Below are 64,763 nucleotides of genomic sequence, written 5' to 3'. Positions count from 1 at the left end.
TTGATAGATGCTGCTAACCGTGAGCTGACTGGAAGGAAACCAGGAGTGTTTTAAGCGTGAATGTGACCCAACAGTGAGCTGGGGTCTGGTTTTGTTACCTCCGGTGAGGCAGCTTCAGTGAGATGTGTGCTCCTTTCTGCTCTGCCAGCGGCTCTGGGAAGAGCCTGTTTAGCACAGTAGGAATCCAGGTCCAGCCACGTGTGTGAGCTGCTGTTCGTGGACACATTCCTCTGTCCTCGGGCACGGGTGGATGGGCTCAGAGGTGGTGGAAGGGATCTCTGAGACACCTGAAACATCTAAAGGAACAGAAAATAGGAGCACAGCCCTTTGGGAGGGGCTCTGAGGTGTAGCAGGGGTGGGGGCACAGGGTGGCAGGGAGGATGGGGTCACTTCAGTTACAATAATGGCTTTTCCCCGATTCACACCTTTCCCTGAGCTGGAAGCGTTTCCTGTAGCGCCGCAGTGCTCATCCTCAGGTAACTGACCCTTCTTTAGGAAGCAAACAGCTTTTCATTAAAACTCTGCTTTTTCCGCTCATAGCGAGCGTTAGGACCGGAGCTGCAGCCAGCGTGGGACAAAAGAAAGGCATCAGTTCTCAGCTACACACCTCAGACCTAAGGGGGGCATTCAGAGAAATAAATAAAACACTTTTCTGGATTTCCCTCCTCCCCTGAGGTTCCAAGCACTGGAATAACAACTTTAGCTCCAGTTTGCTGCTGCTCTACCTTCCCAGCCTTTCCCCCTGCCCCATAGTACTGCACACTGCAGGTACTTTCCACTTCAAGGCAGTTCCTTCCTGCCTTTGGAATGAACATAAAGGGTCTTGCTCTATTTTGCAGAGGCATTTTTTAGTCCCTGCCAAGAAAATGCCTAGGAATGATTTTCTGCACTTAAAACCCATCTGGAAAACGTTCTAGAAGTGCTGATAGACAAGTATTTAATAAAAATTAATTGCTGAGAATTAACCAGAAGAATCTTGGCCTTTCTTTTAGGCTGCACTGTCCTCCTGCACAGTGACCTTCCGGCACGCACCAAGGTAAGAAACTGAGGTGCTCTGCAGAGGTCAACCAAAGCGTAACCATTCTAAATACAAACACATCCGCACAGGGAGAAGCATTCTCCCATGGTTCCTGAGCCAGTCACAGCTTCGTCCCACAGCTCTCCTGTCTAGAACCACCCCAGCGTCACACGGGGATTACAGATTCCTACCTGAGCTGCTGGGCCCTCTCTGCGCAGGTGCGCTTTGTCCTTGCTTCTCCAGTCTGGCCAAAGCTGCATCTTCCCAGTTTGAGGATGAAACTGCAGAGGCTGCTTTGGGTCCCTTGGGTTGTGGAGGCTGGGTGGGACCATGGGCTCCCTGTCAGCTCTGTACATGCCTTCTTGGTCTAACATTCCATTGAACTCTGTAACAAACTACTTGGCCCAGTCCTGCAGTGAGCCTGTACCTGCCCTTCCTCTGGACAGTTATCAGAGCAAATAGTTAATAACTGTTTGACCAACATCAGCCTTCTTGCAGGAAGGGAAAAGGGCACTGGCAAGAAGGCGACAGACTAGAGCGTGTTCACAGCAAAGTTGCCAGGACACAGCCTGGAAGTGGGATACACAAACCTGTTACAGTTCTGGAGCTGGTTTTTCTGCTGCATCCTTGGGAACAGCTTAGAAATTTTACTGTTGGTAAAAGGTCACACTAAATCATGCAAAAGTGAATTCAGAAATGACCTGGGGTTGTCTGCCCAACCACTATGCATGAAGGGTACCGGAGATGCAAGCTGCTCGTTCTATTTTGTACCCTGCTCAAACCTGGAATGCTGAGACTGTGCTTCTGTTTGGTTCTCCCTCTCTTCCTCCCCACCTCAAATGACCTGGAACAGCACGGTGAGCCCTGTCCTGCCGTGCTCTGAGGAAGGCAGATGCTTCAGACTCCAGGCAGCTCTGTGTTCTTGGTGGGGTCCAGGCCAAGGATGTGGTTCACATCTGTGTTCCCCAGGAAGAGTGTGTGTGTGTGTGTATTGAATAGTGTATTTAATTTCTCGCCTGTATTTGTGACAGCCCAGAACAGCTGCTCTATTCCTTTAGTCTGTTGGGAACTCACATGAGGAGACTGTGAGCTTTGTATGTGCTATAAAATACATCACATTTAAGGTGGGTGAGGGGAGTAACTCCTCACTGCTGTGTGTTTCCTAAGAAAGGATTCCAGTTAGGGATCTCCCGGCTCCCTTCTGTCTCATAACCAGCTTCATGTACACCTAGAGCCCTGTGGGGCAAACCCCACACTGTCCTTGAAAGTGTGGCTGTGGCTCACCTCCTCCCCCTCCTCTTTCTCATTTAGGCATGATCTGATTCTCCCATCTTGGTGCCCCAACTCGGCAGCGTTGGCTCCACCTGTAACCAGAGCCTTTCCTCAGAGGGAGGCCTGGCCCTGCCCACGCCCAGCCGGGTTAGTGCTGTCTGGGGGTGGCTCACAGCAAGAGCTCCCTGTTTAATGCTGCAGAACTTGTTTGTGTTTTGCACTTTCAACAGTTCTCTTCTGGAACAGCTCTGAGGAGGCACATGCATCACAGCCCGCAGCCACAGCAGCAGGGCTCCCCAGAACACTCCATTACGAGGTGCTGTTCCCCATACTCCCTGCAGAAGGTCCACAAGGGATCTGGTGAATCTAGGCTGTAGGTTCTCCAGGTGTGTCCTCTGTCAGCTGAGGTGCTCGGCACTATTCTTCCCCTCAGGTCAGCCATGGTGCATGTACAGGGGGAATTTCACTCTGCTCTGGAGAAGAGAAGCTGCGATCACTTGGAGATGGTAAATGAAGGTGTGGTATTGAGAGGGAGCAGTCTGAGCAGGGGCGGTGCACTGAAGCAGAGCTCAGGGAAGCAGCTAGATGAGGCAAGTGGAAGCAGTGCAACAGGCAGGGCCTCAGTGTGACACCGCACTGGGTCACTGGGGATGGAGCTGGACCTCGGCATGTGGGGGTCACTGCAGGTGAGCACTGAACAGTAACTCTGTGCTCCTCAAGTCCTCCCTTCCTTGCAGCAGGCAGCCCCTACAGCTCCCCTTCCTGCTGAGCGGCTGCAAGGACAGGTAAGTGTAAAACAACATCACTTCCTCCTACACAGTAACAGAAACAAGCCATCAGCAATCATCAAAGTGGTGGTAAGGGCTGGAATCGGGATAGCACTGAAACATCTCACTCCTAGAAGCCCTCCATAATTTCTAGTACATTCAGAGATGGTTTTCCAGCAGAAATACTCCTGTCGAATGCACTGCCTGGCTCTGTTCCTGTTCCTCCTTAGGTTTGTGAGAGCACCAAAGGGAAATGCAAGACCTGAAGACTGCCCCAACATGCAGCTGCCCTCTAGCGACCCGCAAAGGTATTATTTATGGTGCTCGGACGTCTGCCCTAGTGAACACCTGCTGCATCTCTGACCTGGTGCATGAAGGTCCTGGTGGGTTATTGCTCCTGTGTCTTATGACTGGAAGAAAATACTATAGATGGATTCACATTAACATAAAAAAGAGAGGGTGGGGACCGGTGGTCCTTTAAAACCGGGTTTTATTTGTCTTCTCTGTTCTCTTATGTGCAATAGAATCCTGCTGGTTTTCTGTCCACACAAATCTAAATAAAGGCACCATAGGAAAATAACCATTTACCTCTCCTGTGCTCGTTGTTTGGACAAGGAGGCAGGCTGCACAGGCTGTTGTCTTAGTCCTTTCCATCTTTTCCTGAGTTTAGAGCTGAGCTTTTGGCTGCTGAATCTTCTAAAAGTTAATATCTTGCCAAAGGTAGCCGATTGAGGATATGTGCTACTGCTAAAGCTTCCTGGTGAGGTTTTGTGTGTCATCTCTTCATTTCCTCCTCGTTGCCCAACACATGCAGAGATTAAAGGCTGTTACTGTACTTCACACTCTCTCTTTCCTGTTGGGAGTAATTGTTACAGTAAAAGCAGCTTTGGGAACAGAGGGGTTTTACCGTTTGATGTTTTTTTTATCCGTCCTGGGCATTGCAGCTTTTCTGTCCTTAGCTTTTACCCCTCCATCCATAAGTGGCTGAGAGAACAGGCTGCAGGGCTCTGCTGGCCGGGATGGAGGGGGTTTACTGATCTGCTTTTTCATACACAGGCAGCACCCACAGCCCGCAGAGAGGTAGGACCTGTGTCCTCCCGTCTGGCTCCTCTCATGCTGCAAGTGGGGAAAAGCACTGCCACAACCATCACCTCAGCACCAGCCCCTCTCACACATGATACTCATTGAAGCCTGATCAGTGTGGCCTACGGCAGGGAATAGGCACAGGGGTCAGGTCTCTCAGTGTCTCTAACTTTGGCACTGGTTATCCAGTACCACATAATGACCAATTTCTGCCAACTTGCTTCCCAGGCCACGGCTGAGCAGCACATAAGGACAGCTGCTGACTCTACTGAACAATCAGGCCGTTTTGCTGCTACCAAGCCAAAACAACACTCCAGTTCAGGAAAAGACCTATGCTCCCCTACAGGGCCAGGCAGCCTCCTCCCTCCTGCACTCACAGCTGTCACTTACAAGCCTAGATATGGCCTTCCATGCACCACACGTTGTCCAAAGAATCAGCACATTTTAACAAGAGGGTCAGTTACTCATTGGTGAGGAAAACTTTCATCCTGAGCCTCAGTCAAGAGGGCCAAGACTCAATCCCTGTTGTGCACTATTATGAGGCACTCTGGGGCAGTGTCTTGTTCAAGTTGGCCTCTTCAGCCACGATAGGCCTTCAGCAATTGACCTGCTATCACCAGCCTTTGGATCTCACTGGTCCCCTCGTAGATCTCTGTGATACGAGCGTCGCGGTAATGGCGTTCTGCTGGCATCTCTGTCACGTAGCCCATCCCACCCAAGATCTGGATGGCCTAAAACAAAGGCAGCAGCTTAGAAAAGAAGCAGAGTCAAGGAATGTGTTTGCTGCATAACACAGACACCTTAAAGGCAGCTAAGCCCATTGCAAGTGTAACCGGGGAGAGGAGGGAGAACACGTGGGGTTGACTGCGGCCGATCTGCAATTGGAGGAATAAACAGAATTTGAGCTGGGTAAGAGCAGTGCTGATGTCCCAGGCAGAGAATGAATTGCTTCAGAGGGATCTCTTAGTGACCCCTTGCTCAGCTAAGGCACTTTTGTTAAGGTTAAATAAATGCAGACACCAGAGGTCCTGCTCCATTTGCTCACTATGTTGCAAACATACGAGTGTAGTCCTGACTGGTGCACCAACGCTCTTACACATTGCTGATCTTGCTCAGACTTTGACACTGCCCTGGACAGCAGCAGGCATAAAAAGACTTTAGTTATACAGCTGCCACCAGCCAGCATAAATCCCTGCCCACCTCTGCCACAACCCAGGAGGATGCCTGGGCTAACCAGCTTCAGCCATAGCAGCCGGTTTGGTTGGTTGGGGCATTTTTGTAAGTAAATTAGTAAATTCCATCCTATTTTCCTCAGACACTGGCTGTGCGGTAACACAAACTCCCTTTCAGCATGCTGTAGATCAGAGATGTCAACTGAAGCAGTTACCTGATGAGCGATGGCCGTTGCAGCTTCTGATGCAGCCAGTTTGGCCATTGCCGCTTCCTTTGGGGAAGGAAAACATCACTGAGGGTGCAGCTAGCACAGGAATGAACATCTCACTCGCACACTCACAGACCCACTGTGCAGAGCCAGGCCTGACCACTGGTGCCAGTGCTGACCCCTCTCCCCTCAGCTAAAACCAGCTGGGCTCAGCAGGCTGCCGGAGGACAGAGAGCAGAGGGTGATGGGTTAAACCCTGACAGCAGGGCTGGACACAGTGTGGACTTCTTGCCCTGTCACTGTGAGACAAATGCCAGGCTGGAAATACCTTTGTGAAGGGCTTCCCATTGTCCTTCAGCATCGCAGCTCTCCAGGTCAGCAAGCGCGCACCCTCCAACGCCACAGCCATATCTGCGAGCTTGAACTGCAACGACAAACACCACCTGTGCTCAGCTGCAGCCTTTTGCCAGCACAAAGACACACAGCAGAAGTCTCCCTGCTCCCCGCCGAGGCCAGCATTGCTCGAACAGGAGCAGCTCCATCCCAACCATCAGTTTTAATGGTGTTTGAAACAAAAAAATCACTGCCCTGTTTATCCCAAACAGTGCAAACTGTGCTGCAGGCCCAAAACCACAGCCAAGAGCCCACACGAACTTTACAGCACCACCAGCAATGTCTGTCACTGCCCCGTCTGCCTGCCTCATACCTGCACTGCCTGCAGCTTTGTGATGGGTGACCCAAAAGCCATTCTCTTTTCAGCATAATCCACAGCACAGTCCAGAGCTGCCTGTGCTATGCCAAGAGCCTGTGAGGCGATCCCAATCCTTCCTGCATCCAGAGTTTGCTGGGAAAGACAAAAAACATTAAGTGAGTCAGTCATACTTCTATGACTTGCATTACACTTGCATTTCTGATCTTGTCGGGAAGCTTTAGTATCCTCTGGTCAGAGACTGCCTTGACTCAGAATATTCCTGGTTGTGCAGGACTAGAGAGCTATAAAACATGCTGGGCACTGCAGAGAAGCCAGGGGTGCAGGAAAGAAAGCATAAAGGAGAGGGTTTGCTTCTTATCAGCTGGGGGGAAGAACTGGGGAGTAGAAAAAGAAAGGAAAAGAGCACAACGAGGAACATGTGCTTTGTGGAGCCCTTCAGCCAGACCCCAGCTCACTGCACACCTGATGGCACTGCCACTAAAACTGAAAATCAAAACCACCTGCTCAGTTCTCATCTTTGGTCTTCTCATTAGGGCACGCCCTGAAGCACTGCTTAAAAAACATGGCCTGTCTCAAACAGCTTGCCCACCAGGCTTTAACTGCTTCCCTGCATGGGAAGAATTTACAGCACAGTGAGAAAGGATTTTATCTTTGTAGTCTGGACGAAAGGGAACGAATGGGCTGTGTTCCAGGGAGCTCAGCTCTTGCAAAAGCCAGAACAAACAACAGCGTTTTGCCCCCACAAAAGCAACAAACACCTCAGTGGGTAGTGCAGCACTGCAAGGAACGCTCCCTGACTCCTCCTCAGAGTTGCATACAAATTGTAACTCACATTTCATCCACTGTTACACGTTACCCAGAGGCTGTCCCGGCCCTCCAGGACAGCTTTTCCTCTGCCACAGTATTTAGGGAAAATGCCATGTTTTCCCTTTATCTACAAACTGGAGGAACAGAGGGGTTGGGAAAGGAGAAAAATTAAAACTCATCACAGCTGCTGACACACCACCTCAGCAGCATGAGCATTTCTTCATCAGAGAACTGCCGCGTTTATCTACAGTAAAAGTGATGTCAAGGATCTATGGCAAACTGACAGTTCATCAGCCCCGTGAATGATTTCCTATGGTGACAAGAGGGGGTCAACTTCTCAGTGTTACACAAGGCAGCTTATGCTAGTGGTGCCCACCAAAGCCACCTTAAGCCAAAAAACGGTTTTGGAAATGATAAGCTTTAGAACTATGGCTGTCCACAACCACAGCTCACCTCGATCCATCTCTTACCATGGCAATTTTGAAGCCCATTCCCAGCTGTCCTAGTAGGTTGGCCTTGGGTATCCGACAGTCTTCAAAGATCAGGTTCGCAGTGGAAGAGGCGCGGATTCCCAGCTTGTCTTCTTTCTTCCCCAGTGACAGCCCAGCAGTTGGCATGGGAACCAGGAACGCGCTAATGCCCTGCAATAAGACCCAAGCTCTTAGGAATGGTGCCAACTTCCCATTTACCTGGCTGTCAACAGGCTTCCTCCAAACATTTTGGACAAAAGCCACCTCTCTGGGTGACCAGAAGGGAGGGAGAGTTAAGACAGAACAAAGCCAGTGCACATCAGCCCCTCCTCTACTCAGTGCCTGCACCACTCTAAATAGTGCCCAGAACCTTTTCAAAGTGCTTCTCCTGCACCACTCCTTTACTCCCACCCCTTCTTACTGACTGACCCAAATGAACACACCTTGTGCTTCAGGGATTTGTCTGTAGTAGCAAACACCACAGTGGCCGAGGCGTCCCAGGCGTTGGTGATCCAGGCCTTGGTGCCATTCAGAACCCACTCGTCCCCATCCAGACGTGCCACCGTGGATGCCGCACCCGCGTCACTGCCATTCCCTGAGCAAGGCACCAGCAAATGAGGCCATCAGTGGCAGCCTGAGGCGCAAACTCACCCCCTGCCTGCACTCTGCCAGCTCACAGCAAGTCTTGTAACTGGTGGTGTCACCACTGTCCCTCCTCAGGACCCAAATCAGAAAGGGAAAGGCCCCCATGTCTAAGATGTGTCCATCTCCACAGCTCTGCTCACACAGAGGGGATGAAAACTTTCAGCATGGACCACGGGGATGGCAGTTAACAGCGTGGGCAGCGAGACTTCCTCTAAAGAGAATTGTTACAAACCACCCTTGTGCAAACTGTTACAATTTCACACACCTAAAGTCCATCCCAAACCTGAGGAAAGCAGCTACCCTATATGTACCTTTTCTTGCAAAAGGAACAGTAACAGCTGTATCACCTGGTTCACTAAGGGCAAAACATCCAATTTTCTCTCCTCCAGTGAAGGGAGCGATCCACTTGTGCTTCTGTTCTTCAGTGCCAAACTTGAGTATCGGCCCTAAATATAGGGACTTCAAACATTGAGAGTTAACGCCTCTAGAAGGTACAGAAACAATCCAGTAACTCCCTAATGTCCAAGGGCTCTCCAACCAGGGGAACTAACCCCATTTCTCACATATACTCCTTCCCAGAAACCACTGCCACCAGCCCTCAGTTCCACGCCTGTCCCTCACACACAGCCTGAGGCACTTACATTATTGACGCTGACAATGACACCAGTGGAGGCACAGCCCCTACTGATCTCCTCCACAGCAATGGAATAGGCCAGGTAGTCAAGGCCAGCTCCTTTGTACTCCTCTGGCACGTCCATAGCCAGCAGCCCTAAGCCACCCATCTTCTTCACCTGCATGTAAGGAACGCAGAAGTAAGATCCTGTGCACCACCAGTGTCCTAGCAAATACACAGAGACACATGGAAGTAAAGACAGGTCACAGCAGGGCTACACACAGAGAAGATGCAGAGAACTCCTGGTGAAATGGGAATCTGACTGTACAAACTCGTAAGTGTCCCCAGGCCGTGACGTACAAGCTGTACACAGTCACTGCAGCTTAAGATGAGGCTCCTGCTTATTTAAGACACTAGAAAGGGGGACCCTTCTAAAGGTGAAGTAAGGATATACAACCCCACCAGTATTCCTCAGCATCCCACCAAAGCTTTTCCCTTTGCATGTGTCCTGTCAGTGGGAAGCTCTCAATAATCTCTAGCTGATAAAAATCATTAGAGCTTTACCTGTGCATTTGCTGAGCTTCAGCCTAGGGCTGCACAAGGAAAGAATTTTACAGAATGAGTGACCCACAGGACACTTTGCAAGAAGGTGACTTTCTCATTCCCATTAAAGTCAGGTCTGGCTTCCCAGAGAATAGTTGGTTCCATTCCAAGGTACTCCACTCCAAGTTCCTCAGCTGGACCCTAACTTCTTAAGTGTAAGCTCTTCAGAGCACTGACTGTCTCACTCTAGGTTCTCTTGTTAATACTTGGCAGCAGACAAGAGTAACAAAAAAACCCAAGCTTTCCTCTGTTTTTATGCTTGATAAGATGTCCTCTTATAATTCTTCTGGTTTTATACTTGATGTCAAGCTTTCAATGCTGCAGCAATGTGTATGTTACCAGCCTTGCTTGCCTGCTTGAAAAGGAACCAAGGGGAACTTTTAAACAAGTATTTCCCTCCTGTACAGGCACCCAAAACACTAGTCCCTCACATCAAATCCAGAGACTGAACAAAAGACTACAACAAGTATGATAATGCTGCTTTAATAAACACTGTTTACATTTAGAATTCTCCCCTACACATTCAAGTAAGATGACTTAAAATCTAATGTAAAATTCTCAGGTAACAGTGAAGAGGAAAGTATTTTCTCCTTTAGGGTGAGTTTGCCTTCACTGGCGATCATCTTCCTTACTCCTTAACAGCAAGACGGGACAAAACTCCACAAGCCTGACTGCGGTTGCCTCGAGCCTTCTGCTAATGTAATTATTTTCCCGGAGCTTAGCGTTTTGTTGCAACAAAGCAGGTGAGTTAATCTGCTCAACACGGCACGGTTATTATCTAGGTGTGCCTGCTCCGGCAGGGGGATTGGACTAGATGATCTTTTGAGGTCCCTTCCAATCTCTAGCATACTGTGTGTGGGTGTGTGGAACATGTTGCTCTGTCTGTACTGCTTTCCATAAGGGAAATTTCAGGTTTAATTGGAATCTCAGCTTCTCCACAGCCCCAGAGCATGACGAACATACATCTACTATGCCCTGTTCACCTCCTTTCACCATCTGAAATGGACTCAGGTCCTCTAGACTTCCTCACTATAAACTATTTTTATGGTTATGTGTAGTCTGTAAAGGTATTTCATTGATTTTACAAGTCGGTTGTGTAACAGCCCACAGGTAAGTCAGTAACAGAACTGAAAATTCAGTGGTACTAAAGCTGGATACAGAGAAACACAAATGCAGGTAAAGAGCTCAGGATGCTCAGCAGTGGGCATTACAACCTCCACACTCAAAAAGATTCTCCCACAAGCTGCTCTAAACTTCAGTCTTCTACTCTGGCAGATGTACATTATGCTTGGGGCCCGGACGGCCCCAGCAGCCGAAGGAAGCCCGGCTCTGACCGCGACCGCCTGTTCCCCCATGCCCTCATCGCAGCACACACCTGCTCGGCCGGGAAGCGGTGCTCCTTGTCCAGCTGTGCTGCAAACGGCATCAGCTCCTTCTCTGCGAAGTCCCGGCATGTCTGACGCATCATCTCGTGGGTCTCCGGCAGCTCCACTGTCTGGTACACCGTGTGCAGCCGGCGGAGGCACCCGAAGGCCAGCGCTGGAAGGCACGAGAGGCATTAGAGGCCGTTGTTCCCCTGGGCAGGGGGATGAACACGACCCAGGAGGGCCAGACCCCAGGCGGGACCCGCGCAACGTGGCCGAGAGCCTCCCCGGGGAGAGGCTTTCCCCCGCTCAGCAGCGGGGCCTCACCACCCGGGCCTGAAGCAGGGGCACAGCGGGCCGGAGCCCTAAGCAGAAGGGCGGCTGAGGGAACCCGCCTCAGGCCCTGAAGGGCACCGGGCCGTCTCCTCCCGCGCAGGCCGCCGCCCCCTCCCCACCCCGCTGCCGTGTCCCGCCGCTCCCCGAGCAGCCGCGGCGGAGCGGGGCCGGGGCCGGGGCCGACCCCGGTCCTAGCGGCCTCACCCCGGGGCGCGCCGCAGCCGCGGGCCAGCACCGCCGCCGCCATGCCCGCCTCCCCTCGCCTGAGGCAGCGCGAGCAGCGCGCATGCGCCCACTGCCGGGGCAGCACCTCCAGGTCCGCGCCCCCCTCCCATCCGCTCCAGCCCCGCCCCGCTTCCTTCCCCCCCCCCCCCCCCCCCCCCAAATGCGGCCACTTCGGTGCGAAACCGGAGGTTTCTTTATTACCGTGACAAAATAACCTCTGTACAAATACATCGTCACCCTGAGGGGCACCGCCAGCACGGCCCCGCACCGCGGCCTCCGCCCGGGAAGGCCCATAGCACGGAGGAGGTCGACGCGCCAGCAGCCCAAAGGCCACACTGTGAGATACAAAGAGGTGTCCTGTAACAGCACTGAGATCCAGGCAGGCAGAGACGGGGTTTGCTGGTGGTCGTTTCGTCCTTTGCTGCAGAGGAAGAGGTGATGGCTCCAGCAGGCAGCGCGGCCCTTGGCTTTGTCCTTGTTGTCGAGCCAAGAGGGAGATGGCAGTGTCTGAGCCCGAGGAGTAGCACAAGGCTGGGTAGCACAACGTGAGAGGACAGCAGGGCTGAAGACAAACGCTAGGAAACAGCTGAAGAGGATGGAATGAAACAGAGCTGAGAAGCAGAAGAATGGTCCACACATGGTAACTCACCACCACCACCTTCCTCATTCATCGCCGACTTCTAAACACTTGCTTTATTATTCCCGAGCCCTCAGAGAAGTGGAATAAACATCCTCAAGCACCACAGAGGAGGCTGCTGCTTCTCTGCAGCAGGAAACATTGAAAATCCCAAGGAATGCACAAAGGAAGGCTTTTCCTACCAAAAACAGAGGACAGGGGTACCCAGTCCATACAAGAGATGACCTTCCTTCACAAGGTGCAAGATGTACTCCTCAGTCAATCGTGAAAATAGCTGTCCAGGAAGTCTGCTTGCATGGATCCAAAGCACTTGCCTCAAAAATGGAAAAAAAGAGGTCCAATACTAAAAGGACAAATACTGAAAAGATTTAGCATGAGTTTGTGGGTTTGGTCCCTTTTTTGTTAGGACAGAACACAGTATGGTCTCAAAACTCTTCTCTTTCCAACTCAGCACACAACCCAAGAGAACCTGTCTGCACAGGTACCTTTTGCTCAAACTTCAGCTGACACTGAAAACACCTCCTCTGCCTACAGACCCTGGCTTAGGACAGACCATCCCCCTGACAAGGATGAAATCCCTTTGGAATTTCTTCCTAGCTCACTGACATAAGTAGCTTTGACCACCACTAAGGTATCAGAGCACACAAGCCAGAAGGAAGATGCTCTGTTAAATGTGCTTTCCAAAGACATCAATCCCTGCCACAAAAAGAAGACATTTTATAGAAAGCATCCAAGAGGAAAATTACCTTAGAGGAGCAGGCGAGGTGGGGACCAGAGTTTAAAAGACCTTTTGGATTACAATCAACTTTTTCAGTGCTGGGTTACCCTCCTTTACTTCTCTTGTAGGAGTAAAGACCTTCTAATTTGGCAAACAAATTCAGCTGTAAACTAAGGGGTGCTGCTGCTGCCTGCACATCTTCTCATTTTCCTCCCTCCAGTTTTCCTTATCTTATTGCTGAATAGCTGATACATTCACCAATGGAAAAGCAACTGCTTCAAGGCTTTTTCCTCCTCACTGCTGGGAGGTACTGACTAAAGGCAGGAACCCACGTTCCTAAGAACACCAAACACTTGGCAGAGCGCTCTCCCGCTGTCAGTGGCGTTCTGTTAGCAGCAGCTAGATGGCACCCACAGCCCGACCGACACCCGGCCCCTCCGGCGCTGCGCCCAGACCACTGAAGGCAGCTCACACGTGTTGGGATTCGCCCGCACTTCTGCTCACTCTGGCAACCATCATCTTCCTTTTAAGAACCGTCACGCAGTGACACAGAAAACAGATGGGAATCTTCACACAAGAAAAGCAAGGGGTTGCTTCATACATAAAAGTAACATTTAAAGGCACCTGGATTTATACTACATCCAAATTCAGCTCAATATGCTACAATTTCCCAGGGACTAACTAGCACAGGCTTGTCAGAAACTATCCTGAGCATCTCAGAACACTTCAGGATGAGAAAAGCACTTCCAGGCAGTTCTGCCTTATCACAAACAGCTTCCAGCAAACATTCCCTACCTCACTAGTACAAGGCCTTTTGAAGACAATCACTGCAAGAGACATCTCCAGCTCCACCTTGCAAGAGGCTTTAACCAATTCCGGAATAACTAAAAGATTGCCTAAGTGGCTTTGGAAATACTGAAGGGCACTGATGGTAGCAGAACTGTTCATCTTTCCACCACACAGAGCTTGTCCCTCTGCATTCCCAAGACATTTGTTGTGGTTGCTCAGGATTAGTGCTCCACCCAGCACATCATTTGTTGTGGTTAATCATAATTAAGTATCTTTCCAAGAGCTGGAGATTCTTTCCTGACTGCCACCCCACACACTCTTACTGCTTACCCTGATGCCAGCTGATCTTCTCCACCAAAGTTAGCATCATTAATGTGTGAGGTAAAGGCAGTAGTTTCCTACTGCTTTCTATGCATTAACAGGCTCCAGGCTGTGATGTCCACCCCACTTGATCCTGCTAAAACATAAAGTACACTGAATCTTACTTAACACAACAGGTAACCAATGGTAATCACCCACCAGTTAGGTTTCAACTCTCTCAAGGAACAAATGGAACTGGTACTAGTAAATGCCTCTACTCTAGACACAACCCTCGTACAAGAGACACAACTGACCAGCCCAGTGAGGGGACAGGGAAAATGCCAGTCTAGAGAGCACCAAAATAGGCAGAAAAGGGTCTTGTTAGCTGAGATTTTGCATGGTCAGGAGGTGGGTCCCAGCATGGCTGCTGGGAAGACACAGGTCTCCCCTTCCCACTGCTATTCCCTATGGACAGATCCCAAACATAGCTGTGAAATACACCCTCTGCACTGGCAGCAATTACCTTGGCAGAAGAGCTTCCTAAACCACAACTCAGCAGCTAAGTAGGCAAAGCAAGGATGGGAACTCAAACAATTAAAAAGAGAACCATGTCAATTCTCACTTGGTGAGAATCCCACTCCACAACACCGAGATCTGACCCAAGCAGCTTTTAGCTGCTAATACATCAATCAAAACAAAGCAAACGAGCTGGTAATGCCACCATCTCTCCTACCAGCACCTCTGACAGATCATTCAGGTTTAAAAGTACAGAGATTGAAGCTCAGGAAACGCTGCTTCCTACACATTTTTCAAGTGATTTTCCACATTCTCCCTTTTTCCTCTAAGCCCCCTAGACTGACACCTCCCCTCCACCTCAGCTAGACTGACAACGTGCTGTCAATCCAAAAAGCAATACGTTCTGTAGCAAGAGCCAAAATCCCTACACAAAGGGAAGCAGGAGAAATGGTAAATATAGGCGAGATTAACTTCAGCTCTAAGGTTGACCCCTGAGCTCCAAAACACAATTTGCACAGAAGGGTTCAGACAGAAATGCTATTAGACTGACCTGATGACCAACCTGGATAAAGTTCCCCTTTCCCTTCCTATCTCATCTCTCTAGTGAAGTATCTGGCAAGACACAGATTAATCTATTCTCATGAGCAGCTCAGGCTCCTGGAGGCAGAATGAAGATTCCTGCACTGTTTAGAGGCTGAGTTAGTCTCTTGTTTTACCTTTCCCACTGGAAATTAGGATGCAACCTAAAAGCAATGTCAGCCATGCTACAAAGTAAACCATTGTGCACTAATGAGATGATCTATCCAACTGAAGAGAAGATTTGCTCTTCAGGCATCACCGGCTACTTGAAGGGGTAAAATTTTCCTGTTAAGAAATAGCTTACCCAAACAATCTGACCTCTTGAAAGGGTAAATCACCCAGCATGTGAAACACCAGAACCACTAACAGTGCAGCCTAACCAGAAAGACTGTAACAAGAATCGCGTAACAGTGCCTCTGATCCATGACCTAACCGAAGTACCAGAAACAGAGATTGAGAGGCAGGATACACTGAGTGCCAGACATATAGAGGTTGCAGGGAGGTTTCCTTTCATGAGCTGTTGTCCTCGTTTGCCATTACAGGGAGTTTTCCTTTACTTTCATGAGCTGTTGTCTTCGTTTCATGTTTTCAGCCTCACACAAGGAGAAAAGGTTTGGCAAGAAGCCTTGTTGCACTAGACAGCAACTCCAGTCCACTCCTGGACATCTGGAATGGGTAACAGCATCACAGCATCCCGTGGACATGGAACAATTACTGTCCTCCATTGTAAGCATAGTCGGCCTTGTTGTGCATAATCAACTTGTTGTCCACAAAGTAAAAGCTGTCTGAGCGGGTCTCGTACGGGTTTTCAACCATCAGCCGGACTGCAAAAGAGAAAGCTCCGTTACATTCACATGCCTGCCACACTCCACCGGACAGCACAAAGCCAGAGTAAAAAGGACTCTGCCACTGCTGGATTTACCAGCCTGATGATGCTCTGCCCTACCCAAGTAAGAGAAGCAAACTGCTCCTCCGAGCACGCTTCAAAAGCTCTGGCCTGCCCTTTCTATTCTTCTATTCACAGGACAAGTGCTGTCAAAGCAAACAAAGTGGGATCAAGTAATCTCAAGCAAGACTACCTTATAGACGCTGTCAGAGCCACCAGTGGAGCAGAGCAGCAAAGCAGATGTAGCAATCTCAACAAAAGAGTGGTGGCACTCCCACATGTACACAGGCAGGTACAAACCCTGTGCCTCCTCCTGCTCTGAGGCAGCCACACAAAGCCCCACGTGCTCCTGCTCCATTCACCCCCCGAGGACAAATATACCCTGCACAGTGTGTATTTGCAGAGATCTTGGTAGGCTCAAAAACACACCCCTCTGAAAAGAGCCAGCTCTGTTCCAAAGAAGACTCAAGTCCTAACAAGCAAGTACTGAAAACAGATGCGTGGTTACTAAGACAACCCCTTTTTCATTGTTTTACCTTCTGGGTTACAGTTATGCATCAGGCACATCAACCCTCTGACTCTGATCAGCTCTTGTGGCCTGTGACTTGACGTTGTCTGAGGCTTACATTTTCAAAGGAGACTTTGCAGCACAAATCTGTAATCCAGTCAAGATTACACACAGCCTAAACCTGGAAGCTGTATCTATTCCTGTCCCACACATCTCAGTCATTTCTTTCACAAACACAGGGAGAAAATGAGCATATGCACACACACACAAAACACAATTGGGTGTGGGAAAGGAGATACTTACTAAGGTCTTCTGAGAGCTGTGGGAATTCATAAATGTGTTCACATGTGTTCCTGCTACTGGGGATGCAGAAGCCAAAATCAAAATCAAAGTTCTTCAGCAAGCGATCTCGGAAGTAATGTCTCTCAATCATTCGAAAGTTTGACACTGGTTTTTCTCCCACTGTAAATTCCACTCTGTAAGCAGAAAGTAGGAAAAAACAGCCAAGATGACTTACTTCTCTTCCTATTGGGAAGAACAGAGCCTTGGACAGAGGCTACACAAGAATCCAACAGACCACTCCAGAGAGACTTTGACACTTGTAGTGTCAGATGGGCTTTCTCTAGTCTTTGACTCAGTTTTGTTATAAACTGCCAAGTGACACTCTGTAAACACCTGATTCTCCCTTCTTACTACGAACTCATACTCACGTTGCACCAACAGTCCGAAGGCGAAGAAACGCTGGGGTGAACTGGTAACGAACAAAGCGGCCTGCGCTGGCATCCAGTTCACTGCTGTCATCTTCATCCTCCTCATCGTGCTCTGGAAAATGCACCAGCTCAGAGTTACCCTGCTAATAGCGGACACATAAGGTGATACTGGCTAGTGGGTGTAACAGGACAAGCTGGCTGTTACTGAGGCACTGAATGCAGACGCATTTAACAATTGGTGTGAGACTCATACTGACACCAAGTAATAAAGACAAGATCTGCTGTGACAGTTAGTGCAGCCTTGGTGGCTTTGGAGCTGAAACCACCCTTCATCTCACAGGATATCCCTCCTTGAAACTGAGAAAGCACATCAAAGGAACTCTGTACCATAACCAGCCAACAAGGGAAGATCTACAGCTGATAGTACTGCCCCATCTCATAGTAAATACTTCACACTGCAGAAGTAAACTCAATGCCATGCTTAAAGCAGAAGTAAATTCAGCTGCTATACTTCGAGTAGTAAACTCAGTGCTATGCTTAAAGAAAAGGAAATTAGTCACCAGGACACACTGAAGGACCTTTCTGCTTCATTTGCATGGGTCCTGCCTTGCAACTTCTCAGCTCCACAAGTGTCTCTAGCCTCCCTGCAGTGGTAGCACGACATACCTGAAGCAGATGGCTTTGCAATTTCAAACAACACTGTTCCAGTTTCAAGGTCCCGAATCTTAAACCTGGTGAAGTCAATGTTGTAAATGTTGTCTTCAGGTTTGCATAAATAATCTAGAAACAAAAGAAAATGTGTTGTAACGTTTCAAAAGATCTCTGAGCACTTACCAAAAGGATTTCTTAGCCCAGCCCGTTAAGATGCGTACTGCAAGTTCTTTTGCAGAAGCTTCATGAAAGCTGACCAAAACCGATGCAAGAAGAAGAAAGGCCGTTAGGTACCAGGTAAGGAGTGAGAAAGGGAGGCATCCGGACGGAAAAGCAGAGCTCAGCAGCCCAGAGCCCTGACTCGAACATCGGGAGCTGCAACAAAGCTGAGGCAGGAGCGCACCGCGCTGCAGCAGCGCCTGCCGCTCCCCACGCCAGCGCACGGGCCGGCAGCACCGCCCGAGCCCCGCCGCTCCCGGGTCTTTTCCCCCACCACAGGGGCCCACAGCCCGGCTCCGCGACACCCTCCGCGCCGGCCGAGGAGGGGGCTGACGGGGCGGAGCCCGCCCGGAACGGCGGGGCCAGCCGAGGCCCGGCCGAGCGCTGCCGGCCCCAGCTCCCCCTCCCCGGGCCCAGCCCCGCACTCACTCTCCGTCACCCGGCACAGCCCCAGGACGTGCTCGGGCCGCACGGTCTCCAGCGCCAGCAGCTCGGACTCGGTCCATGGCGGCCGCGGGGCCGCGTCTCCCGAGCCGCGCCTTCCCCGCAGGCGGCTGAGCGGACCCGCGGACCCCGGCGGCGGCTTCTTTTCCGGCCCCGCCGCCGCCGCCCTCGCCTTCGAGCCGCTCATCGCGCCGCCGCCGCCGCCAAGATGGCCGCCGCCTCCCTCGGTAGCTATGGGAGCGAGGGGCGTGCCCGCGGCGGGTCAGAGGGCACGGGCGCTGCCTAGCAACGGGAGCGGGCCCCCGAAGCTAAGCGCGGCCGGACGAGGGGGGGCCCCGCCGGCCGCAGGGCCCCGGCCCCGAGCAGCTCCTCCGGGGGGGGGGGGGGGGCCGGCAGCGGGACAGGCTGCGGGCTACCCAAGGAAGCACAAAACACAACCAAGAACACCCCCGGGGCCAGCAGCGCTCCCCCCCCCGCCGTCCCCGGCCCGCTCCTGTTTGCCAGCCGCGGAGCAGGGAGGCGACCCCCGGCCCGCAGAGCCCCACAGCGGCTCCCCGGGATCCCGCACGGGTAATTGCAGAGGGCAGGCATCCCCCAGAGAGCCCCGGGCTTACCGGGGAACGAGGGGAAGCACTGCCGGCAAGCAGCCGCGTCAGCAAGGGGATGGCCCGGAGCGCACACCCCACTGCTGGAATGGGGACACCCCAGTGCCTGTCCCCAGTGAGCTGGGGAAGGGGCAGGACCGTGTGCCCCAAGGAAGGTCACCCATGGAGTGCCAGGGCCCTGCCAGGCCCTCCCTGGGTCAGCCAGCCCCAAGCCGTGCCACCCCGACTTTGTGCACCCCCTAAGCACACACTGGGGACAGTGGAAGATGGTGGAGGAGTCTCCTACGCCTGGGCAGAGGGATGGGGATGTCCCACCTGGAATCACTCCCAGGAGCACCACACTGAGGAAAGGAACCCCTTCTTCCCCAGAAAGGAGCAGCCGGGCTGCCCAAGGCACTTAAGAGCTGCAGTCATCTTCAGCCCTTCAGGGAACTGGGGAAGTACAAGAAACATCTGCATCCTCTTCCCAGACTCCAGCCAACGCGCTCAAGATGACTGGAAACAGATTCAGAGCAGTGGTTAGTGACGTTTGCTGCTGCTGCTGCTGCTGCTTGTAAGCAGCACCCGCCTCTACTGCCAGCCAAACAAGCCTGTTCCCAAATCCTCCTTGCTGTCCTTCCATCCTGCGCCCTAGGAAGCACAGACCAAAGACCCAGAGCAGCTGCTCTGCAGAGGGCCAGGGTCCTTTGTCCCCTGTGATCAGGCACCTAGAGGAAGAAGGTGCTGCCTTCTAACTGCTCCAGCCCCTCCCGACTGCCTCTGACGCAGCTTCAGGCTGAAAATGGGGCATCCTGCACAAACCTCAGAAAGCAGATTACATCTCTGGCACATCTCCTGACCGAAGCAGGAAGCACAAGGTCCGCATCAATGCTCTTAAAAGCCACCCAGCTTGCACTTAATCATCCAAAACCACTGGCAGCAGCAGCGTTGGGTTGGGACGTTAAACTGCATCTCGCTTTGCAGTGCAACCAGCCTCCCGCTGCCCCCAGCACTGGAAAAGAGGACCCAGCTCACCCAAGTGACAATATAACTCTGTTTATTTTCCTTCAGTGCACTGCTGGTCCCAGTGCCAGGCAGTGGATTTCAGAACATTCCCTCAAACATCCTGGGCAAATTAACAAAAATAAAACTGTCGCCATGTACCAAAAATAAAATAACCCACCCCAAACCTGCCTCTTCCCCCAAGCCAGTTCCCTGCAAAGGCAATGCAATCAGAAATAATCTGTGCTTCTCAGCCAGGGCCCGAGCTTGCTGCAAACAAAGGAAATGTCACTGCAAGTTGTGATAACACAAAGTAATGGACAATAAGACTAACCCCCCCCTCTTAAAACCCCTTTGTACTGGTGACAAGTACAGATGGAGATCTCGCCCCACACTGCTTTAGCCTTTACAGACAACTCAGACCGGCAGCTTCAAGTAGTTTGTGGTGTGTCCTTAATGCCAATAGCACAGGCCAGTTCCACGCATCCCAGCTGGGCAGCATGGAGCAGTGGGACCGTCTGCCAACACTAAAAGCTGCCACGACAACAGGACCCAAACATCCCTCTCACCTGCCCAGCATCACACAGTCCTGGTGCTGCCTCCTGGCATGAAACACAAACCTGCCTCTGCTCCCACAGGCTCTGGGGCTGTCTGACCAACCTGGCTCGAGTGGGAAAGCCCTGAACAAAGTCCCCATAGAAACCAGGAGAAATTCAAGCCCTCACTTGCCATCAAATTCCAGGCACAGCTTCCCTCCAGTGCCCCAGCTCAGGAGCAGTGTGACAGAGCTGCCATAAGCAAGCACATCCCCACCACGTGTGACCGGGAGCAACTCCAGGTCAGAGCTCAAGTGCTTCCAAATTCACACTCTCCCCAGTTAAACTGGCTCAAGCTGTACTTTGCCCCTTCCCTTGGAATCTCCATCACACAAACTCTTCAGCAGAGACCTCTGATGTTTGTAAAGATGATTCACATTTTCCAATCAGCCAGCACTGTTTCAGGAGGGAGGAAAGCAAAGCACTTGTGTTTCGTTGATTATTTTTTTCCTTATTTTTTTAATTTTTTTTTTAAATAAAGTCCTTTTTTGGGAAAGAAAAAACCAAAACCTATCAATAACTTGCAGTAGCATCCCACTGATCAGACTGGGGACAGCACCGTCGCATCCCTCCCCCTCCCGTATCTTCCCCCCAATCTCCAAAAATAGTATTTAATATACAGCAATAAACTCTGAGCAAGCCAGAGTCCCGGAAGACATGGACCTGCTTTCACCTCTCCTATCCAATCCAGCACCGTTTCAATGTGGTTGCTACTATAACTCCTGCGACAAATCCATTCGGATCCCAGGTGATACACACATGCCCCAGACCCGCTGGGTGCAGCACAGGAGGCCTATTTGTGTAATCACGTTTCTGAGCCTTCACAGTTCCAGCCTGGTGTTGTGTGTGTTGAGAATACTTGTCTGAGCCTATATGGGACTAGCCAGTGAAGACAGACTGGTGGAACCAGGCTGACGGTTAAAAAAGCATCCTGGAATTGTATTAAACTTTGGCATTTGTTGTGGAGATGCAGAAGCGCCAGTAGGTATATTAGCTCAGTGCTGGCCCAGATCCCATTTCCCTCGGATTCTCAGCAAGGATATTTCCCTCCCCAGCACTTAAGTGCAAAAAGCAGACAGATCTCTCCCACATTTGAGCACCAAACAGAGCCTGAAACACTTGGTACCTCACAGCTGCTCAGAATCTGTCTCGCATCAAGGGCTGAAGCTGCTCTGCTGGTCCTTTCCCTCCTCCTGCTGTTTTCTATCAAAGACAGGCCTGTTCAGACTTCCCATACAAAGACACTTCCCTGACTGTTGCTGTCCTATTTCAATTTAAAGGCCAAGGGACGAAGCACAAATCTCTGCTCCTTGCTCAGACCCAAATGGCACAGAACTAGGCCTCAGCAAGCAAGTTTGAGGGGCAGTACCCCCCAGGCCACAATCTACACCCAGAAGCTGTAAGCACCACACCAGGACCTAGCCATGACTCACTCAGCTCTGAACTGCACAGACACGCAGGCACCGGAGTGTCTGGGAGCTCTCCATCCTGCCTCCAGGAGCTCGCTGGGGGAGACCAGACCTGAAGGAGCTCTTCCAGTTCTTCCATCCCCTGCTAGGTTTTTCTTCCCACTGATCTCAGAGGCTGGAACCAACAATGCTCACTCACCATTCTGTGCTTGAGCTGTGACCTCCAGAGCTGGCATCCAGGGACAGTGGGGCAGTCCCCAGCTGATCACAAGGGCAGGGAATGCCTGGCCCTTGGGAAAAAGAAAAAGCAACTCAGAAGCTCCTTAAAAAAAAAAAAAAAAGGAAGCTTCTTCAAATAGACTTTTATTCAAAGCCTGAGACAAAAGGCACCAAAAAGAGAAGGGAATTCACTTGGCTTTCTGCTCACTGCCACCTGGGATGCTCAGAAGGGTCACAGATCTTGTTTCAGTCACACACACAGAAGGAGAAAATGGCCCGGCTTAAAGATACAAAAGGAGGGGCTGATGGGGGGTAATGAAAACAGGCTTTGGAACCGCTACACTGAGGTTGTATCCAGTCCCAAAACATGATCCTTAAAATTGCCTTATCTGCCCCTTTCTACACAACTGCTCCATGAATCCAGCCAGGGTCTGTCCGGAGCCAGCTCCCCACTGCTGCGCAGGGACACACACTTCACCTCCCTGCTGCTGGCAGGAGGCAACAAAGCACACACAGGCTCACTTAAACCACACCTTGGGTATCCCCTCAAAGCACTGGAAAACTACAGCCAACCCAAACCTTTCCTTTACCAGGACCAGGTACCTCATTGTACATCCATCTGCCTGGCTTGCAGATGCTAGACAGAGACTGCAAGGGGAGTTGGCCGGAGGATGCCATTCTCAGCAAGGTGCTGAGCAGTTATCCCCTACCATCCTCCCATGTTCCACATGCTTTGTTTGAAGGCTCCTTGAGGCAAATGTGTTGGGAGGGGATGGACCAACAAGGAAAACAGCCCATAGCGCCACAAGAGGGTCAGGAACCACCCAAACACCAGCTTTGTACCGACAGAGATGCATAAAACCAGAGCCAAAACAACTAAATTGAAGCCATGAAGGCTGAACTCTTCCCCCTCCCTATTCTTATTCAAATAAGACAAATTCATTTGAACTGAGCAACTGGAACACAACAGTGCACACTCTGCAGAGCACTGCTTTAGGGCAGCTGATGGCACCAAATGGGTGCCCTGGCTGCCAGGAGAGGCAGGGATAAACTACCCTAGAAAACTTGTCTGACTTTTGCACTCCCAAATTTACGCCTTTTCTCACGTCAGGAAAGGTGCAGAGATTACTGGGTGAGCCACAAGAAGCTGAGTGATACCTTGCTTCAAAGATGCTCAAATAAGATGCAACCTAAAAGGCCTGGAGGATAACAGCTCCTTACAGAGAGGCTTGCTTTCAAGTCCAGGTTTTTTGCTTAACAAATCAGCACAGCTCATGCTTCTCAAAACTGATAAAGATCTAAATGTCTCTTGTGCTCCAGATACAGCAATCCCCAAAACACTGGAGAATCTCTGCAGGCATTGTCACCAAACAAAACAAAGCTCCTATTTTGTGTGAGTTTTATACTTACCAGGATTTTAACAGCAGCTAGAAGATGAAGCAGACAACTTCAAGCTTAAAGCCTTTTCATCCTAAGGTTTGTTCTTAAGATCTGCTCTCTCTAAAGCCTGTCTTCTCCTTCAACCGTGACAGGGACCCTCTTACTTCTCCCAAACTGGCTGGTACCACTTGTACAACTGGAGAGAAGGTAATTAAGGTCCTACCGCCTGCCTTTTAGCTCAGAGACACAGAATTAGGGTCAAGCTTACAGCAGTGATGTACGAATCAGAAGAGCAAGGTTCAGTGACACTGCTGCAGAGAGCAGTGCTCAGACACCTCCTGTTCTGGAGCTCGGGAGCTGACAGCTTGTATCACAGCTTGAGGGTTAGGAGGAAGTGAAGGCTTCAGCTGCTTGGGCCCAGCAGAGCAGGAGGGCTGTTCCTCCAGTTTCCTTTCTGCAAAGCAGGGAATTCTGCTGTCCCTTCTCAGCTCAAAGGGCTGAGCCACTGCAGGGGATCAAGCCCAGAAACAACTGCAAGGAAAACTCAGGCTCAGGGAAGAGCAGCAGCAATGAGGACACCACTCAGTGCCACTGCTCTGGGCAAAGCAGAGAACAGAGACAGCAGAAGGTGAAGCGTTCTGTGAGCCTGGAGCTCACCAGCATGGAAGCTGACCTGCAAGGATCCAACCCCACCTGGGACAGATCCTGCTCCAGCACACAGAACATCTCCCTCCTGCCAGCTGGAAGTGCTCAACGTCTCAGAGGCCAAGAGCATGGGAAGGCAGCTCCTTGGGGCCTGGAGCTCTGGATCAGCAGGCACAGGAATGGCTTTCACTCCTGCTCAGCCTCTGTCAGGCAGGCACAGGCTCTGCACAGGGAAACAGAAGCCTCTTGCAGAAATATCCCTGGGGGAAGCTGGTGACCTTGTCTCCAGTGTTCTGCTCCCTTCCCAATCTCTGGAGGGCATCAAATCACCTTGCTCTACAGTACTGAAATGTTGGACATCTGCCCCTTCACTACAGTGATGGGCAAAAGACTGAGCTACCAGAAGACACTGAACAACTCGCTGCAATTCTCACCACTGCAGGTAGCCCTGGTCCCTGCAAGGAAATGAGAGCTCACAGGGAGCATCCATGATGGTGGTCCACTGTCCTACAGCACAGGTTCTTCACAGTTACAGGGCAGGGAGCTAACTGTTAGGAAGGTCAAGGAACAAAGCCAGAATCTCCTCTCTAGGTCGCCTCTTTCTCAGCTTCTTTCGAAGGAGAGGTCACTTGATAGGGCAAAACAAGGGACTGGGCTTAAAATGAAACCTTTGAAAAGGATAATAAAGGAAACAAAAGCCATAATCAATACAAGTGCATCTGATCAGACGCTAACGTCAGCCTCTCACAGGCTACAGCAGAATCCCTCTGCGATGGATCTAACATTACAATTGCCAAGCTAGGAAAGTCTCTCCCAACTGGTGCAGCAAATCAGGCCAGATAAATCCCTCTGCTCCTGGCACAGCTTGCAGTCTTAGGAGGGAAACATCTCCACAGAGGCTGAGCCGCTAGCCGGAGTCTTGGCATCTTTCTGCAGGCGAGTACCATACATCGTGTTGCACACATTCAGGGAGATGCTGAGCCAGGCTCTGTCCTCCACCGTTGTTAGTCACCCCACAGCACCACACCACTTCCACGCTCCTGAACAAAACGTGTACTCAGGCCTGGTTTTAGGAGCTGCTTCCCTCCTTAAGGAACCGTATTCCACCCAGCAAAGGCAGAGGTCTTTCAGCACATGGCTTTCTCTCAGTCTGGGACATGGCCCAGAACTGGAAGCATCAGCTTGCAACAGCCCAGTACAGACAGCCAGGGCTCAGTTTACTCTGGGATGCCCCAGGGAGGATCAGAGGCTGCACATGGTGCGAAGGGGAAGGCGAGGGCCTCGCTGCTAGCTGGCAGGGGGAAGGTAAGCTCCCTCTTACCTGGACCTGCTATTCATTCCAAATGAATTTTTTTTTTCTTTTTTTCCTTAAATTATGAACAATATGGAGAAATCAAAAGCAACCGTGTTTGGTCCAACTCCTTCCCTCCCAGCCCCTCGGCTGATGCTCTGTGGGGCTTGCTCTCACAATCGGCAGAGGCAGAAGAGGGTAGGAATGAAGACACCAAAGGCCACCAATATAGGAAACATGAGGCTGCTGTTGTCCGAGGCATAGGGGTTTGGTGTGCGTGGGCCTGACTGAACCCGGTTCTTATTTGCCTGTTTTTTAACACTTGAGCCATCATCATATTCATCTTCATCATCATCTTCCTCTTTTTTCTCCAGACCTGGGTGCGGCTGCAGCTTTGGAACATCTGTTGGACAAGACAAAAGGTTGCAAGGCGGCAGAATGCAACATGGGAAGTCACCCGAGTCACTGCCTTCTCCCCTCCCTGACCCAACATGGACAAGGACAACAGGGCACCTGACAACACATCAACACCACAGCCAGAGCATCCCCCCTCACAGAGGCTCACTCCGCTATTTCTTTCCTCCATGACACAAGAGCATCCGAAGACCCAGTCTGCAAAGAAAACGACAGCATTCCACCCCAGCTATATGTTACACAGCAGAAGTTATGGCACAAAAGCACACTTGGAGCATACACAGTCAGGTACCACAGCTGCTCAGCGAGAGCTAGTCAAGAACAAGCATTCGCTACCTGCAGGGCCTGCAAACAGAGGTGCAAACAGAAATGGGAACAACCCTTTTCACAAATGGTCCTACCTCACATCACTGCATCCCCCTTAACCCCAGCCCTATCAGAGCACCATGGCCCAACCCCACTCAGACCCAGCCCTCTGAGCCTGGAGCATGAAGTGCAGGTCCCCACACGTCAAGGTTCCTCCCAACTGCAAGGTTAGGCACCAGATCTTCAGCATCACTTGGCAACTCCTGACCAATAGTAAAGCAAACTGATGCTTTGGTCAGCACAGGGTCCTAAACCTTCTCTGCTTAGGACCTAGAGGAGCTCCAATACAGGCTTACAAAGATGGTGATGGAAGAGCAAGGACGTTATTAGCACTCCCCACTGCTGTGAAGAGGAACTGATATCTTTGGAGAAAAAAAACACTGCCTTGTCCACAAGCTGAGGAGACAAAACGAAGTTCCAGGTATGAAACACTTAGCTACTAGCTAAAAGATCTTTGTGAATTGCTTGTCTGCAGGGCTGCTGCTGTCATGCAAGGCCAGAGGGAATTCACCTGTAGCTCTAAGGTAAGACTGACCAGAAGCATTCCCTTCTTCTCTACCCTATACACAGAGAGTCTCAAACCACAGTGGTTTTTTTTCCTATTGCAAAAGTGCACAGCTTTGTGCACTTGGAGGAACAGGAGGACCCTATGCACCTATTGCACTCTGTGGGAACTTGCTCACAGAGGAAACATTTTTGGCAGAGGTGGGTCAGCAAGAGCTATGATCTCATGGTCTGAGAAGCAACAGGCAACTCTCCAAGGGCGAAGAGCCTGCTGGCTCAGAAACTGTGCTTACCTTCCACTGTTCCTTGCAGGATATATAGGGCACAGATTTTTGGATTGTCATAGTAGCCCTAGAGAAAGCACAGAAGGAAATCACTGTTGTGGATCTGAGACAAGAAATACTCTCCCCCCTTACCATCACCTCTTCTCCTTCAGAAGAACACAGCCTGCAGCACATGGCTGGGGAGGAAGGGGAAAAAGAAGCCCAGGGCTCTGCACAGAAAAAGCTTGTTACCTTTACAAACTCAATGTGGAGCTTCCCTGTGAACGTGGAAACCTCTCCCTGGACACTCAGCTTCCCCTTTTTAATACTCATGGGAATGATCTCATCGTGAGCTGTGCTGTGTCCAACTCTGTCAAAAATGTCCAAGTCCTTCACCACCACGTGGCCATTCAAGCGAACATCAAACACCTTCAGGGTGGAAGAAATGACAGTGTCAGGACGGATTCAGGCATGATGGTTGAAATGGGAACTCAACAGGAAAGGTCTCTGCCTGTTATGCACCCAGGACCAGAAAGCACTGCAGCATGCACTGTCCCACCACACATGCTCCACTCCCTTGGGAAGGATTCAGAGCCCAAAAGCAGCCAGGTAAAGACACTGAAGCATTAACTTTGCTTTCAAATACCCTGAAATCTGCCTCCTTCTCTTAAAACACCCCCTTCATCTGCTGTTCAGAATGGAGGACAGCACAATTTTATTCTGGTTTGTTCATACTTTTTTTTCACATCTTCCCTTCCACCTACTGGCTGAGGACCTGCTCCTACCACCGCAGGGTGCTGGGGCACACCACACCCTAGGGAGTGAAGCAGTTTCTAACTAACAGCCTGCAGCAGAGCAGAGCAGAGCAAACAAGCTGGTGAAGGAAAGGGTTTGAAGGAGGTAAAATGCCGAACTGCTAACCACATCTGTGAGTTCAGAGTGAAAGTCCTCCTCAGGGCTGTAATGACTCAACCTTCACTCAGCACCTGGGGAATCCCAGCACAGCCACATGAAGGAAGAGGAACCAAAGATGCCTCAGCCCTTCAGTTTAATGTGAGGCTGCTTTTTGCATCCATTCTGTAAGCCAGCCCCACCAGTTCTGCTCCCTGAAATACTTCTCTGGCAGGAAAGCAGCACAGTGCTTAAGGAACAGGGCTCTAAGGAAGCTGATGGAGTCAGGGGAAAGCCAGACTAAAACACACACCACTTCTCTCCCAGTTCATCACAGGACTTTGAGTTCTTTGTGCTTCTGCTTCCACGTCTGTACATGAGGGATTTCAGAAGTGACAAGGATTATTCTTCTCTAAAGAGCAATAAAGAGGGTTGAATTTAACTCTTGTGTTTTCAAGATCAGACTGAACCAGGACAAAGTCTTACAACGTTGGTGTTTGAGTAGGTTATTTAACCGAGATCACCTCCCTGATTTAATCTGTGCAATACTTCCTCCAGCACCAGCCTGCCCTCAGGTCAGGCACAAGCACTCAGGAAAAAGGCAAAAATGACTTCTCAAAGCCTGAACAACCTAAAGAGATCATAAAGCTCTAGTGCTACTTTAGTTGCCCACGTTTGAATGCTTTGTAATGCCATTTTCCAGGCCAACTGTATGGAATGTGGAAGACAGCTCGAAGTTTCAGAGCCCGTGAAAGCTCTGGGACATAAGTTAACCATTAGTGCCTTAGTGCCTTCCTTCACTCCTTTCTCCAGCAGGCGAAGCAGCAGAAGCAACCTGAACACACACAGTCTTAGCCAGGAATTCGCATCAAAGAGACAAGCAAGGAGCTGTTGCTTACCTTCTGTTGAGACTGTGCAAAATAGACCTCTGCAAACTTCAATACCAGCACATAGTCACCCTCTTCTTTGATGGGGACTTCGTAGCCAAAGGTTTCCTCGTTGTAACGCTCAGTCTGGTACAGAATCTGATCTTCTGCATTGGACCTCAAGATTGGCAGCTTCATACCATAGTCAGAAGCTGGGTTTCAAGCACAAAACAGTGAGAGGAAGGGTTAATTTGAGGCACATGGAAGACACACTTTATGCAGATACCCTTGGAGTGCTTAACCCTCAGACCTGTCTCCCCTCCTTGCTCTGACCAGGAGGAGGCACTACCGGAGCTGAAGCAGAGGCAGCCAAAGCCCCAGAACCCAGGTCCTGCAGAAAACCAGATCTGGATCTGCTGCAGTCTCAGACACAGCAAACATATTTGCACAGCTTCAGAAAGAAGAGCCTGTCTCACAAACAGGCTCTGAGCCAAAGGACTTGGCCATTGACTCCTGCTTCATAGAGGAAAACCACCTAGAATATTTTTACAAGCTTTTCAAATCACAAGCTGGGTACAAACCCAAAACAGTCGGTGTAGGACTGACTTGGCTCATTCACCCAACAGATTTGAAGTTAGCAGTCGATGGCATCAGGTTTTAGATGTGCGAAAACCTCGGGAATGGCAGAAGAAATGGAATTTTCTGCCATGAATGGAAAAAAAGCATCAGACATCTTACAAAACCCCTTCTTCTCACCACATCTACGCAATAACTGCCAGCTTGCAGACAGGAAGGAAACAAGAAAGATACCCGAAAGTTTCAAGAGCACCAGCAGCTCCATCAACTCAAATGGGCGCTGCCTGCAGGCATCTGAACAACCCCCTCAGAAGGGCCCAAACAACATTCCCAAATGGGACAATAACTCAGAAAATAACAGGAATAATAACATTTGCCTCTTCTCAAGTCCTTATTGCACCACCTCTAGAGCAGCCCTCAAAAGGCCTTAACCCAACTTGCCATTTTGTTATGGCAGGGTTTCTGTACAAATCGGTGCAGGCCTCAAGAGCTCCAAATCAAGTAATTCCTCAGCGAAGCAGGGGCAGGAGGGAAGACTGTGGCCACTGGCACTTCGAGCAGGGGAAGCTGATCCATACCAAGTTCTCCGCTGACACTTGCCACTTCCACCCCATTTCCATGGGAACAGACAGTGCATCAGCAAGACAAAGCAAGGACTACAAACCCAGCCTACGTTGCCAACGATGGAGCCAATGCAAATGAGAGGAAATTAATGCCAGTTCTTGGTCTCCTGTTTCACTCAGGCAATCTCCTCCTTCTCTTTACCACTGGGAGCCAGGCACAAGGACTGGAGACTCTAATCACCAGCAATTCAGAGGTGAAAAGTTTAACCTGTCCTCCTCCACAGGTACTTCTGGCCGGCTACAGATTACAGTGACAGCAAACCAAGGACTCCACAGTAGTCAGCTCCTATTAGAGGAAAGCCTGCATAGGAAGAAAGTAACTAGAAGGTAACTGGAGAGAAAGACCTGTCACCTGCACATCACAGGCCTGTTGACAGAGCTGTGGAAGTGAGCTTGACTTGACAGTGCTGGATGTGCTGAGGTAGCTCAGCATTAAGCTGCGACTCAACAATGTTTGACACCTGGCTGCTCTGTAATTGCCATCAGCACATTTTGTCCTCCAGGGCACAGCATCTGAACTGAAGCTTGAAAAGAAACCCAGGGTTTAATTTGCCCAGAAATGCTACCCCCTGGTCTCACTTCCTCCCAGCCAGTATTTCTGCTGTAGCCATTACATGCCTATCAATACAGAGAGGAGCCCGGACTAATGTGAACAATGGTGCAATAAAAAGCCATTGAGGGAAAAGCAGCTGAGAGCTCAAAGGGGTAAAGTCTCCTCTCCTGTGCCTGGCACCACTGGCTGGAGCAGGATTACTGTAACAGCCTGGCTGCCCCCAGAGGAAGGGCATGGCAGCATGCTTCAAAAGACAACCCTTTTTTCTCCTCAGCTAAACCCGAATTGTTCGAGTCCACAATGACATTCAAGCCACACATGCGAGAAGTCTGTAAAGGGAAGCTGACCTACAGGGACCAGGGCACTTTGTGTGACTGGAGTGCCTGCTTCCACGGGGGTAAAAGAGCTCTATGTAAACCGTGTTCATATTTAAATGTGACCTTCGCTGTATGCACTGCATCCCAACAGCTCTCCATTCAGGATGGCACTCCTGCAGGGTGAGCAATGGCAGTCCCAGCTGTATAGCACAATCTCACCATCCTACACAGAAACAGGGAAGGTCAGACTTTAAAAGTCAACAGCTCACCTCCCCTGCACTCCACCACCCACCTATAACTGGCAGCAGGAGCCGCTCAGCACTGCTTCACTTTCCAATGAATTTGCTAATCACCTCAGTTCCAGTGCACCAGTTATCAGAACCACACCAAATTCATCCAACCGGAACAGTTTCAGAGGAAGTAGAATGCAACCCAAGTGCAATATCAGTTCTCCATCCTGTCCTTACTGGTAGGTATCAGATTTTACTGATTCAGTAGCTAGAGCAGCTGATCAGACCCCATCTACTTCTTCTTCCGTCCCTGCCCTGCTCCTGAACACTTGCCAGGACCGGAGCACCTTCCTCCTGCCCTGCTCCAGCACCGGGGCTGCATCGAGCAGCCCGCGCCGTGCTCCCCCAGGCTGGCACCGCGCTGCTGGTGGCGGGCATCAACCGCACCGTGAGCCAGGCTGCGGAGAGCGAGCAAAGCCTGTTCTCACCTTACCGACCGCTGCGATCCCGCAGTGCAAACTGGGGTCTTTCAGTGGAAAATGGGAAGGAAAAAACAGGAGAAAAGAGGCTGCACGTGCCCGGTTTGGCAGCCTGAGCGCTCCCGTCGCCTTTTCCAGCCGAAATTCCACTCCAGCCAGCGAGGAGCCACTTCCCCGCCGGCATTACACAACCCACAGCCCGAGGCAGGGAAAACTAGCCCTAAGCCCGCAGGGCTCATCCCGCCGACACCGCAGCCCTGGGCCCGCTTGTAGCCGGGCCCGGAGGGGGGACGGGGTGGCCGCGGTCCCGGCGGGTGATAAGTACCGTGCCGGGGGATCTCGGCCTCGCTGTCCCCCGGCAACCCTCTTCGTCACGCCGGGCCCGAACGACGGAGGGAGACCCTAACCGGACCACCGCAGGCCAGCGCGGAGACCCACTGACCCTCCGCGGCGGGGCCAGGGCAGGCGGGACGGCGCCGGCTGGACGCGGGTCCCGGACCCCCGCCGAGGCAAGCGGAGTGGAGCTGAGCGGACACAGAGAGCGGCCGCACCGACAGCCCCGCCGAGGGCCGCCCGCGCAGCACCGGTGTCCCCCCCCCGCCCTCACCTCGGCCCACGCGGCCCTCGAGCGGGTCCTTGCGGAAGTGGATGCCGTTCACGTCCACATGGGCATCGCCACCCGCATTGACGGCCCAGACGACGCTGTCGGCGAGGCCGCCCGCCGCGCCCCGCAGCACCGGCGGCAGCAGCAGTAGCAGCAAGGGCGGCAGTAGCGGCGCCCCGCGCGCCCCGGCGCCCACCATCTCGGGCTCCCGGCGCCGCGCCCGCCCCTTCCTGCCGCCGCCAGGGGGCAGCCTAACCCGCTGCCGGGGCGGAGCGCGCAACAGCCAATCGACGCGCCGCAACACGAATATTAATTTCTTGTCCGTTTGCAACTGGGTGACCGCGGGCCTTCATTTGCATATTCATAACCCGCCAGGCCAATGGGCGGCGGGAGCGGCTGAGCAGGCTTGGTTGAGAGGCGAGGGGACGGCGGCGTGCCGCTGCTGCGGGAGCGGAGCGGGGAGCCGGTTCCTGCGAGCCGGTAGTGCCCAGGGCCGGTACCGCCCGCCCGGGGAGTGAAGCGAGGGTAGAAGCGGCTGCCCAGGAAGGGGCGGCGGGGAGGGACGAGGCTTCCCAGCGGTGCCTCCGGAGCGCGGCGAGCTCCGCTCAGCGCCGCACGCCTGAGGGAGGAGTTCCGGCCCCTCCAATCGGGGAGCTCCAGCGCGGCCGGAGCGCAAAGCGCTGTGGGACGGCGGCGGGAAGCGGGGAGCCGGTCGGTTGCCGAGGCAACGGGCGGCGCTGCGGAGGGAAGCAGCGGAACGGGCCCGGCACCGGCGCGTCCCCGCGGGGTTGGGCGGAGCTGCCCGGCTCGGGCACGGCCGCGGCGTCTGGGGAAGCGGCTGGGAGCGGAGCTGCCGGGGGAGTAGCGCCCCGTTAGAGCCCGCTGCGCTCCAGCATCGGCTCGCTGCCTCGGTGCTCTCCGCCTCTGCCATGGAGCGTGGGAAAAGGCAGCTGCCGGTGAGGAGGGAGACCACCTCGGAGCACTATAACCTGCCTGGGAGGTAAAGTCTGTGAGGGAGGAAGGAGGGGGGCTCCGCGCTGCCCCGTTCCTCATGGCACAGGAGAACTTCAGATTCAGCGGGGATTTTTCTGGAGGACATTGGGGAGGGCTGCAGTGAGTGAGGCAGCACACAGGGGAGAAACTCCCGTCGTGGCAGGGGAGCAAATAACATTTACCTCCGAATCTGCCCTTCTGTCTGATCTTGGTGTTCCTCAAAGCCTCAGGCACCAGGCAGACCCAATGTCTGCACTCCAGACGCCAGCTACATTAACTGCAGCTGCTAATTCCCAGTTACATTAATTTGGGTCTTCCACAATGCTTTGCTTTTGGAAATAAAGACTTAGCGTTGCAGATAGAGAGTTAAAGGGGTCTGTTGGTTCTGTAACACACTTAGGAAGTCTCTTAACAGGACACAGCCTTGGAGAAGTGAGCTCAGTTATGGGATAAGCACTCACCCCCTGCTCCCCAACCTGCTCTGACCAGGCTGGAGTGAGCCCCAGAGCATGTTCCTGCCGCTTTAACATCGGTTCTTGGGCTTGTGGTATAACTGGGCCAAGGCACTGCTGTGCTCCCACAGCAGCATTGCAGCTCCTGCCTTAGGAAGCCACATCCAGTAAAGCAGTGTAAAATGGACACACTCAGCACCTCTCCAGATTAAAGCCACCTCACACTGGTTCCTGGCAAATCATCTGTGTTACAGACCCCAGCATCTGATCAAATCCAGACTAATCTCCTGTATCCCCACTGTGTCTGTGATCTGTTGGGGGTCCCCCAAGTTCAGTTAGCAAAGGAGTGCAAGCAGCCATGGCCAGAAGGATGCTGTCCAGTTGGCGAGGCTGAGGGAGGCCTCATTAGAGCTCATTTGTACTCATCACAGATGATCTTCCCTAACATCAAGATTTCTCAGTTTAAACTGCGATGTGCTGGGGTCAGGAGTACAACTTCAAAGCATGTAAACACTTTGTGTGTCATCAGGCTACTGCCATGAGTTGCACACACACACACACAACAGCAGTGGGGGCTCAAGCACTGTCTGGGCAGAGCCTGGCTGGAGCCCTGGTGAGCCTCTCGGTGAGCTGGTCAGCGGGAGGCTCACACTGGGACCTTTGCTGCCTTGGTGGGCACAGGGGCCGTGCAGGCAGTGGCAGTGGCAGGGGCTTCATTACAAACCCAGCATCAAACTGCTCAGCCCAGTCCCGTGAGCAGGAATTCAGATGTGAAGGGACTGACTCCCTAACATTTAGGTATCGGCAATGAGCCCTCAGCTGAAGGAGCCTCTTTGGCTCCTGATGGGTTACAAGGGCTGCTGGGAGCTAACCCAGCTCACCCCTGCCTTTGGGCTTCCGTGGCTGTGCCAAGCCTGGGGTCCCTGTCGAGAACATCTCATAGCAAAAAATCAGCAGCACTCCCTTGAAAAGAGAATTTCCTTGAAAGGAAGAGTTCCCCTCCTTGAACAGAATGGAAACCCACTCCCTTCCCGCTCTGTACGAGGACTCTGCCTTTTTAGAGGGCAAGTCAATGAGTGTTGCAATACCTCCTCTGCCTCCCCTGTCACAGCATCTTCTACTAACAAGCCAGGATGCTTATTTCCCAGGAATCAGCAGCCCACCATTAAACAAGAGGGATTAACTGAGCATCAGTGTGTGGGGAGGGATCGTGGTTGTGCTCACAGGCACAGGAGGAGCACTTGTCCTGGCTCCCACCTGGCCGTGGCCGCTGGCAGAGGATGGTGAACATGCCAGTGGCTGCGCCCACAATGTCCTACACTGCTGCCCCCGACTTGTTACTTGTGAGCACCAGCAACCTGATGCCAGCTTGTGCCCGGGATGTCAAAGGCTCTGTATCCTGTTACTAATCCACTGAGCCATCGGTCCCTTGATGCAGGCTGCATTTACACCAGTAACCTACAAGCGAAAGGCTCAGGGTTGTCTTCTCAGTCCTTTGATCTCTCACCGTCCCCTGCCATCTGAGTCTTGAATCAGCCCTGCCTGGTCCACCTACAGCCCTGATCCTCCACCACCAGTGTGGGGCATGTGTACTGCGTATTAGCCATTTCCTGCAGGAAAAAGGGATTTGGGATGTCCAAACTGTGACTTGGGAGGTCCAGAAAGAGTGGCGGAGATGTGTGGGTCAGAAGCACATGCGCCTGAACCACATGGGCTACAGGGCCCAAGTGCCCAGAGAGGACTGGCTCTGCCCTGCCATGTGGAGCTATTTGGAAGCCTCCCTGGTCCCAGGATTGGAGATGAAAGCAAAAGGATTATCTCTGGAATTAGATTATTTAGACTGGAGCTTTAATCTCTGATCCCGTCTGCGCAAGAAAATAGTAAAACTCCTTGGGATTATTTGGGCTTTGTTGTACAAGTCAAACCGCACTTGCAGCAAGAGCTTCTGCTGGAAGGATTGAAAAATGAATGCTCTGGAGACCTGCCTTGTCTGACCTGTTCCCTGTATCCTGGTGAGACCTGACATGTTATTCGGAAGAGCTTCCAGCTTTCCTTGGAAGTAGCTGTGGCTCCAGGACTGCCTCTGCAATGACACAAAGGTGCCCTGCAACCACCCTTCCCCTGGCTCTGGTGTCCCTGTGCTTCTTGGGATTACAAACACAGCTCTGCCATGGTACAAATGCAGGGATACCAAGGGACACTGAGTGTCACTGATCCCCACAGGCTGGCACAGTCACTCTGCTGCACGCAGCAGTGCTGTCCTCTTGCTCTGCACACACGAACATGCATCTTCCTTGGTGAGCTCCACGGTAAGTGAAGCACATTTGTGTGCCAACACTCCCTATGGCACACACAAGCCTGCACAGGTCTCTCCCCCCTGCCAGTATTTTCCTAAGTACATACATAACTTACTAGGACTCTGGACTCTGTTCAGTTCATCACCCTCATCTCCTAAACACAATACAGCTGCTGTACCAATAAACGTGGAGATCTGTAAATACCCATTTTCCTATTTCTTGGCTCACACCCACATTTCCAAGACTGGACCAGCTCCATAGATACACACATATAGTTTGCATACACCCACTTGCAAACAACTCTTCTGCTGCTGCACTCCCATGTACTTATCTGCATTCCCTGCTTTAATGCGCACACACACAAACCTTTCCCAGTGCACATGCCTGTGCAAACACGAGTACACACACAAAATATAAGGAGAAACAGCTTTTCCATTGCTGGGATATGAGCCATTGCTGCAGTTACAGTGGTTGGCACAGCAACAGGAAAGCATAAGAGAAAATCCTCCTTTGGGACATGGATTTGTGGACCTTGAGAATTTGAAAGGGAACCTAGGAAGTGAAAGATCTGAGATGGAAGAAGCAGGAGAATATTGGTCCTTAACCTCCCAGTTGGAGTAAAGGGAAAACTGAGAGGAATACACCTCCCATTCCCACTGAGAAATACACAGCAATGATGACGCCCTTTGAAGCCAAGTAGAAATTAGTCCTGGCAACTTGTAACTGAGCCTCTGCATAGAGAAAGAGGGTAACTATAGGTCTGGCAGGGTAGGGGAAGGGAGCAGAAAGTTGGAAGCATGTTGGGGTAAGGAAAAGGAGAATGATAGAGAAGAATACGGCCTAGAGGCTGCTGTCATGGTCACTGCTGCACATATGTGCAGCATTTTGGAGTGTGAGCAAGCTGGAGAGCAGGGCACTGCCAGACAAGGAGGATCAAGGGCAATCACTGGCACCAACAACTCAGCTCCCACAGCACAGCTCCAACTGTGCATTCATTCACAGCTGCATTTGAAATCATCTGAAAAGGGGTGATGGTGGCTACTGCTGCCTACCCCCATCCCACCCAGCTCCCCTCTGTGTCCTTTCTCCCATTGTTCCTTGCCATAACACCATGGGGGCTCCCACTTCCCCCTTTGCAAGCAGGGGGGATGCAGGGGTTGGGGACCCTCATACTGCCCTCACCACAAGGCATCTCCAGGCCCCCAGCTGCAGGCTTAGTGGCTGGCAGTGAATCCCATTTCCTTGGCAAGGACTCGCCTCCACATCCTGGTGCAGATGACGGGGTGTGCATCTGCTGAAGCCCTTCTCCCCCAGCCCAGCCACCACCTCTCAGGGACATCCAGACATCATTTCAGCGTGCATATTTATCGCTTTCTCCCCGCAAGACATGTATTTGAATGTACTCTTGGTAAACATAACCACAGGAGATGCGAAATACGTGCCGGGGAAGCATAAATAACTCCACACAGATAGACACACACACGTAGACAGCAAACACAGACACGGTTCACCAAGGGAAACCAAGAAGTGCAGAGCACGCCCTGAGGCTGCCACCAGTCCCAATGGCTTTGCTCTCATCCACCAAGCCAAGAGGATTTCTCCTGCTCTTGCTTTGCAGCAGCTGGTGGGAGAACAAAGCTGGGGAGGAGGAGTCTAAAGTTGCAAATATCCCATGAAAGCATCATGGCAAGTCCTGGCTCTGCAGTTTCCTGCAATCGTCTCCAAGGAATGGTTCCAGTTGTAGGAAGTTGCAAGTCTTTCACAGTGTGAAAGGGTGGAGGGGCATGGGGACCACCATGAGGGAGGAGCAGCAGGTCATCTTGCAATGTCCCAGTTGCAGCCAGCCGATAAACCTTCACGTGGGAACATCGGGGCTAGATGCTCCATCTAGGTCCTCTTCTGCCCTCTCTAAGGTGCTGATTCTTCTTTAGCTGAGAATAATCTTCAACGGGACATCATGCGAACAAACTCTGCAACCAGTAAAAAAGGACAGCCCTGAAGCAGAAGGCACCCATGGTCCCCAACCCAGCTCTCATTCCCTGGAGAGAGCATGCAGCCAGAGTCCATGCACTGCCAGCAGGTCTGTGCTGCTCCGTGACCAGCCCTGGAGAGCTCCCACAGAATGGGCTTTAATCCTCGCATTAGATATAGTGGCAGGAGCTCACTAGCAGGTCAGTTCCTTGCCTTGGACTCCCTCCCAGCTAACGTACAGTCCTGTACGCACGAGCAGCTCCTTGTGAGACACTAGGGCAAGTGTTGTCTCCTCTGTAACTGCTTTATAATCTTGGGAACACAGTATGGTTTCACAGTAAGCTCGCCACTTCACAGAGACGGCGTTGTGGGAAAGCACTAGTGCTTTGGTAGGCACCAGCATTTTTACAGAGAAAAGTTTACTTTGATGGACTTTGTGTTTTTAAAGACACAGGCTAACTGTATGGCTACCCTGGATCTATTTCTTCATCATCCTGCAGCTTGTGAAGTCCATTACGATTGTTCAGATGGAGTGTAAATGCCACCAGACATAAATGTGTTTTCATTCTGCACTTGATTTGCTAAGGAACTAATAGCTCTGCAAAGAGGAGGGCAGTGGAAATTACCCCCTTGACTTCTCCTTTTCCATTGATGGAGCTGTCCTTTGATAACTAAAGCAGTAACTCACAGAGAAAATGATACTGGGGTAGCATTCCATGTATTTTAGCTGTCTAACATAATTTAGCTGTAGGAAACAAGGAGAGCTACTGTCATGTAATCAGCCAGTGCATTAGAACAACTGCAGCTACAAGATACTTTCCAGGGGGACACTTCTAGTTTCTGAAGCCCTCAGAAGCTTCAGTAATCCTGAGGACAGAGACTCTGTGTTATGTGGGAGACCCAGGAATGCTCTGAGCCAAAAAATAGTCTATTTAATTTTAATTCTGTAGTTCTTCACTCTTACTGCAAAGGGATGTCTGGATTTGCACTAGGAAAACAGCAGCCTGCCACGCTCTCACACCTTCCAGCTCTTATATCCGCTTAGCTGTCTGCTATCAACTGCTTCCCTTGCCAGAAACACTGAGCTCTATTAATACTGCTCCTGCCATGGCTAATAGCACTCTGTTTTTCCCAAGTCCTTCTGGCATGAAAAGTGGGAGAAGAAATGAGGTATCTCTAGAATTTAACAAGACACCTCCGGATCAGATATCTGCAGTCCCAGTAAGCATATCTGGCATAAAGGCACAGAAACAAATTCTCTATAAACCCAGATAACAAGGTGAGCCAGAGGAAATGGAGGCTGCAATGCATTCTCCAAACCAATCTAGCCTCCTCACAGCTTCTGCAATAGATTTATTGTCCCATAAGAACAAGGCTGGCACAGCATGTGTGCACCCCAATCTCCTTCTCTGTGACAAGGCATTTCTCTTACCATGCTAGGATTATGAAGACCCAATTGAAAGTGAGATGCAGCAAGAGATGATACACAAATGAACACTTCAGCTGAGGAATTTCCTGTGGGGGCCAATGTTCTTCATTTCCTCAGATGACTACGAAAGAAAGTCTTGTGTTTTTCTCCATACTTCAGATACCTGGGCCCTGAGCATGCAAATCTTCCCTTCTGCTTCTGCCTCTGAGCTGAAACTCTGACTCACCCCAGAGCGGATGGACAGGGAGCGTTCATCCCTTCTCACCTTCAAAATCAACACGTCCATCTCCATTCAGATCCACATCCCGGATGATCTCTTCAATATCCCGATGGCCCACCTGCTGCCCTAGAAGCTTCTTCATGGCTTCTCGCAGCTCACTGGTGCTGATCTCCCCATCACCATTGGTGTCAAACTGTGAGTACATGAAACATACCATCAGGGGAAATACACTTAATGGATCTTGCTCTGGGCTGGATTTTGTACTGTTCTGCTGCCAGGTGCCCTGTTTTTCCTGCATTTCTTTTGTGTCCCTCCTTTTCCTCCTTTGGGTGCCTTTTGGATCCAGTCTGTTTTCTCCTCAGAAACCCCTCATAACTGCTGTGTCTGCACCAGCTTTCCTCTTCCTTGCCTCAAGGGTTCCCTTATCTTAGCGACTTTCTCTGCTCCTCCCTTGTTTCACACCTGGCTTGGCTCTTTCTCTGTCTTGCACTGCTCTTTCTCCTCCTCTCCCCCAGTGGGTCTTCTCTCCTTCCTGTCTCTTGTTGCTCACCTCTCTGGGGGCACACAGTAAGGAACACTCACCTCTCTGAAGGCATCACGGAGCTCTTTTACACCAATCATGTCTGCAGTTTCTGCTAGCAGCTTTGGTCCCATCAGCTCAACAAAATCTTCAAAATCCACATGGCCACCCACTTGGGACAAGACAAAACACTGTATGTAAGAACTCCATACGTTAGCCAAGCCTAGCACTCACTTTGCACTTCTGTGAGCCCCATTGGTTCTCCAGGAAGCAAAGCACAGAAGGTGCAGGACAGCAGAAGGAAAAGCAGAGTTAGTTTTACACTGTCTTTATATTTTCTGCATTGTGGGCTAGGTGGAATGAGCCCAAGCTCTTCCTTCCTAGGCTGCCAGGGTCTGTCACATCTTTATGGCATCACATACTAGGATTTAGAGGCTTGATCATTTGTAGTGCTTATAGCAACCCTCTGCTGCACCTGAGCCAAAGGGTACGGCAAGGGCACAGCATAATGTTCCTGCATGGCCTGGGCAGTGCCCTGCAGCAGTGGTGGAATCTTGCTCCATTAGCAGTGCTAATGTACGTCCAACTGCTCATCCATAGCATCAGTCCTTTTTCTTGTTTGTCCCTATTTAAAAGCTGGCAGTAACACTCTCAAATTCCTAACTGGTTATGTGCCAGGGTTATAGAATCATAGAATGGTTTGGGTTGGAATGGACCTTAAGATCATCCAGTTCCAGCTCCCCTGCCATGGGCAGGGACACCTCACACTAAACCATGTCACCCAAGGCTCTGTTCAACCTGGCCTTGAACACCGCCAGGGATGCAGCTTTTGTGTGTGCCTGGCTGTGTATGTAACAACTGTTTTCCTTCCCCTGACCATGTAAGTTGTCCTTTTTACATCATCATGTGTCAGAAACAATATGCACTAAACACCCTTTTTCCCACCTGGAGAGTAATACCCTGCACTGCCACAGACATGAGGCAACAAAAGATGGTGATGAAGGAGAAGGAGCACAAACAAAGTGAATATGATACATCTGTCACATACTTCCATGACTCCAGCAGCTGCTCCCATCTGACACTGCCAGCACAGCTTGCTCACAGCCCATCCCCAGGCACACAGCTGATCCACAAACCACCACAGAGTGAACAGCCCATCCATCACCCATCTGACCAAAGCTTCTCCATCTTCCTAAGCTCTTTCTTCAGTCTGACACCAGCTGACAACAGGTTCAATATGACAACACCCACAACCACTGATGTCTAACTGCCCGCATCAAGAGCAGTTTTATACCTGACAGCACAAGCATGAAGGACAACCCTTCCACTCACTGTTCCCATAGAGAACAGTCCACACAATCCCTTTGTTAAGCAAGAAACAAAGGCATCAACTCCTGGGGACCATAAACAAACAGAAAAGATGACAGGGAATGAAAATGAGAACCAAAAGAGGGAGTCTGGGGGAGAGAATCCAAAGGAAAAGAGCAGGAGACTGAGAAAACCCAACGCAATGATGCAGGACACAGCAGCAACAGGGAGGCACAGCTAGGTGGATGTTACTCACAGTTCATGTTGATCTGCTGGGAGAGCTCTATTAGCTCCATCTCAGTAGGCATGTAGCCCATGGTTCGCATGCAGTTCCCCAGGTCCCTGCAGTTAATAAACCCATCCTTGTCTTTATCAAACTCCTTAAAGGCTTCTCTTAATTCTGTGGGAGTAGATCCAGAAAGAACAATATTGTCAGTGACAGCTTGAATAACTCTTCCAAGAAACCTCCCCAGAACCAGCAGCACTTTATGAGGCCAGACTCCCTCAGATAGTCCCTCTGTTCCCTTTGCAGATCTCCTTGTGAAGACCAGTGACTGGAGCAATGTTAAACTCCTGTACCAGCAGCACTGCTGATCCATTCCTTACAGGATAGCTTGCTTGGACTACAAGTGTCACAAACTGATCATTACAAAACTGCACTCCCTAAAGAAACTGAAACTAGTAAGTTTTCCCAGCTTCTACCCCTGCACTGTATTATATAGCCCTCACAGTAGGGATTAGTAGGTAAAACAGCTTCCCTGGAGCCGTATACTATTGTATCACACTCTACAACACTTTCTGTGGGAGCTGGGGTGCACAGCAGTTCTCTGACAGCCAATATCCCACTACTTTACTTATCCTCCCACCCTGAAGAAGCTGGAATGGATGCAAACTCCTTCACAGTCAGCACTCTCATAGTTTTCTTTTGCTGGAGTTTCCAGGAATTATTCCAGTAATCATCTCCCTCCATTTGCCCCAGTTTCTGTTACCCACGGGGGCCAAGCTGGAAGGGCCTGCCAGTAGGAGCAGGTTTTCCCTGGGCAGGGAGAAAAGTGACACAGAAGAAGTGACAAATTTTACCTTCAATTTCTTCCGGACGCAGTTCTCTATCCTGCAAGACAAGAAAATATTACGTTAAAGCTGTCTGCTTGCCAAACACATAGTTTAAGAACAGCACTTATTGGTGCAAACAGTTCTGGGACAAGCCAGAAAGTGAGAGAAGGAACAAGAAGGTGATGACATGTTTAATACCATCTACCTGCCAAGGCTCCCCAGCTCTCCTCCCCACAGGCAGGGGTGTTATCCTGCACACTTTCCTGTGGTAGCCCCTCTCCCTCTCATCTGCTGACAGGGGGATGTCAGGTGCTCCCCCAAAACAGAAGAGACCTGGGCCAGCACAGCAATACGTGTGGCCTCCCTACCTGATGGTACTATGAGCACCTTCATGAAGCTCCTACATCATTCCTCAGCACCAAGACCTGGAGCAGAGCCTGTCCCTGCAGCAGTTATGATCTCTTCTAGAGCTCTGAATGCATTTCCTACTGCAGCTCCTGCTGACAGAGCCAGATCGAAACAGCCAGAAGCAGTTCCTGTAACCAGCAGGTCTATACAATCATCTGCTTGGATCACTGCTTGATACCTGTCCTTCTGGCATGACAGCAACAGCCACAAGCTCTCTTTCAGCCCACATCCCAGAGCCATCTCCTACAGTTAGTCCCCACAAAAAGGTAGGAACTTCTCCCTTCCCCCAATCTCAACTCCATATACAAGCGCATGAAGGCAGACACACGACACATACATCATCAAGGTCATCTACAAACAAAACAGGACAAGGATTCACCATGTTCAGGAAACACTGCAACTTCAAACATCCAATCTGAATTTCTTGGAAGAAGGGGAAGGATATAAAAGAGTATAGGAAAATTCCAACACTGCACCAGGAAGAAGAGATGAGCATGGAAATGCACTGCTTTCTGGTTTAAACGCCCTTTCTAATTCCTTCCATGGCTCCCAGGCAAATCCAAAACATCTGAGAATTTGGAAACACAGAAACACGATCTCTTTTGTCGTCTCACTCCCGGCTTTTCCCCTTAACCATGGGGAGTTTCTCCTTGCCTTCCAGGTGTCCTCCAGCCTCACCACATGTCCCTGGAGACAGTGCCTTTGATCAGTTTGAGGATGATCCTTTGTTATTTAACCACAGGCTCCTCTGGAAACTCTAATGGCAGCTGCTCAGAGTGCATAGCAAACTAGGACACACACTGGTTTACGTCTGTGCAGAAGTGGGCTGTGCCAGAGAAACGACCAGCTTGCCACTCATAACCTTCCCAGAGGCATCTCTGTGCTGGATGGAACTGTTGGAGCGCACTGGCTCTGCCATTTCATCCTTCACAGAACTGGTATTTTCAAACATGTCATCCCATTTGTTCTGCTTTCATCAACAGCAAGTAATAAAACAATTCAAACTCCTCAGACCACATGCAGGAGGCATTATTGCCCTCCTGCCTTAGATAAACAGCAGATGAAAACCACAGATGATCAGTACCAACACCTTGTGCACCTCATTCCAGAGTGTGCGGACGTCAATCCCTGGGGATCCTGCCGTGTGCCGACAGCTCAGCAAGGCAGCAGATGCAGGGTATGATTGCCATGGTGCAAAGGGCGCCCTGATGCACCCGCAGGGCCTGTGGTCTTGTGAGAGCAGCTGGGGTAGGACCCAGGCCTTCCTCTAGCACAGTTATCACAAGAGCATCGTCTTCCTCACTCACTGAAGGCCACACTGTAACCGACACAACTGACACATGCCGGAAGTGGGGGCTTCAGCACCAGCTCTAATTCTGCACATCAAGGCATTTGTGTTTGCAGGGCGCTCAGCAGATCTTTGCACATGCAGATTGTAGCATCAGAGAGCCACAGACTGCAAATGCAAAAGGAGGGGGAGGGCTTACGTCCCTCCAAAAATCTGACTCAAGCGATAACTAGCGTCATGAAGAGGTTTTCTGTTTTAAATTTGAAAGAAGAGCCCCTAAAATGATAAAGGAGGAAAATTGCTTGGGAAGAAATGGGCTGAATCACTCTACAGCTTTTGGAGAACATATGGAAAGAGGAATAAAACTCTTCAGAGTTTAGATCCTAGAGCAGAGGTGACCCCCAGAGAGTACATTATACATAATGGTTTTACCCTCATTTATTTCTTTTCTATGCACAATAAATCCTGTTGGTTTAGAGAGTAAGTAAAAGTAAAGCTGTTTATCAGATGCACTTATTCTACATCAGGGTAGTTACAGACATCACTAATCCTATTTTGGAGGCTTCTTAGGGCACTGTGAGTTTCCACAGCCTAAGCAGGATGGATACCTGTCCAGCTGTGAGCCTCCCACTAGAGAGCTGGACCTATCTCCTATACCAGGCAGCTCTGTGCATGCCAGCAAATGTGCTTGTGTGAGATTACTGTTTTGTGTTCTAGTGAAGTGGCACAAGGAATTTGTGATCACTCAGTGGCTGAAGGTTAGGAAGAACAAAAGCCCTTCTACCAATAATGACAAATAACGACTATTTTTTGTGTTGCTAGTTGAAGAAGGTGTTTCAGAAATAAAGCCCTAGGTGCCTCATAAAGCTGTAGATAACCATACCAATGCACAAGTAAGACAGAGATTTCTTACAGAGGCAAGAAAGCTCTGACTCTCAGGTAACTGGGGCGAGCTTTGTTTCACCACAGGAACATGGAATGCATCAGGTGAGTATCTGAAAATGCACATATTCATTCATACATATCCATAAAAAACGTGCTAATCATACGTTTGTCTATGTCTTTAAACTCATGCTAATGTAGGAATTAAATGTCTATGTAAAAAGTACAGTTTACTTCTTGTAAAGGTATAGTACTGAGGTGCATATCTATGTATATTTAACATGTCCAAGTGCATACATTTGAATTTACATACAAACACTATTTGTATTGTTTGGATATAAATGCATTCATTAGCTGCATAAGAACACATAGTTAAAATGGTGTGACTGAATGGGCAGATGTGGTTTTGCTATCATCTGTGTGTGTATACGGGTAATAGCTCCTGATAGTCTAAGCACTATCTGCAACAATAAGGACAGACTGATGTTCTTTGGTTTATCTGGCTGGGATTGCTGCAGTGTCAGGCTGGGTATGATAGCATGTAAGAGATAAGCATTTGGGTATCTATGAGGAGGCAGATGCATGCTTATTCCTGCTGGTACTGGTGTGCTCACTGTGAGCTGATAGGAACATTATCAAATATGGACAGCTTGTTCCCAATACGGATGCTCTGATTTGCATTTAAGTGGCTATTTAGGTCTTAAATGCCAATCTGAGCCTCTTGGAATGAAATGTGGATGTCTTGCTGGAATAGCAGCTTTGAACAGTGGACTCCTCCTGAGTCCATACGATTATGTAAGTCCTGAAGTCCTAAGTCCTCCTGAGTCCATATGATTATGCCTACTTGAGTGTAGGCTTGGATCTAACTTCCATAGCTGCATTTTTAGAATCCTCCTTTCTTGGTGCTTAGGCACGGGGGGTATCTCTGCACATCCTTCAACTTAGACATTTGCCCATGGTTGTATCTGCACTTGGAGCTGGAGCCGGGATGCTCAAGACCCAGGGCTGGGGGTTACAGAGCTCCACACAGATGGAGCATGTGGGCAGCTCCGCATTCCCCGCTCACATCCACATGGCTTTGCGCATGTCTCGCCCGGCTGGGTGTAACTTACGTACAGGCTGCCTGTTTTCTGCGAAGCCCTTCCTCAGGAAGATGCATGCTGGCCCCAGCAGGTTGTGCATGACGGCGCAGTTCTGGGCCAGCACCATGAGTGGACCCTGGTACTCGCAAGCCGACGGCCCCTCTTCACTCGTCTGGACAGCTTTATAGCACGTCTTCTCCTCATGGCGGATCTTCCCAGCCAACAAGCAGCAAGCAAACAACACAACAGAGGATGTTACCTCCCCGTCTCTCCCAGCCGTTCCTCTGAAGTTCTACTGAACCGCCTCGCAGAGACATTATTGCTACATTTCCTTCATCCGGTCCGCACTGCGTCCCCCCCACCGCGCCATGAGGATTTGTACAAAAGCAGTAAGTCCAGGAGTTCACTTCCAAAAGCTGACAGAAGTACAAGCAACCAGGAGAATTTCACTTTGAAATGACATCAAACTCTCAGCACTGCTCACATCTACCCAGACACAGCCAAAAGGGCCGTGCTCCCACTATCCGTCCCAGCGTTAACGATCCCTTCAATGGGCTGCAAAGGGCAAGCACAGCCCAACCTAACAGTACGTGTGCCAGCCTGTGCCCAGGGCAAAGCTGCTGGCAGAGCCATAACAGCGAGGGCACCCCCAGGAGACCAGGCAGAGCCTGCACAAAGGCACTGCATGAGGCTCCACATCACATTCCAGCCACACAGCATCACACGCTTTGTAATGTTATTAGAAGGCCATTTACAGCATCAGGTGGCTCTGCCAACTGCAGGGTCACTTCTAATTAGTTACATCCTCGGGGTCTCAGGCACTTACTGCACTGGCCTCTTCTAATCACTGACAGTCCCAAAGTGGAGATCAGGCACGGGCACCACATTTTTGTCTGTTTGCATCTGCACACGTCCTGCTAAGCTGTGGCTCCAGAACAGCACTGGATTTTATAAGGAGGCACTGCTTTCCTTTTATAGAAATGCATTTCCCTGGCTCTGCAAGAAAACTCTTATCCTGATATTCCCATGCAGCTATAAAAAGCCAGCACAACCCACAGGACCCTTGGTTTTATAGAATAAACATTAATCACACATCAGATTCCTCTTCAGGAATGATTCTACTTTTACAGACTGTACTCCCAGGGGTGATCAGAGAAGCTCTGTCAATTGTCATTGTCTCTATTAACCCTTTCCTTAAAGCCTGAGGTGCCTTTTCAGGCTAAAAGACCAGATATACACACATGCCCCATTCACACTTGTCCAAATCTATTGTATCTACTTGCTGCATCTGCCATGTGCTATTACATTGCACACATGGTTTGGAGTTTGCCTTTTTGTACAGTCTTATACCAATCTGCTCATGTATAATGTCATGTGAATATCAAGCATCAAAACAAAAACAACTCAAAAAGCAAGCCATGGAGAAAGAAAATGATGAAGCAGGAGAGCTGTTTCATTGCAGTCGTGGATGAGGAAGGAATCTGCCCCGATTAAACCTGACATACAGGACATTTGTCCTTAAAAACCTGAAAGATGAGCATCCATCCACAAATGGCATGTTACCAGCTCAGCTAAATGTCAAGACATCTGTGTTGAACTGCACAGCTTGGTGTTATCAGTGCAATGTATTTTCAAAATTATCAGCTTTATTTCCTGGCACATTTTTCAGTTTAATACACCAAATACTATGAATCACTTAAAACAGTCCACATCAATTCTGTGTTTAACTCCAGTGAAGCCACGTGAAAGACTGAATGCCCCACAGCCCCTGATGCTTGTTTGCTGGCCTTTCCAGTCAACAGAATTTCTTACCAAGCCACAGAGCAGCACTACATAACAGTCACCCCATTACTTTCCTGTGTGGAAAGAGATTGCCAGTTGATGAAGCAGTTGCCAAGAGCCACCAAGGATCCTGAGCAGACAACCCACCACAGCACCAGGACAAGGCGCATGGCTCAGTGAGAACCCAATAGGGGCTGCTGCAGCAGGGCTTGTGGCATTTGATATTTCCTCTGCCAGCAGCACCCCTTGGTTTCTCCTGCAAGTATCCCCACAAGTTCTCTCCACTACATTCCTCCTACAGCCCGGCAGAGCTGTGAAGCGAGCTGTGGTATGGGCACAGGGCAAAGCAATGTCAGCTGCCCATTACAGGGGAAACAGCAGCATGCATGACAAGGAAAATGCAAGGACAGGACTGGGAAGCTCAGGCTTTCCCTGTCCTTTCCCTGAGTAAAGGGCCACTACCCTTCCTAGCAGAGTCCAGCCCTTGGTTGTGTCAGACCGTCAGACTGCAGAGAAGGAAGAGAACAGGTTGATTTAGAGATGGCTGTAGTGGTGATGGGTGGCAAAGTGAGAGACCTGGACGCCAAAGCTTTTCCTTTCTGCACAACAGGACTCACTTCATTTTCCTGCCTGTGTGTCAGAGGGACTTCACAGAGCAGCAAGCCCAGAGGGGCTTCATCCTGACAGCAGTGCCTCTTGGAGGGAAGGGCGGCCAGGCTGGCTGCTGGCATCACCGGGGGGACACTGTGGCACTGCCACCCAAACCGGCATGGTACCCCTATGTCAGCTAGTCCCAGACCAAGCCAGCCAGTGCCAGGGAGTGTTTCCAATACTTCAGGCTGAAGCCATCTATTCAAGAGATAAGTCTGTGTCCTGGGTTACCTGACAGTCTGTAACCCAAAAGCAGCTTTCACACACACGTCTACAGTCCCTCCTCTTTACCATTTCATCAAAATGAGTTTGCCCAAGCTAAAATCTAAGAAAAAAGACTGGGATTACAAAACAGCCAAGTGAAGTTGTGAAATGTTAACCCAAACTATTCTGTAATTCTATGTTAAGACAGATCTGCAAAGCCTCCAGTATAATCATGTGTCGTGAGCAGAAGAACGGCAGGGACCCAGGACCTGTTGGGATGAGTGCCTGAGGCCTTAATACATGGTCAGCTGGAGTAATGTTTGAGAAATACTTCAATTCAGCTCTGCAACTTTCTCTCTGTAGTCCTGCCATCCCAGGCCTTCTAACTAGGCACAAAGTGCATTATTTGAAGCAGCTTTTAGGAATGAAAGCATGAATTACCTAAAAGACTGACGACAGAGCTCATACGTTCTTGAATCCATTTGGATTCAAGCAGCCTGGCCACACGTCATTCTTTAATTGCAGTCGCCTCGATCATGTTGAGCACAGCTGCAGCCAACGCCTTTTATTGCGAGTTGGAGGCATCTTACAAGCAACCAAATTGGTTTTTCATATGTGCAACATTTGGGTGAATTTCAACTACTTCTGCCTCTCCCTGAAGGTCACCCTGACTTAGGGAATGGTCTCAGCACTGCCTCGCTGCTCAGTGATGAATCCCCATCCTGTGTGTCCCAGCTCCCCCACAGTAGCACTGTGCTATTACTGGCTCCGTTCACAGCAGCTAAGGTAAAAGCAAACTGTTTCTACACAGAAGAGGCAAATCTCTGACCAAAAGAAACTCTCTGCTAGGGAGGTTCTCCACCCAAGAGGTCCCCCCCCAAGGGACTTTCCCAGGTGGCAAGGTCTCCCTGATGGCAGTGGCACTTCATTGTCAGCAAGGTCTCAAGAGACCTCCTCAGTGCTCTTCATTGCAATACTTAGGATGCTTAACATAACTTTTTCATTTACAAGGAGTGACTTAGCATAGCTTCTTGCTGAGTTGTTAGATTTGCAGCAGCAGCAGCAAGTGAGAACAGCGTGGCTGACAGGTACACGGTGCTTCAAGACCTTTCTCAGTGAAACAAGAAATTTTTCCAGGACATGTCATTCCCATTTCAATCTACTCCCTAACAGCAGCATCGTTCCTGAATCTAATTTGTCCTGGGATCACTGCAAAACCTCAGCACAGAGCAGACCATGGGTTGAAGCCTAAGAGATACACATGGCAGCTTGCAGATGAGCTCCAGCTGGGCCCAAGCATGTGGACACATGGGCTGTACTGATGCGCAACATGATGCACACACATGCAGCCAGGGCCCAGTGCATCCATTCACAAACAGAGGCGTGGAAAAACAGATCACAGAGAAAAACATGCTTCTGTACCCAAACACATACCAACAAAACCAGATGTGCGCGTATGCAAGGATGGATTATATATAAAATACATGTATGCCTACATACAGATGTCAGTAAGGATGTCCACCAGCAGGTACGCACACACAGAGTGCCGTACAAGCAGGGCTCCGTGTATGACCCTATACACTCACAACAAACCCTGCACGCCTGCTTACACACCTCAGGATGTGCACATAGAGACACAGAGCACGAAGGACACACACGTATTTCAGATGGGCTCATTAGGTGTGCATACTCTTGCATACCAACGGAATACATACACGCACCCATTCCCATGTACATGAAGAGATGTCCCTACAGGAGCGACACAGGACTAGACTCATGCAAACACCTTCCAACTGAAGCACATGCACACAAACTCACACATACACACATACATTAAGGTGCCCCTACAGAAGACGTGTGGCAGCATACTATGGGCATCGACAAGCGCAAGCTTGCATGTACCCAGAGGACTGCTATGAACACACACACAGCGGGAGACAAGCCTACTCCTGTGCATGCATACTCACATATTGATTTACACACGTTATGGCTCTAATGGCTGCTCTTGCACGAGCAGCTCTTACCAAAAAAAAGTCTGGTGAAAAGAGCTGAACCCTTGACACACACCTCTATGTTTCTCCCACCTCCCATTCCCTTCTGCCCATCCCAAGAAGCAGGGCTGGAAACACACAACGCACTTTGATTCAGGGAACATACCTTTTTAGAGAGGTTTCTCAGTGGAGACTTCACACAGTTGCCCATAATATGTTGAGTCTGCCTTTCCGGTGGACTTGGTTATAAAGGAACTGAAGCAACTGATCCCATTAAAGGTATTCCTTGGGAGCAAAGCAAGAAAGGCAGTGCCAGGCAAATCCAAACAGCTACTGGCTGCTGGGGCTTCCCTCTTCAGGGAGCTTTTTCTCTCTCTGCCTCTCTCTGTGTTTTTACTTTATGTTCACTTTCTTGAAGAGATGAAGCAGGAAGGAGAGGGAGGGGAGAGAAACAGACAGAAAGAGAGGGAGAGAGAGAGAGTGAGAAGGGGAGAGAGAGGGAGGCGGGTGTATAATCTACATCAGATTAATGTTCAAATCCCTCCCACCCCCCTCAATCTCCAGGCAAGATTGTTTCACTCAGGGGAGAGGGCTGATTCAGGGAGAATTAAAAGAGAGACGCACAGCAAGAAATGATTTCAGTGATGAGTTCAGTGAATCCAGCTAGTTTGGGTGCACAGAGCCTCTGAACATCGCATCCCTACCCACCCCCCTTCTAACTCCTCTCGGCTTTTCAATCACTAAAGAGCGCGGCTGGCCAGAAGGCAATCCACTTAGGGGCTTGGAGCAGACTCCAGAGCTGGTTTGGAGCAGAAATGGACCATTTATCTGGGTGGGACCTGTTTCAGCTTATAAATAGCAGAAGTCTCTCATTCTTTTCCTGCCACGGAGGAAGCAAGCCTGGAGGCAGCAGTCCGGGGGCCCTACAACACTCAGCCCCAGGCTAGTAGCGTTTAACCACAAGGGAGAGACCTTGAGCCAGTCTTGCGGTAAAGTTTCTCCAGCTCTGGAAGTACAAGTCAGCTGGCGGTTTACCTGCACGAATCTGCCAACGAGGGGCTCGCACCTGAATCCTAAATCTGAGCAGCCCTAGGCTGGATAATGTGAAGTAAGGAATTTGGATGTCATATCCATCCCTTCCATTGCCAAGCACCCGAGTCCCGGAGACACACCAAGGCTAAGAGGCTCATTAAGCTACAGCCAGCTCCGAACTCTGGACTTAGGCCTGCTGTGGTAACAGAATAACCTCTGAAAGAAAAGGGATGAGTCCCCAGTACATTTTCCTCTGATCTCAGGCTGAACATGAAAGCATTCAGTCTGAAAAGAGATTTAAATGCATTAAAAACTCACCATCACACCCAGGCAACAGGATTTGAACAGGATGGTGAATGTACCCTTAGCTAGGAAGCGACAACAGCTGCAGCTCCAGAATGATAAGAAGCCATGGCACGAAGAGCTACCTCCTTCAAGACCTGTGAAGACCAAAGTGACACTGATGCTATACCATGTCCATGCAGCAGGCTGGTTGGACTCGGGTGTTCAGCTGAAAGACTTGACAGCCTTCTTTGCAAGTATGGTTCCAAACAAAAGACTTCACAAAGACCTAACCCATGGACTGAGTACTTGCACCACAGGCTTTTTGTGCAGAAGCCAAAGACTTGCTCTCCTGGCAGCTAAGGACGGCGAAGGATGACCTGTCAATGTCACAACAAAGCAGGGATTTCCCTGCTTCCATCCTGATGGTGCTGTGGCAAATTAAGAATGATTCTAAGGTGAATTGACAGTTTCTTTACAGCTTAGAGACTTCTTCCACCTGAGGAGATGAGTTTAGGAGTCCAACCATGACAAGAGTCAACAAATTATCCAGTTCCAGTCGCAGCCATGTGGGACAGTGTTTCTTGCTCTTCCTTGGGCTAACCACTTCCCAAGAGCAAAGGCAGTGGAACAGCCTCCCCCCAGATCCCCTCAATGCCTTCTTCACTGGATGGCCTGGAAAGGACCTGTACAAAGATCCACAGGCCCTCCAAAGAAAGAAGCTGCAGTAGCAGATACTGGAAGACACCCCTTGCACCAGGGCAGACTGAGAACAGGACAGAAGGGATGGGGAAGCTCTGGTCTGGAAGATCTCCATAGCAGAGCCCACCCATGGTGGGTTGGAAAGCAGAACTGCTCCTGAGCTGGGCCTGTCTCCTGCTGCCATAGTTTGAAGACCCCTGATGCTGGGGAAATGTACAGTCACTCCCTGGGGGCTGTGCCAGCCCTGGGCCTCTCAGTGGGGGACACTGCAGGAGGATGCTGAAACTCTCAGCTCTTCTCAAGACTGCCATCTTTAGCTCTATTTCTCCTTCCCCTCTCGAAGTAGATAGTGGGAGGCTGATCTACCCTTGGCCAAAGAGCTGGTCGTTAATAATGTCCTCTGTCAGCTGGAGCCATTCCCCAGGCTCCTTGTTTATTGACGAAGTGCTTGTCTCCCTTGAGCAGAAGCTGCCACACAGCAAGTGAGGCGCCTGGGCTCCTTCCCGAGACAAACGACTCCAATTCCAGAGCAGAGAGGAGAGAGAACCGCCTCCCTGCTGCTAATGAATCTCCCCTGACAGGCAGCGTGGAGGCCAGGAATGCCCTGCAATTCAGAAGTGCCCATCTCCTGCATCGTCCCAGACAGAAAAGCAGAGCAATGGAGTCAGGCATCTCCTGCCAGCAGAATCCATCACAGCCCCCAGACTGCTATGGGATAGCTTTGGAAGACGGCCACTGAGCGTGTCTTACAGAGGCTCTAAAAGTCTCCCAGCAAAAGCTGAGACGGTCATCCTCTAAATACTCACTCATACCAGAGCATTCAGAGCCAGCCACCACGGCACGCTGCCCTGTCTGCCTGCTCTCCTGCTTTTCTTCCCTGCAGTTGCAGGCGGCTGTGTGAAATGCACAGGTCAGAGTGAGAGGGCTGAGACCTCCGCCGGGCTTGGCAGGGAGTTTGCAGTCCAGGAAGAGAGGTGATGGAAGCCTGCTTGCACCACGTTTGCAGCACAGTCACAGTCCTTCAACTCCACAAGAACTCTGGCAGAGCTGCAAGGGGCCCAAAGGATGCGATTGTAAACGATTTTCTTACCTCCTTATTTACTCTGGATCAATTGGGCAGCACATCACAATCCAGCAGACAGACCTCTGAGGAGGAAAATCACTGTCTACATTGGAATCTTGTTCTTATCACCACCACACGCAGCTTAGAGACAGGCAGGAAAGTGGAGTTGGCAGAAGGGTCATTAGAAGATTAGGTTAGAAGGAACATATTTTCTCCCTCCCTCCAACTGAGGCTGCTGTGAGAGAACAGGATGCTGAGAATAAGTGTGTCAAAAACATTTGTGTGTAGGTGCTGATCTGTGGGCATGCCTATATCTGGGGTAGTCAGTATGTGTGTGGGAGGGCTGCACATGCATGTATACTGGTTTACCCACACTGTTCTTTGTGGCAATCACACTGTTCTCTTAAGGTCTGGGGCTCTGCTGTAAACTTTCTAAACACCGGCAGGAACTTTGTGAAATGCAGCTCTTGCCTATGGGCCCACATCCCTTCCTCTCCCCTGAGGTCCAAGGTGGAGAGCAGAGACCCCAGTGGATGTGGTCTGACACAGAGCAAGGTCCCAGCTCACAGGAAACAAGCATTTGGCACATGGACTGACCTGAGTAGAGCAGGGAGGCCGCTGGGTGACTTGGCATTGAGCAAGGAGTGAGTTAGGTGGTTTAATAGGTGGATTCTTTAAAAAGCAGCAATGCTGGGCTTTGGGCTGGCACCTTTGGCAGAAATGCTCATTTCAGAAGAAAATGTTGGATCCCACCACAGCTAATCACTTGGTAGCTGCCAGAAACTTTATCCAATGGCAGCAAATATCCGACAGCCACAACAGAAAGAACAAAAGTCAATCCAAAACTTGGGATTGCTTATCAGAGGGTAGCTTTGCTTGGCAAACATTTTTCCATTGGAAGTATGGATTTGTACAGGAAGACTGTTCAGATGCCAGGCCTGTTTCTGTGCACAGTCTTTCCCTTGCTGGAATACTGTATCGGTTGTTCTCAACACAAAACAAACTGCAACGAGGCAAACTCAGTAGGTAGGAGAGTTAATCTCTGAAGGAGTACATCCTAAAGCAGGGAGAATTCATTCTTAGCATCGTTGCACTGAAGTCCATCACAGAATCAACCAGCTTGGAAAAGACCTTTTACCTAAGAGCCCGTTGCATGCTTCAAAGATTTAGTATTTGAAAATACATCACCTCATTTAAATCATCTAACAGGACAAGAATTTTTGGTCTATTTTTTGGTCTATTTTTTTCCTATCACAGAATGGAGAGTGCATCTATTGATCAGTAGCTTTCAAATCTGCTCCCAACCACCATTTAGCTGGTGGCTATAGATTGATATTTTGCAAGAAACAACCTAGTCTTGTTTCCTAGTCTTGTTTTCTTGTTTTCCTCAGCTGAGCCTAAGCATTTGGAATAGTTATCATCCGCCTATTGCCAGTGTTGTCAAGGGCCTCATTTCCAAGCTCCCCACTGCTGGAACGTGCACTGGCACTTAGAACTTCTGCAACTGGCTTCCCCTCTTGCTGCTGTACATTGAGTTGTGTCTTCTAACCTTGAATGAACTTTGGATGGTTCCGTATTCCAGTCAGACAAGTACAGGTCCATTTCACAGGGAGGCACCAGCAGGTACTGGTGGATGCAGTCCAGATCCTCATCTAGGGGGGAGGAATATTTCTGCAGAGAGTTTGGGAACTTTCTTTGCTGTCAGCTGTTCCAGGAAGAAAGTGTTGCTGACTCATGCTGTGCATAATATTCTCCTCCATTAGAGCAATTGGATCATATTCAATCACAAACAGAAAGGTTATTAAAAAGACCAAGGCTATTTTCCATCTCGCTCAAGGTAACAAAGCCTGCACTGTCAACTTCTGTTTAGAACAGCTTTGCCTGTAATTAGCTAGTTTTATTCTGTGTTAGATGAAAAGAGATGGGAATGTGCCATCTGACACCATCCACATAGATGCGGTCCACGCGTTTTGCACTAGTCCGACTTCCAAGTCCCTGCACAGGAAATGTGTTGGCCAGAGCACAATGTGCTATGGATATTTTCTGCTTTCAAGATCATCAATGGGCTACAAAAAGACAAGTACAAGCTTGACAGCCCAGAACTGCTCTGCCAATTTGCCATGTACACGCAGTACAAAGATTGTTCAAAACAAACTTTACATGGTCCCTTCTTTTTGCTCAGGAATATGAGAACTGTGAATCACTCTGTCCATCTGGGACTACTGCAAGAACAGCCAAGTGTGCCCTGGCTCCCTCACCTCTTCTCAAGTAAAAGGGAGTCAGTATTTGGCTGACACACTGAGGTGCTACTGAAAGCATGGATGTGCAGAGGCTTGGGAACCAATACTAATACTAATACTACAAATATGGCAAAGCAACCCCGCACCTCTGGAAGGATCAAACTCTGTATCCCCGTACAAGATCTCTGACTGTCTCAACACAGCCGGTCACAAACTACCTAACCCCTTTTGGCATTATTTCAGCAGAACATAGGGGGGTTGCTGGCAAGTTTTCTACTTCCTGCCTTCAACCATTGTGACATGATGCTTCACAGCATCACAAAGTTGCCTGTTCCCTTCCAAGAACAGAGAATGTATTTTGTCTGTGTGGGATGAAGCAATGCTGTATATTCTTTCCGAAGATGGCTGCACGGTGCAAGGTACTCCAGGGGAGGAACGGGTGGGAGAAATATTAGAATATTGCTAATGACTTCATTCATAGCTAGCACTGAGTTCGTGCTCTTACCCTGGTGCAGTAAGCTACTGAAAAACTGGATATGACCATACAAGCTACGACAGCTGTTTTGTCTTTGTTTCTAAGCAGGGCATTTGACTGAAATTCATGGGCATTGCTGTTGCTCTCTAAGGTCACAGGAATGTCAGGGGATTATTGAAAGGGAGCCCAAAGTTAGCTAGGCGTCTTTTACTGGATGCACACCATATAGCTGCTTGTTATCGGAAATCAATACCACTCGTGGACTCATCAGGGAAAAACAGTTACTGAAGCTGGGATGCTACAAAGAACCACAGCTAATTCGGCTGACAAACCTGCAGCTCAGCCACTGTCTCTAAAGCAAAAGTCTTCTCTGACACTTTGTTCAAACCCAGTATGCACAAAACAAAAACCAAGGTAGTATAGGATGGAATATAGATGGAATGCATAGAGTAATTTAAATGATGATTAATATTGAAATATTTTTTCTCTTAAAAGATAAGCCAAATCTACCCAGGTGGTTTGTGTATTTCAGTGCATTAGATCATGCTGCTGTATATTTTATGAACGGAATATTTAATGACTGTTCTTTTAGCTTGGTTTTATTTTAATATCTTTCTATATCCTTTTAAAACAGATCTGTTTAAAAAGTAAATCACTGGCAAAGATTAATGTTTGCTGGCAGACCCAGCGCAAGCAGGAAGCTTATCCATTGCCCCTCAGTGGTTCTGTATGGCTGGCTCACATCCCTCAAGATCTTTATAAGCAATAAATGTGATACATTTTTCTCCAAGCTGAGCAAGGTGGTAGTAGCCGAGTGGATGTGCTCAAGTGGAACAATGTTTTTCTGTCCATTACATATAGGAAACACAAGACGTACCTTGGAAGGTATGGTGGGTGTCAGCAGACAGGGATGTACACACACAATCGATTGTTGTAAGCACAGGAGTGACTGCATGCACATGTACAGAGGAGGGTGCAAGCCCCCCAGCAGCAACTTTAGCAGAGGCTGCAGGCACACAGGCTGTGTGTATACAGACAAGACACATATACAGACGCTGTGTCAGGCTACATGCACGGACATGGCTGGGGCAACACATACAGGGATGGAAACACCGAGGCCATACAAGCCCCATGCAGGTACCTGGACCCTTGTGAATATGTGCTTGGCAACGAGCAGGACCAGTGCTCTCCTACATCACGGCAAGCAGGCGGCTTTCTCCAGTCTGACACGCTGACCGGGCAGAGGCCAAGCCCCAGCGGGCCCGGGGCGGGCAGGGTGTGCGCTAATGCGGTCCCGCCGCCCGGGGCAGAAGCCTCCCGCTGTCCGAGCACCCCGCGGCAGAGGGCGGCCCCCGAGGACACCTTTCTTCCTCCGGGCCCTCTGAGGACCCATAGGGGCCGGACTAAACCTTCAGAGGTGCCGTCAAAGAGGAGGAAGGGTCGGGTCAGCGTCCGGTGTTTCTGCCTCCTAACCTGCGCACCCACGGTCCGCGCCAGCGCCAGGACTGTGCAACGGGATCAGCATCACTGCAGCAGTTGGTCACTGTCAGCCAGAAGTCGTCTGTTCACCCCAAATTACTGTGCCGATGTAACACTGTAAATGAGGAGCTGCTTTGCCACAAGCCCTGGCATGCCGCTGCTTTACCTGCCTTACACCATGGTACAACACAACACGCAGCTCCTGCAGACCCAGACCCTTCACCTTCGCCATCCCGCAGCGCAATACCCGAAAGTTTCCATGACTGGCGTCAGCTCTCCAGCGCAGCCCAACACACTGCAGCCTCCCCTGCTAATAGACGGGGCAGCTGAGAGCTTCCTGTTCTGAGCCATTCATCACTTCCATTACTGAACCCTTGGCCAGAGCTCCCCGCTCTCTGCGGGTGCAGCTCCAAGCATGTCCTAATGCAGCCGCTGCTCTTGGGCAAAACTCCCAAGCATCAGCTTGGAGTCAGAATCAGCTGCAGCTGAAGCCACTGGAGGGAACAAGGTCACCCTGCAGATGAGGAGACAAGAACGGAGAAGCCGGACAAGGCACTTTTTCCCTACCCGCTTCCGGCTGGTTTAGAGGAGAACGTTCTTGACACCTGGTTCCTGCACAGGCAATGCAGGGACACATCCTGCCCCAAAACAGGGACCACTTCTGTCATCCTGATTTACTGTAAGGTCCTGTTAAGACATGGTATGAAGAACTTAAGCCCATGAGCAAAGGAAAATGGAGCAGGACAAGAAAAGGAAAATGATACAGGAAATGCAGCAAGATTCTTTCCTATTTTAATGGTAATGTGGATGCTGACATTAAAGCAGGAATGGGAGACGGGTGCAGATAGGAGAGGCTTTTAACTCCCTGTACAAATAGAAATACAAAAGCCCCTTTGGCCACAGTGCTAACAGCAGAAGCCTGTAAATATTTAATGATTCCCTACAGCATTGTTTGACCCCGCTGATCCCCATGCTACCATAGGCAATTGACAGAAAACTGTTGGGGAATCACTCCACTGAAAAATTTAACAGTCAGGCAGGGTGTGAAAGCTAAACGGCTCTGAAAATGGCCAGGTCTCACATGGCAGGATCTCTTACAAATTAATATTGCATAGCAAAGGCCCAGAAAAAGGTCTTCTTAAAGGTTCCAGCTAGGCCAGTGATGTGGCACTGTGCTGCAGTGCCCGTACTGTGCTGTACTGTGAGCCCGGTGCCAAGCTGCTGCCACACTGTGGGTGCTGCTGCTGCATTGCCACTGCCCTGGGAATCCTGCTGCCACAAAACTGCCACCCCACGCTGCTGTCCCAGTCGCTGTGCTGCTTTTATCACACGAATAAACTCTGTCCTGCTGTCAGGCTGCCACCTCACCACCATCCCAGCTGCGGGGGATCACTGCTCTTCTGCTCTCATGGACATGCAACTGCTCAACACTGCAATGTTCTGTAGCCACGCTGCAAGCACTGTAGGACTGTCATGCTATTCTGCTCTGCAGGGGTTATAGAATGCTCCTTTCACTTCATGACGCTCCTTTACCACTTGGCCATTCCAACACTATCCTGCTACCAGGCCAAAATTCTATGAAACATTCTCCCCACGCTCACTTTTCTTGCCACTTTCCCACTTTGCTGCATTATCACACACGCACCCCTTGCCAACTACACCCGTGAGTCACTGCACTGCTCTCACACTGCACTGAGCCACTGCCACTGCAGGGCCACTTCAAAGCACTGCTGCCCCACTGCCACATGCATCTGATAACCAGCCCATACTCACACGGCACTTCCGTCATCAAGTCGGTCTGTGGTGTTGCTCTCGTGCTAACTCACAGCCGTGCTTCCAAACCTGCAACATGGTGGTAACACTTCACTTGCTGCCTTCTGCTACAACGGGATGGTGCTGTCAGATCAGCATAGCCTTTTGCTAATATCACACCAGAAGTAATCACTGCTGTATAGAATAGCTCCCGCCTGGAATATTGTATTACTACATCATTAGACTGCTAAACTCTTCTGTCAGGCTACAACACTACACAATTATCACACCCATGCACTGCCAAACTGCTACTGCATGGCACCAGTATCACATCTCTGCTCCGCCACAGGATTGCGTTACCACACCACCGCATTGTCAGTGCTGTGCTCTCCAGCACTGTGTGCTAACCCAGTGTAAACTCCACAGCAGAGTGTTTCTCTGCAACTGTCTCACCGATCCAGTGTGCAAACATGTCATTAGGCTAAAATGACATCCTGGCTTATACTAATACATCATTCAACTACCCTACATTTGTTAATTCATGTACCACTTAATTACAAAATGGTAAAATGCCCTAAAAGAGTATTATTGTTTTATTGTACTATATTAGAACATCACTGTACCAATATAGCATAAGCTTAATTAACAAAATATCCCCGCATCCTGTATCCTGGCAGTATCTTAGCATTCTCCTGGAGTGCATACCCACAGTGCACTATATTGCTGTGCTGGTTACATAAACACAGCACTTCTGCTTTTACTCTGTCTTTTTTTCTGCACAGCTTCAAATCTGTCTCCCTCAGACACAACCCTGTAGTCCTGGGCTGCTCCTTTTCGCTGTTACTGCAATAATGACATCCTCCATGAAGTCATCCCTGCAATCTTTTCTGCATTTCTGATTGTATCACTGTAGTGTCTGCATCTGCGACCACAACACTGCACCACCACGGAACAACAGGGTGAGGATGTTTCACAGCTGTACAGCCGGAGCAAGATATACTGGTGCTGCTGGACCACAGCGCTCTGCTGCTGCAGATACGCATCACTGTGCTCCTCTTCTGCTATGTGCTGCAAAATTACTGTTTTAACTGTTTCACAGTGGGCTGTGTGGGCTGGAGAGAAGTTCTTGTATTAAATAGTCTGCTGAGCTGTTGCACTCTTCTAATTGCAGCATGGAGCAGACTGGTGCTACAGCGCCTGCAGCCTTACACTGCAATCCTGGACACTTCTGCACCTATGACCCTGCCTCAGCCCAGGGTGCAACTTGGGCTCCTGCAGGTTGATGTCCTTGCCCATTGCAAAACATCACTCACATTTTGACACAATGCTTAGCATTTGTTTCTTAACTCACAGAAATAAAACTTCCATCATCCCGTTCCATGACAGAATTCCCACAATTCTTATCTTTAAGCCTTTATTCATCTTAGGATTTTGATATCACTACAAAAAATCTTCACATCTCCCTCCCTGCAAGCAGCTGTTTGTGTATCCTACATCATAGTTCCTTCTCGTATCCACAAATCAGCTGCACACCCCTACTACAGCTCACTCCTAATAGCCAGTCCCAAATCCCCACTGGATGTTTGTTCTCTTGTAGTTACTTCAAACAAAGCAAGTGAGAGATGAATACAGAGAGAAATGGGAACAAATAATAGTATGCTCTAAAAGAAAGATGTTGGTGTTTGTTTATAAGCACTGGTGCAATGTACCCAGTGAAAAGAAGAAAACTAGAACTGCATCTCCCCTTTTCTTAAGAGGCGTTGCTTAGCACTGCAATTACATTTTGCTAAGTTTAAGGCTTTAAGAACTGTCTCATGACATCGGGATGCAAACGGCAGAACAGGGAAAACAAAGATGCTGTGCAGGTAAAGACTGAGTACAAAACCAGAGAGGTTTCTGTGAGCGGAAGCCCTGACATGGGTTAGTTTGTATTTCTGATACTTTGGGGACATACAGCTGCACTGACTTACAATCTCTTCTCAGACACATCTTTACTTTCCTCAGAACTACAGGTACAAAATCAGAGCTGAGCCCATGGATTGCAAAGCCTGGTGCTGGAAGGAATATGGCTTTCTGTAACCTGGATGAGCACGAAGCCGCTCACCAGGCCCTTCCTTATTACCACTACAATGTCAACCTAGACTTCTGGTACGCAGAGGGTGGCACTCGGTCCAAGTTAAACACAACCAGAACATTCATCAATAGCAGACTGTCAGGAAGGATGACAAATTGTCCGGGGAACAGATGTGCTTTGATTTTTCTCTGGAGAACTCAAAATGAACAGAAGTAGAACGTACTTCCTGACATCAGATTAAACAGATACAGGTGTATTACCCCCTTCCACCCCGTTACAAAAATTCTTCTCCGTCTCTCCATAATCTTAATTTGAGCCCTGCAACCCACTTTAAAATAAACCCAACCCAACGACAACAAACCCTACAATTCTGGTTTCATTGATCACTTCCAGGGCTGGAATTTAGCCGCCCAGGCTGCTGGCTTATACCTAAAACTGTGCTTCTGGGAGATTGCAGTTCCATTAATCTTCCTGGAGATTACATCTCCCACTAACATCCCTTAAATGGCTCTAAAAGAAAATTTCAGGCCAGTCTCCCCCTCTGCCTTTTCATTTTCAGAGGGTAGTCCTGTTGGGTAATTTCACTACCAGAAGCAGCTAAAAGCAACAGCTTTGTACCAAAAGAGCTTGCAAACACCGAAAGCATCTGTTTCATCCTAACATAGTGACTGCGAAGGCTTCAGAATTGGGTCAGGATTTTTTTTTCCTGCCGTTCTCCCCACTACCTTTTCCTGACAGCTTCTGCCATAAGAAATGATTCATCTGCTGATTGTACAGAAATGCACCATAAGGGGATGTAAACAAATCAGCAAAGCAAGGCGGGGAGCCAGAGAGATAGAATCTAATAAGTAAATACATTTTAAAGATCCGCTTCTCTGACTCTCACCCTTAGCAGGCAGAGCCACAACTTCCCCCGGCGGCAGGGAAAGCACCGGCACTTCCCCCGCCAGCACCATCGAGAGCGCCCTCCGCAGAGCCCGGCGGGGCGGGCGGGCGGCCGGGGCTGCGGGCGGCTCCGACCCGCGCCCTCTCCCCGGTGCCGGTCCCGCAGCGCCCCGGCAGTGCCGCATCGCCGGGAGAAGTTCGGCAGGGCGGCCAGGAAGCAGTGCATTTACCGCTGCGGGCTGCGCCCCGGGGAGCGAGGGGCTCCAGAACGAGGAGGCGAACATCCGTGAGCTGGCGGGAGGAGGGGGCGCGGGGGGAGCAGGCAGGGAGGGACGGAGGGGGCGAGAGGCGCTCTGCCCCTTACCTGGCCAAAGACCGAGCTGAGCATGGGGTGCAGCTGGTGGAAGAGGGGGTCCGCTTCCACCGACCGATCGCTGCCGCTGGACTTGGTGGAGTACTTGCTGCTGGATTTGGACAGAGGTGAAGCGCCTTCTGAGAGCTTTAGGGACTCTCTGCTGGACCGCTGCCTGTGACTGAAGAAAAAGTCCTCCTCTGCCTCCTCCCCATCCCTGTCTGAGAGCTGATGCTGGTCCTGGGGGTGCCCGTGGCTGGCGTGCGGCGGAAGGTGGTGGTGATGCCTGGATGTCCGCACTGGTTCCTTGCCGCTGCCTCTCCTTGGACCTCCTTCCGCCGGCTCCGGCTGGCTCTCCCCCCGTCCATGTGACAGCTTCCCCGCGCCCCTCGCTCCGTCCTCCCGGGCGCCCGGGTGGCAGAGCGGCCTGCGGGCACTGGGCTCCCCGGGGAGCGGCTCCTGGCTCAGCTCCCTCCCCGCCTGCCCGCCTTGTCTTCTGCCGTCCCGGGTGCGGCTGCCGCGGGGCTGGGGCTGGGCGTCCGCAGCCCTCCGGCTCCCTGCCGCCTTCAGCAGTGAAGTGCGGGACTCGCTCTTCGCCATGGAGGAGCCGCTCATCGCGGGGCCGCTAGAGCCGCATCCCCGGCCGGGCGGAGCGCTGCCGCTGCGGGCAGGGCTGCGGCGCGCCGCTCACGGCATGTCCTGCGGAGACCCGCTTAAATCCCGCACCGCGGCCCATGTGACAGCGCAAACAAAGGCCGCGGAAGGAGCGCTCCGGTGGGGGTTGGCGGGCACCGTTCCCCCAGCCGGGGCTCCCCCCTCTCCCCCGCCCGTCCAGGTGAGCCCTGGCCTCCCCCCGCCGGGGGCCGGCTCAGGCCGGGCCGTGCCGCCAGGCGAAGCGGCGCCGCCGAGGGGGTGCGGGCGGCGGCGGGCGGCGCTCCCGCAGCGCGGCGGGCGGGCAGGGCCCGGCGGCCCCAGGCACGGCGGGGAGGGGGGACCGCAGGACCGCAGCCCCCCCACCGCCCCCGGCGCGGCTGCGGCGGCCCGGAGCCTCGGGAACATCGCCCCCGGCGGCGGCGCGGCGGGGGAGAGCGGGGACAGCGAGGGGGGGACGGGGGATTGACCCCAAGGCATCTCCCGGGGAAGGAAAGAGCTCGGTGCCTCTGCCCTGCGGGCTGCCCGCACGCGTGCCCCTCGGCCGGCGCCTCTGCCCCAGCACGGAGAGTCAGCCCGGCACTGGGATCCGGCCCCTTGTGGGGGCCGGGGCCCACCAGAGCCCCCCGCCTGGGTGCTCAGCCTGCCGAAACGGGACCGCGGCGGATACGGGCTGGATAGGTCAGCACCTCTAGGTCTTATCGTTCTGAGGGGACTCAAGTCTTGATCAGAACTCCGTATTTCCCAAAGTTCAGGAGAAGAGGCTGGGTGCTCAGCCACTGGCCCACACAGGAAGTTTTGATCCAGCCTTGGAAACAGATATAGAGGCTCATCATTAAAAAGGATGTAAAAATGAAGGAGTTTGTACCTAAAAAGCACATCATTCAGCATCTTTGTAATCAAACACAGTTAATTAAGTGGCAACAGGTGCTTCAATAATGATACTCTGTTTAGAAACAGTAAAAATAATGGTGTCAAATCAGACATATGTTCCCAAAGAGGAAAGGACCCTGTTCCTTCTTGCTCATCTTCAGACAGTGATTGTGCCTCACTGTGAGACTTGGATACCTCAGCAGTTTATGCACCCAGAAAGATGAAAGTGTGATTATCGAATAATAAGCTTACTCATGCTAGCTCTGCTCTTGCTGGCACATGCACAGCAGTTACTATGGGATGACAC

General features: G+C 50.6%; 4 protein-coding genes across 8 annotated transcripts; all 4 read right to left on the bottom strand.

Annotated features, from left to right (window-relative positions):
• Positions 1 to 3,530: 3,530 nt before the first annotated feature.
• On the bottom strand, positions 3,531 to 11,352 carry ACADS (acyl-CoA dehydrogenase short chain). The gene is made up of 10 exons (XM_061465872.1): positions 11,276 to 11,352; positions 10,747 to 10,910; positions 8,797 to 8,946; positions 8,503 to 8,614; positions 7,954 to 8,105; positions 7,511 to 7,681; positions 6,228 to 6,365; positions 5,850 to 5,945; positions 5,528 to 5,584; positions 3,531 to 4,871 (listed from the first exon to the last, which is right to left on the bottom strand). Exons 1-10 carry the CDS (start codon positions 11,316 to 11,318, stop codon positions 4,719 to 4,721), a joined length of 1,236 nt encoding a protein of 411 aa, XP_061321856.1. The 5' UTR covers positions 11,319 to 11,352; the 3' UTR covers positions 3,531 to 4,718.
• Positions 11,353 to 11,471: 119 nt separating this feature from the next.
• UNC119B (unc-119 lipid binding chaperone B) lies at positions 11,472 to 18,478 on the bottom strand. Its single transcript, XM_061465878.1, has 5 exons — positions 18,239 to 18,478; positions 17,606 to 17,719; positions 16,940 to 17,051; positions 16,533 to 16,705; positions 11,472 to 15,659 (listed from the first exon to the last, which is right to left on the bottom strand). The coding sequence occupies exons 1-5, from the start codon at positions 18,438 to 18,440 to the stop codon at positions 15,547 to 15,549; spliced, it is 714 nt and encodes a 237-aa protein (XP_061321862.1). The 5' UTR covers positions 18,441 to 18,478; the 3' UTR covers positions 11,472 to 15,546.
• Positions 18,479 to 22,191: 3,713 nt separating this feature from the next.
• Positions 22,192 to 32,484, bottom strand: MLEC (malectin). The gene is made up of 5 exons (XM_061465874.1): positions 32,069 to 32,484; positions 28,717 to 28,895; positions 27,179 to 27,355; positions 26,957 to 27,014; positions 22,192 to 25,782 (listed from the first exon to the last, which is right to left on the bottom strand). Exons 1-5 carry the CDS (start codon positions 32,262 to 32,264, stop codon positions 25,553 to 25,555), a joined length of 840 nt encoding a protein of 279 aa, XP_061321858.1. The 5' UTR covers positions 32,265 to 32,484; the 3' UTR covers positions 22,192 to 25,552.
• Positions 32,485 to 37,153: 4,669 nt separating this feature from the next.
• CABP1 (calcium binding protein 1) lies at positions 37,154 to 63,855 on the bottom strand. Of its 5 annotated transcripts, none has more exons than XM_061465867.1 (7): positions 62,945 to 63,846; positions 46,003 to 46,179; positions 42,336 to 42,366; positions 41,512 to 41,655; positions 40,010 to 40,119; positions 39,473 to 39,620; positions 37,154 to 37,777 (listed from the first exon to the last, which is right to left on the bottom strand). In XM_061465867.1, exons 1-7 carry the CDS (start codon positions 63,545 to 63,547, stop codon positions 37,752 to 37,754), a joined length of 1,239 nt encoding a protein of 412 aa, XP_061321851.1. In that variant the 5' UTR covers positions 63,548 to 63,846; the 3' UTR covers positions 37,154 to 37,751. The 5 variants fall into 5 exon arrangements, with proteins under 5 accessions (XP_061321851.1, XP_061321854.1, XP_061321853.1 ...); XM_061465870.1 differs by lacking the exon at positions 62,945 to 63,846 and adding an exon at positions 50,763 to 50,978; XM_061465869.1 differs by lacking the exon at positions 62,945 to 63,846 and adding an exon at positions 50,764 to 50,900 and having other exon boundaries at positions 46,003 to 46,189.
• Positions 63,856 to 64,763: the final 908 nt, after the last annotated feature.

Source organism: Pezoporus flaviventris, unplaced genomic scaffold (assembly GCF_033815535.1).
Source record: "Pezoporus flaviventris isolate CSIRO_AGI_PZ_B2104156 unplaced genomic scaffold, CSIRO_AGI_Pfla_v1 ptg000041l, whole genome shotgun sequence".
In the NCBI taxonomy this organism is placed as follows: Eukaryota; Metazoa; Chordata; class Aves; order Psittaciformes; family Psittacidae; genus Pezoporus; species Pezoporus flaviventris.
This window is presented reverse-complemented; position numbering and strand designations above follow the sequence as displayed.

What these genes read in the sequence shown, in the direction of transcription:
- ACADS (XM_061465872.1), bottom strand. Translation starts at nt 11,318, where the DNA reads ATGGCGGCGGCGGTGCTGGCCCGCGGCTGCGGCGCGCCCCGGG. An exon ending in TTTTGCCCTTAGTGAACCAG is followed by an intron (nt 8,106 to 8,502) that starts GTGATACAGCTG and finishes TGCCTTGCTCAG; the next exon opens with GGAATGGCAGTGACGCGGGT. An exon ending in ACAAATCCCTGAAGCACAAG is followed by an intron (nt 7,682 to 7,953) that starts GTGTGTTCATTT and finishes GTCTTATTGCAG; the next exon opens with GGCATTAGCGCGTTCCTGGT.
- UNC119B (XM_061465878.1), bottom strand. Translation starts at nt 18,440, where the DNA reads ATGAGCGGCTCGAAGGCGAGGGCGGCGGCGGCGGGGCCGGAAAAGAAG. An exon ending in GCTGTGCCGGGTGACGGAGA is followed by an intron (nt 17,720 to 18,238) that starts GTGAGTGCGGGG and finishes TTTTGTTTCTAG; the next exon opens with ATTATTTATGCAAACCTGAA. An exon ending in ACAGCTCTCAGAAGACCTTA is followed by an intron (nt 15,660 to 16,532) that starts GTAAGTATCTCC and finishes TCTCTTTTGCAG; the next exon opens with TCCGGCTGATGGTTGAAAAC.
- MLEC (XM_061465874.1), bottom strand. Translation starts at nt 32,264, where the DNA reads ATGGTGGGCGCCGGGGCGCGCGGGGCGCCGCTACTGCCGCCCTTGCTG. An exon ending in CGAGGGCCGCGTGGGCCGAG is followed by an intron (nt 28,896 to 32,068) that starts GTGAGGGCGGGG and finishes CTTGAAACCCAG; the next exon opens with CTTCTGACTATGGTATGAAG. An exon ending in TTGCACAGTCTCAACAGAAG is followed by an intron (nt 27,356 to 28,716) that starts GTAAGCAACAGC and finishes TCCACCCTGAAG; the next exon opens with GTGTTTGATGTTCGCTTGAA.
- CABP1 (XM_061465867.1), bottom strand. Translation starts at nt 63,547, where the DNA reads ATGAGCGGCTCCTCCATGGCGAAGAGCGAGTCCCGCACTTCACTGCTG. An exon ending in TCAGCTCGGTCTTTGGCCAG is followed by an intron (nt 46,180 to 62,944) that starts GTAAGGGGCAGA and finishes TTGGCTGGGAAG; the next exon opens with ATCCGCCATGAGGAGAAGAC. An exon ending in GCGTCCGGAAGAAATTGAAG is followed by an intron (nt 41,656 to 42,335) that starts GTAAAATTTGTC and finishes CTACTCCCACAG; the next exon opens with AATTAAGAGAAGCCTTTAAG.